This window comes from Zophobas morio, unplaced genomic scaffold (genome assembly GCF_036711695.1).
Source record: "Zophobas morio isolate AGI-343-1 ecotype UQ-CSIRO unplaced genomic scaffold, CSIRO_AGI_Zmor_V1 ptg000058l, whole genome shotgun sequence".
Taxonomy (NCBI): domain Eukaryota; kingdom Metazoa; phylum Arthropoda; class Insecta; order Coleoptera; family Tenebrionidae; genus Zophobas; species Zophobas morio.
Window position 1 is genome coordinate 4391660 of NW_026972163.1, and position 72089 is coordinate 4463748.

A 72089-nucleotide genomic window follows, 5' to 3' on the forward strand; every position below is an offset into this window, starting at 1 on the left:
AAAATCCCTTCTTAAACGATGCAGCATAAAATGAACAACCATTTTTTTTAAATGAGAAGTAAAAATCACTTTGTAATGATTATGCATACCTACAGGTGCGCATAAAATCCCAGAACGGTCAGTTATTTTTGTTTTTTAACAAACGATTTTTTTTTTTGTAAATTTGTATGTATACGAGGGTAATTTGATAAACTGTTAGCCTTTCCACTGCAAGAAACAAATTTTTAATACCAAGATAACATTGATAACAAACAACAACTTATTAGAAATGTCACTGTCAAATTTGACTTCGAAAAGTTTGAGCATTGTTGTGCACGAGAATTTTGAAAAAGTCATCTCTAGTGAAAGTTTGGAAATCAGTAAAATTGAATATATTCGTAGATCGATTATTAAGTACCTGTGTTTAAAGGGGTTAACGGGTAAAAAAATTTACAATTATATGTCTAAAACGCTTGGTGAAGTTTGTCCTTCTTACGCCACCGTAAAAAATTACTTCTTTCAAAAGGGGAAAAGTGTCGGTTGAAGATGACGATAGACCAGGAAGACCGATTTCGGTACCCACTCCTGAATATACTGACGTAGTGCACGATATGATTTTGTCAGATCGTCAAATTTCCATAAAACAGACATCTGAGACACTAAGGATTTCATGTGAACGCCGATTTGGATATGAGAAAAAATTCAGCAACATGGATTCCAAAATGCTTGAATGCCGATCAAAAGCGAACAAGAGTGGAAACTTTGCGCTCTTTGTGTACCCTTTTTGATGAGGACCCTGACTTTTTAAACCGTGTTATTACCATGGATGAAACCTGGCTGTATTTCGACGATCCAGAAACAAAGCAACAGTCCATGGAATGGAGACATTCTGGTTCTCCAAGGCCCAAGAAGTTTCGGGTGCAAAAATCTACCGGAAAAGTACTCGCTTCAGTTTTTCGCGTGGGGTAATTATGATTGATTATCTAGAAAAGGGCAAATCCATTACAGGAGAATACTACTCAAGCCTATTAACAACGCTGCACGAAAAAATTGTGGAAACGAGGGACAAAAAAATTTTCAAAGCCGTTCTGTTTTTGTAGGACAATGCACCTGCGCACACATCGCGCATTATTAATGAATTGCAATTGTGGTTCAAAATACTTGGCCATACTTATTCTCCAGACTTGGCTCCCTCGATTAAAAAAAAAAACTTAAAAGGCCATCAATGTTTTTCATACAACGACATAATAGAGGCTGTGGAGACTTGGTTTGAAGAGCAGGAAGAATCATTTTTAAGAGGTTTAGAAAAGTTGCAGGATCGCTGTAAAGTGTATAGGTTTGAAAGGGGACTACGTTGAATAAAAAAATATTTTGATTTTCAAATTGTTTTTTCTTCTATGGTAGGGTAAGAACTTATCAAATTACCCTCGTATATGGTTAGAATAAAAGAATATACTAATAATATGTTCAATTTTTTTATACTTTCATTTTAATATACTAAACTTTTTTATTATCATTATTATTATAGAAGTTATAGACAATTTTCAGCAACTGCTGTCGAACCTTATAGGGTTCGTCGTTATAATTCTTGCAGAATATACTTCAGGTTCACATATATTCTCACGCTTTCAATATTATGGCGGCATGAATACTTTCTCTAATACAACCTTATTTTTTTTCAAACAATATTAAAAAAAATGGTAGAAGGTTATTTCGACAGAAACTCTCTCGCCCATAAAGTACAGTACAACAAATTCAGGTTTTTCGGAAAATTATAAGATTTGATTGTGCGAATTTTATTTTTTTACGACTTATTTTAAATTAAGTATGAATTAAAATAAAAATAATTATGTAATGTAAAGTTAAAAAAAGTTACGTACGCTTTAGAGTCAAAAATATTACATCTTAATAAAAATTCACTGTTTCTTAATTGAGTAACGTCAGACACTGTGTAATCTTTTTAAAAGTAGGGTTTATACTTTATACTTTATAGTACTTTATAGGAAAGCACACACACCTGTCAGACTTTTGAGTTCAACGTTTACCCAGAAACGCCACGAATAAAATAAGTATGTCGTATTGCTTTAGTATTAATTTCAAATTCAGGTTAACTTGAATTGACGAATTTCAGGAACAAGACATAATTTATTGGTACTTAGTCAACTTCAAAATTAATTACACCCATCATTATGAACTACGAAATAACAATGTGGAAGACTTTTAAACCAAACTTCAACACATCCGATTTTAAAGTTTTTTAAAAATTTATTTTTCTTTGCGGGAAATGTCCTGTTAAGTCTGAATATTTTTTATAACTAAGAAATAAACACCAAGTCTAATTAAGCGCTGACGACTCGACATAAATTGACCATTCAGACATCAAACATGCAATAAAACGCAAAGAACATTATCCGGTATCTTTTCATCCACATGTATGACGCATAAAAACCTCCAACGCGACCGAAATGTAACAGAATACGACTACGTTTACTAATTAATGTCCATTTAGGGAGAAAAACCACTAAATGGTATCGTATTTCAGTCCTGAAGGCTTTTTAAACAATGTGCAAAGTACCCTCGCACCAACAATGCGGCTTCGAAAGAGGGCCAGACGAAAGGGCCGTCGTATGTATTATAATGTATAATGTACCTCTATTATACTTACCTCTCTTATACCTACGTTCAATGCTGAAAAACACCTGGGCACCAATAAAAAATTGATAGATAAATGAAATGAAGAATGTAAGCTGTTTTCTTTGAAACCAGCTCAACGAAAAAATACGAGTTTAACAACTTTATATTTATATGAAAATTTGTTTAATCCAAACATAACGTTGCAAGTTTCCTAAAAGTGAATGGCGTTATCTCTGTGATTGTTATCTCTGTAATATTGTACACGCTTTTATGAACAAGTCTTAACATTCAACAACCCACGACAAAAAACAATGAACCCTTAAGAAATTCGCTGTGACGATCGATGTGCCACCGCTGTCCCCATTTTCGCACGAACAGAGCTAATTCCTACATTAACTGTGTATACTGTGTAGTAATGAGCTGATGATTTTGAAATAGCTGAACTGATATCAAATATATCTAGTTTAGAACCACGAATAAAACAGTTTTCAAAAAAAAAAACGTATTGAATGACAGACCGACAAAGGCTTCAAAGTTATAACACCCCTCTTTTTGCGTTGGGGGTTAATCAAATGAACGCTCTTAATTGAAATGCCTCTAGCTTCGGGTAACTCACGCACCTTCATTCATCTATTGGCCAAAGCCAAAACCATATCACGAACTTTGACAGTTTTTGGACTTCCAGAACATGGTGGATATTCAACAGATGTTCTTCGGCGCTTGAACTCATTAACTCAAAGACGAATGGTTTCATAAGAAGGATATATGAATCGCTCAATAGGGAAAAGCCTTTCAAAAAGAAAAACTGAATCACACTACGAATTGCAGTTGTTTCTAAAAATTTTCTTAAAAATCACGCGACACACTAGTATTCAATTAATTCCTAAATGAAGAATTATTGACAGAATAAGTTGATATTATAGAAACGTCATCGTCATTTATGAAAAGCCTAAGTTTTTGAAACCTACATATGCAGTTATTGTTTTCAAAGCATTTTTTCAAAAAATGTGGAGATCCAGACTAAAAACTCAACATGGATTCATAAACCATAAGTGCAGCAGTACGTTATTTTATAAAATTTAAATAATATTTGCTGTTGTAAATTTTTAAGATGACGTCGTCCCATTCTTGGTGGGGATGATCAGACAAATTTTAATTAGCGTTTTACCATCTACACAATATACATAATATAAATACATATAAAATTTACCGACAATCAATGCAGTAGTTTTGAAGATTATCTATTTAATACAAAACGAAAGACGGAAAGGGAGACCAATTTTTCATACTCTAGGGGTCATGAAACATCGAGAAGACATGAAAGTATTCAATCGTCCGATTACAATACTTCCTTAACTTTAATAAAACTAAAAACCTTTAATACTAATTAAATCATTAGTATTCCAATTTATTTTAATGAGACTGACAAGTAAAATGAAGCAAATACATAAGTAGTTATAATTGCAAAAACACTGAATCCTTGATAAACGCTCTCTCGGTTTTCTTACTCGCACTAATAACGAATTTTATTGCGGGGCTTTGCAGATGAAATATTGTTATGGTATTTGGAATTATTCACCAGAAAAATTACTTTTAACTGTATGTAAATTTCAGCATTGCTGGAATAAAAGAAATTTAAAACCAAAATTTATATCAACTTTTATAGATCAAAATTAACAATTCGCGAGGGGGGAATGTTCTGGCATTACGTTTTCTTTACTACAAGTATTCGTAAGTTTCATCCTTTCAAATTCCAAAACTACTACTGTACATAAAGTAGAATTTTTTTTTCCACTTCTGTAAATTTGGAGTAGCTTATTCCCGCCACTGAAAGTTGCTACACATTTATGTGAGTACTTTTATGAAACTCGGATAACTTTACAGATAGATTTGAAAGTTTCTTATCTTAAATTGTGTTCCTTTACAACGCTACTTACAAAGCTACTGATGGACCATGGGTTGGTTAAACTATTAATGAAAGAAACAGTTACTTTAAAAAATATTTTAGGGGATATTACGATTTTTGTCAATTTCGTTCTAAGTGATAGATAAGTATGTCAAGGAACCGACCAAAAGCAATAACTTTGTTAAAAATTATTTAGGTACTGTATTATTAACTGAAATGTTTTATTATCAATTTTAATGTAATTAAACAAAATTGGACCTACACCTAAGTTTAATTATTATTATTTTTATCACAGTATCTTTCTTTCCATCCTTACCTGCTATAGTGCAGTACTTTTAAAAATTTTAAACAAATCAAAGACATCCTTCTATGTTGCATATTCCTACAAATTGAAAAAACTTTCAAAGAACATAATCTGCTGAATGTTGCGATAAAACTTTGGTGAATGGGGGGCGTCGCTGACAGTCCGCAGTATCGCCGACATCGCGTGAGGGTGATGTACCTCAATGCCGCGCCCTAGGCCGACTAGTACCGCTGAAAACGAACACGTCAGGCGGCGCCTTAGGTCGGGAGCGGCAGTGCTCGGGCACCAGTTCCTTCTCTGGGGAGGGACCATCGGGGCGGCTCTAAAGTCGGAGGCACAGATGTCCAAGTGGTCTCGTGAGTGCCCGCGAAAACAAGAAATAATACGGCGGAAAATTTCTAACAATAAATCGAAATATTTTACGGTTGTGGTGGCCCTCGATTCAAGTGAGTTACAGACGGTAGGTGACATAATACCAATTCTCCTGAAAAGTAAAGGTACGAAACGATTAGGAAAAAACTAATCGAGGCGTATACAGATTCTCAGGAGCGACAGAGCCGCAAACTTCTAAAAGAACTTGAATTAGAAGACAAAAAACCCTCGCAGTTGATAAGGGAAATGAAAACCCTTGCAGGAACTAAAATGTAAGAAGACTTCCTGAAAACGTTGTGGTTACAACGATTGCCAAGCAACGTACAGTTGGTCCTCTCCGGCGCGGACGGTCTAAAATTCGATAAGATAGCAGAAATGGTGGACAAGATGATGGAAATATATACAAGCAACCTGGCGGTCATCGTGTACAGGGGACAAGTAAACAAAACAAAAGCTGCCTCCTCAGAAGTTACGACACAGTCAGAAGAGTGCATCAACGGATTGGAAAAGCAGATCGCTACACTGACAACAACGGTAGAACGTCTAGTCCCCGATACAAGGCGACGACACCAAGGTCTACACGTATAGACACAAATGGGTTTTCACCATGACGGATGTGGCGAAATCCATAATTGGGGCAGACTTCCTGAACCACTACACATTCTCCCAGATTTGCGAAACAGGAAGCTCATCGATGCTTCGACAATGTTGTCTACATCAGGGATCGTAGCACCCTGTGTACAAATATTTCGACCGTGGCCAAAATTTCACCTCACCACAAGTTGCTAGCGAAGTACTCGGAGATCATTCGCCCGTCACCACCAGGTACCGCTCCTAAGGTAAAGGTTGCACACCATATTTTCACTTCACGTTCACCAATTGCTGAAACGCCGCGACGACTGTCACGGGACAAGCTTAAGGCTGCTAAAGCAGAGTTCCAGTTTATGATGGAACAGGGTTGGTGCCGACCATCGAAGAGTCCTTGGACCAGCATCCTTCATTTGGTGAAAAAGAAACAACCCCCTGTGGGGACTATTGGCGTTTAAACTGTGTGACAGTACCAAACAGCCACCCGGTCCCCCATACCCAAGACTTTGCAGCGAGGTTGGAGGGGAAGCAAGTGTTTTGCACTATCGACCTGGTGAGGGCGTATCACCAAATCCCAGTGGCGGAGTAGGACATTCCGAAGACCGCAGTATGCATCTGATTTGGCTTAATTGAGTTTACAGTTATGACGTTCGACTTACGTAAGACGGCTCAAACATTTCAAAGACATTTCAGTGTAGTGCTGCACGATTTAGTCTTTTGTTACTCGGATAGCGAAAACGAACATTTAGAGCACTTGAACATTTTTTCGGCGACTACAGCAATATACAGGGTTAGTTCGCCATCTCTTCGTCACCTACAGCCTCTTTGAAGTGCAAATCTGCAGCCTCTGAGCCTCTTCGAGCGAGCATTTACAAAAATGCCATAGCACATGGAACAGGCATATGCAACAAAGAATATGATCTTAAACCAGGTTTTAACACACGCAGTTTTAGGATTTTAAGAAGACCTTCACATTTATTATATCTAAAATGGCACTGCACACGATTTAATTCGACAGTTTAAAGTTGTGGGACGAGTAGCGCTAATGGTTCTAGACTTTTTGACTGTCTCTTCACATTAACCACAGCAATGTACAACCATGTCGCGGTGCCCCCGCAAACGTCCGCGTGTCCGTTGGCACCTGGGGCAAATTTTATTCCGCAACTGTATACTCCATCCCCCGCGTGACAAACAGCAGTGACATGGCACTGGCTACCCCAAGCAGAGTTTCCTCTCCCAGCAAGTACAACTTAGCGCTATGCTTGGTGATGCAAAACATTGACATGAGTGATTTTGTTTCACTCTGTACATTAATCAAAGAACAAATAGCATATGAAAGGTTTGCGTGCATTCAGATAATGTAAACAGTTTTAAACTGTTATAACAATAATTAGTGCTACACAATCCCTCAGACAGCTGGGCGCAAGGTCTAGGGCAGAAAAAAGTAGTCACAAAACAGACATTTATTTTTCACAATTTTGATCACGTATTTTATGTAAGTATTATTATTATATGGAAGTATTTTATGTACATCAAGATAAAAAAATCTTTAACAAATGATGCACAAGCATTCAACATTATCCTAATTTTGACAGGGTTATGGCAAAGTGAACCAAATTTACATTAGCTAAATTGTAAAACTAACTAACTGCACTAATAATACCAAAAGTCTAACATCATTTTTATTACACGAGTGTTTTAAATATATCATTCTTCTGTGTTATTCTTTGTTTAGAAACTTGAGTTAGAAACTTTCTCATCATCTCTAGAGAGTTTATTTTTAAAAAATAAAAAATAACTCCACTGTCTGCCCTATGAACGCCCATTTTAATTTAACAGTTATCGTCTATGAATTTCTTTTGATATACCTTCCAGGTTTAGGCAAAGCTCAACTACCCACCCACACCGATATTGTCCTGGTGATAGCATCTTTAATTAGACACACAAGAGTGTGTATTCTACAAAGGGCGACCGAATTTGAATCAAATTTTCGCGCTGAAATTAATTAATAGCAGCGTGAAATCACATTTGAATAATTTGAATTTGAAAGAAAAAAAATCATGAAAAAAATCGTTAAACATACGCAACCAAATATGCACGTAGCGCTTAGGGGTTAGTTCTGCATGTTTAGTTAGAGGGCGGCTTGGTAGGAGAGGGCGGCATGTTGAAAGCGTGAGTCATTATGTTTCGGTTCAGTGTAGTAGATGCATGGTGAAAGGACGCTGTAAGTAGCTAGGTTTAAATTAGCTGGTTTGGTAATTAATAAAAGGGAGGAGGCATTTGTTTAACGACAATCAATCGCAACCAATCCTTTCCTTCCCTTACTAGGAAATTTCATGAAATTCATTTAGTCAGGATAATAATTCTTTGTTTAACAAATCATAAATAAGTTTCTGGATGCATATGCGTAAGTGTTCACTTCTTAATTCTTCATACAAGACTGCTAATAGTTCATTTATGGCAGTTAACTTAATAAAATTCATTATACTGCGAACTGGCGGGGGGGTTAAAATAATTTCTTCCCTTTGGCGGTTATCATGGTTATTATCATCGTTATCATGATTACATCACCGGGGCATGTCCTCGCAACATTAAAGATTGATTACATCACTGAGGCATGTCCTCGCAACGTTAAAGATTGATGATTGATTACATCACCAAGGCTTATTCCTCGCAACACTAAAATATACATCATCGAGGTATTCCCTCGCAACGATAAAATTTACGTCACCGAGACGCTTTTTCCTCGCAACGATGACTGAATATTTTTGTGTTTATTTAAATATTATGCGTTTTCTTGGGGTAACCACTTTCCGGTATGCTAAACTCTCAAATAAGTATTTTTTTAAAGTAACCAATCACTTAAATGATATAATTTAACATAATGTAAACCCTTTGTTTGAATTGTTGATAAAGTGTGGCAAGTACTAATCTCATGTAAATTTTGTTAACTTTGCAATTTTTCACCTTATACAATATTTCTCAATCTCACAGTGTTAACCTCAGTAATATAGCCCCTAGAATTACATTGTGTTTTCTAGGGGCTATACTCAGTAAATTTTCTTTGTTGTATAATTTTAATTGAACGTAAATTTCCATGCTTTGCAGTTTTAACCTCACATAATAATTTTATTTGCACAAGGTTCTTTCACACTAGATCTTTTGTTTTATAAATCTTTGTTAAGTTTTGTTTTGTAAATATTTTGTTGATGAATGTTTCCATCGTATAAATTATCTGATGTCCAATTTTAATCTCGCATAAGAATTATTTGTTGTTTAAAATTTCACAAGATTGTTTGGCGAATTTAAATGTTGTTTATTGCTCTTTTGAAGCGTTAACACTTATTCAGTTGTCGACAATATCAGAGTTAAAAGAAACTGAACATTTAAAAATGGAATTGAGGTTAAATAACACCGAAACACGTAACAGAAGCGTGGGGCGCGGCTCCTCGTGGGGGCTAGCGGAATTTGTCGCGCCATCTGCACAAGGGATGCAGGCTTTGTCAGTGGGAACGGTCTGGACGACGTGAAGCTGTCAGCCTTGACATTCCAACGAACAGTTTTCGACCGAAACGGCCTGGTTAGCGCGGTACGTCTCTTCGTTAGGTAGAGAGGTGCTAGGCGGTAGGCTTGCCGATAGATAGAATCACCGTGGCAGGGGAGACCAGCCCGGCCGGGAGCCCCAAACTCCGCTTATGCTAGAACGCCCCAGGGGTATTTTTAATGTGCTCCTGTTAACTGCCGTAATTTTCAATTTGACGCCACACGCCCATAATAACTTATGTATTTGCATCCAGTTACTTTAATTCAGATTTTGCTTTGTTTTATTAAATTTGTGATGTTCAAATATTTGCATTGATTCCAAACATATGTGTAGGATTTTGTGTTTGTTCGGTTTTCATATGTGTATGTCTGTCAATTCGCGAGTCTCTTTTCTTTCATATTTTTAAGGTGTTTCATTTGAAATGTCGGTGAATATACGAAGGGGGATGTTGGGGCTAATGCTCGCAGCTCTTTTCCTCCTAGAGAGGGGGTGCGAATTTTAGCCCCTCCAAAAAATGTTGTCTATTATTTCTTGCGCTCTCGACTCACACGCAATGTATGCTCACTTGTATGAAAGAACGTCTTCCCGCCATTTAAAAAAAAAAAAAAAAAAACACAACGTAGGTTCCTTTTTGTTAGACGATCACAGCCAAGGCCAAATTTTAAATTTTTCACGGGTCTTTCAAACTTTTTCAAGGTCAATTTAAGGCGGGAAGTTTGGGTTATCACAAGGTATTGAATAAATATAGATAGAGTATGCCGTACACCTTCCATACAGTCAAAGTGTGACCCACAGGTGTGACCCCACATCTCTCGGGGGTCTCAGGTGAGAGAACCGAGGCGCGACCCCCACATTACAGTGGCAGACGAGTTTCAGTTAAATACGATTTAAAAAAAAACAAAAAATATTGATTTTTAACCAAAAACTGTGGTTAGTACACTTCTCATCCGTTCGAGTATCTGGTCATTGTAAACATCCACTAAAATCTGGAACAATTACAAATGTAACTCACTGAAATTAAAACTAATACACAGCAATAAAATCTAGCTATGTTACTGATTCAACCACTTATCCGGGTTTGTGTATGTGGGATACAAAACAGTAAGCGTTGTACTCCCTCTATACATAAAATTTCTTTGGTACTTTATGATACAGTGGCCTTGATGTCCGATGTTGCATGCTCGTTCTCTGACGTCTGATGTTCTATCATGTCTTCCATCCTTAACCTCAAATTTGTTACATGTTGGACTGTTCTGTCCTATCTTAAATAACACCCTCTGTTTCATTATAATTGGCCACTTGAAGTAATAGCGAATTAACAATGACTTTCATAGATCCTTCTTCGTCAGCAGAACAATTAGAAGACGATAAATTAAAGAGTTCAAGGCGAAGTTCATCTTCGGAAGATCGTCAGTGGGGTTACGATTTGTATCCACAACGTCGTAAAAAAAGTACAGAAACGCATGGAATAACAAGTTTGTTGGATACCAAAGGACAAGAAAACATTAGTAAAATTAAATGTGAGCGAACTATATATAAATGCATTAAGCAGAGTCCCATAATTAAATTAATGATGGGTGCGTTGAAAAGTTCTGGTTGCCCAGTCGACATTCGTAGGCACATCTCTTGTGAAGAATGTGCACCCACAGTATCTGGTGGTTATGACCCCATACTTAATCAAGTGGTAATATGTCAGAATTCAGTACATAAAATAGGACATATACAGAGTGTTCTTTTACATGAGATGATTCACATGTTTGATTATTGTCGACACGACCTAAATTTTAAAAACCTTGATCACTTAGCATGTACTGAAATCAGAGCTGCCAACTTGGCACATTGCAGTTTCTTGTCAGCATGGACTCAGGGAGATGTTTCAGTTTTCAATATTAAACAGGCTCATGGTGACTGTGTCAAAAGTAAGGCGTTGAGTTCCATTTTAGCTACCCGTGATGTTTCTACCACTGAAGCAATTGACGCAATAGAAAGAGTGTTTCCCAAGTGTTACAGTGATTTGGAACCTATTGGACGACGGATTAGGAGAAATTCTGATGATATGTTCAAAGCATATACAGAAGGATATTATTATGGATATGATAATTCATAGTCTTTTTTGTATTTATATTTAAGCACAAAAGTAGTGAAAATAAATTTTTAAACAATGACTTTATTTTAGTTAAAAAAAATCACAGTGTAAAAGAAGTGGAGCACAGTTGACAGCTACGTTAATTACAGATGAGAAAATTTAAAGAATGTTTTTATACGAAGCATCTTTTTAAAAAATTGTTTTTTTTAAGATTGCTGACATTTTCAATACTACAAATGCAAAATATTGTTATGAAACATTAAACTCGTTTCTTAAAAAAAAAAACTTACAAATGAGTAAACATTAAAACCAAACGTTTTAATTAATTCTGCAATCATCTACGTTGTATTATAATTAACCAAAAACTCAAAACTACAGTTGCTTGCAACTTTTTTGTTTTATAACAAAAATAGTAAGAATAGTTTGTAAAAAATAAAATTTTAAACTTTCTCTAAGACGGTTGGTATATATAACTATACAATTATTGTTATTTGAGTGGTTATTACAGTGAATTTCGTGTATACTTGAACAGTGCATGTTCATTATGGTGCAAACTAATGAGCGTACCAGTAAAAATTAAAACTTTATCGGTAATATAATTGCATGTGATAGATGTTCTGCCAGACTACTTATTTTTTTGGTACAGTGTTGCTAATTTACATCATAATGGATATCTCCTATTTCAGTTAGTAGTTTTATAAAAATGGTAATACATATAATTTCAAAGGTGCGCTAATTAAATCTATGGAAATGACATTTGCAGATACAACTACTTGAAGTATTAATTAAAAAAAATTCGATTCCGTACACCTAATAAAATATATATGTATCTTTTGCGCTAGCCATACATAAATGATACGACACATACAATAAAATTAAGTTAATTTCGAATTAAAATGTGAAGTTGACCCAAACTGGACTAGTTAAACAGTGAATACCTACAAGTGCTACATATCACAAAAGAATGGTTCTATGCGAACGTAAAAGGAGACTTCAAATTAAAATCTGAAACTACAACTTCAACGTATTAATTAGTTATATTCTACGGTAATAAAACCGTCTATACATTTATCACACAATTTCTTGTATTAACGTTGTTCACACCATATACACGATACCTGTTTCATAAAAAATACTATGTGATCTAAAAAAAGTCTTCTATAGCAACCACAGAAATTTAATGTTATGAAAAATTATGTTGGGAACACCTACATGATTATTTTAAAAATAAATTTCATGGCCTACTATACGCCTTTTTTTATTATAAAGTAGTAGTCTCATTGTTGTGTAGATTCTGTAAGCGATTTGATCACTGGATTCTACTAATTTACAGTTTAATATAAATTAATTTTGATATATTTACTAGAAACTACATCCAGATATAGCTAACTAACAAGAGTTTTATTTCATAAAACAAGATTCTATGTATCTATTAATTGTAAATCAAATTCATACTCAAATGCTAATAAGAACTACTTGTATACTATGGAATAAGTTATAAATCATTCCCACCATGTAAGACACCACAAAAATATGTATTGAGTAAACAATTTACAACGTAATGCTTATTGTCATACCAAATTTCTCAGGTCGTGGTAATTATTGTTCATACCAGTGCCCTGTACGTATTTTTAATTTTATGGTCATGGCTTTTGGTCACAAAGGTGCGAACTTCAACAAAGGGTACTTACATTCTACAATTAAAAAAAAAAGGAACATTGTCATCATTTTGATTGATGAATGAATTATAAGATAATTTGAGCGTTATTATTTTAGCCTATTTTTATTAATTACTATTCAGTGGTGCTCATTGCCCCTCTTTTGTTAGATAACCCACTGTTTCAACAATTTAACTAGCGCTGCATGAAAACTATTATCAAAAGTAATTAAAATTATTGTTAGTTTTTTATGCTTTGGAAGAAAATTATTTCATAAATATATTATAGATAAAGCATAGTTATTACATTCGCATATTAAGGCTCCTATTCACTTGGATGATTTAAACCACCATAACATGCTCGTATAATAATATACCTATTGTTACTAAACTACTAGTGGTTACTTAAACATTGCATCAGTTTGAAATTTCTATAATCTGCAGTTTTAAGTCAAAAGAAAAAAAAAGTGGGTTCAATCAAACACTTCAAATACATAACTATTTGAAAACTTTGGGTCCATTATTTCCAAAATTGTGTCAACAGTTACAGTTTGTGTTTTTGGAATATGGTATATGAAAACAAACATTTTAAGTTAAAAATAATAACACTTACATAATTTAATGTTATACAATAACAATAATAATTAATCTTTAAATTTATTGTGAAGATAATCACCAATTTTCTTTTCAACCACAACAATAAAATTCACTTATATAACCTGAATGCCTAATTGATTCACCAAAATACTTTTTGAAGGATAAAACAGCAAACATTTTCTTTTGTTTATTCTGACAGAATAACGAAATATTACAGGTATAAAAAATCTTGAAAAATAAAAATTTACGGTTCGCAATTCTTCAATACATTTGACTATGTGACACATGAATTCCTTTATTAATAACTGAATTAAAAATTTAATATATATCACATCGAAATTTACGCTATAATGATTTTTACGTTAACCTCTATTTAAAATATCGGCTACTTGTTTAATTGTGCTGAGATTTTTAAACATATAAGCTTTAGTTTCCCATAGCATTTTACATAATTTTTCATCAGAAGTTTCATTCATAGCAATTTCTTCTGACATTTGTGGTGAAAATCTGAAGTAGGGTACACCGATTGTGGAACACCAAGACCTGGCTCTGTCTACTACTCTTCCATCACTAGCAGTTGCCTGCCAAATGCATATTTACTAATGTTGCAAAGCAATAATTTCATCAATTACCTGATCCACTAACAGTGTACCTAATGTGGATATACCACTGTATAATTTTACTCCATCCAAGATACTTCCAGGTAGAAAAACATCTATTTCTTTTACGGGAGTTACCGGAATCAAACCTGTTCCTAAACTAACAACTACTGACACTGGAGTTGCTTCATCTTCGCGGTCAACAGCTTTTAATGCTAGATGATGTTCATGAATTTCAGACAAGGCATCTAAAGTTGGATTGTTTGCGATGAGACCACCGTCAAGGAAATTTCCAAAAGCTCTGAAAGGAGTCTCAATAAATTATTTGTTGTTTCGACTTATGCTTTATTTTAGACATTAAATCTTTATCTAACTTTGCACAATGCACCAGTTTTCTAAAAGATTTTTCTAAAAAACCTTGGATTAACAGTAGAATCTTAGGTTTAGTCCGTAAAAAAAGAGCATTATGGCGTGCCTTTAAAAGAACGGGGTCTGAATCGGACTAGAAAACGCACAGACTTTTCGAACCATCTGTTGTCTGTCATTAGAGAGGCTAGACTCAAATACGAGTACTACACTGCAGCAAATATATTTTAAACCCCGTACAAGTACATCCGAACAAAGGTTTCGGAGCCAGTGAGGAGCGTTCATGTTAGGGATGCCTCAGGTCCACTAGTCAATAATTACGAAGATGTGGCAGGTATTCGAGGAGACATTCTCTGAATTTTTACATAAGAATCGCCCTCTTGGATGTTCCAGTTTGTTGGCTCCATTTCCGAGGTAGAACTTTCTAAAGACCTAATATTGGATAAACTTAAAAAGTAAAAAATCTCAAAATCCCCGGGCCGAGACTTCTTTAAAGTCTTAAAAAACTTAATTTTTTCCACCCGGCTTATCATCTTAATGGGGTAGTCATTTAAGTCAAGTTTTCTTCCCTCTGAATGGAAGACGACAATTCTACGCCTGATCCTTAAAAAAGGAGACAAATTCAAGGTCTTTAAATATCCCAAAAAAAAAAAAAAAGATATAACCCCATCCCTCCCTAAAACACGTAATAAATGGAGGGCCTGTAACTAGACGAGCTAGATTCTGCAACCGAGAATATAATCACTTTATTGCACATATAATACTTTCGTGTTCTCATTTATATTCTGTTGATGTGAACCAAAGCAGTTTCGTGATAATTTTATTTTCACGACGTATCATTTTTATAGTTACCATTACTTACCTGAAATATGTCGGGGCTGCACCTGTAGCACGTCCCACTTGCCATACATATTGTTCTTCAGGTGGTAGAGGTAGTTCATATGGTGAATTATGTTCTACACTCAAGATATCACTTGGACTTTGGTAATTTCTGAATAAATGTAATTCTACTGGTTTTCTGTCAGCCAGAACGCCTGTTACCATGACTTTTGGATGTGTTATATCAGCCATGACAGTTTCTGCGCCAAAGGTTTCTTTCAAAACATTTTCTAATGGTTCACTTGGATAAGGACGCATTCCGACGAAAGTGTATTCTTTAATACGAAAGTACAAACACAAACACTCTCGCATGGTTTTACCAGTGGCTATTCCCAGAGCCAGAATTCCCCCTGTACTTGTTCCCGCTAGCCAATCGAAGCAATGATTAATTGGCTTTTGTATGATATCTTCTAATTCCAGCAACATTTCTACAAGCACCAAACCCCTTATGCCTCCACCATCCAAACACAGAAGTCGTCCCTTCTTTGGAAAATCTCCGTCTTTATATTTCTGAGAGGCGATTTCCATTGCTGCTACATCCAACATTTGATTCAATACTTCTCTGTTAGTTGGTCCAATGACAGGTGGAGGGGGTATACCGTCATATGTACCACCATGTATGCAACCATCTGTACAATATGGAGTGCCCGGGGGACAACGTTCAGCGCCAACTGCATGAAGATAGTACAAAATTTTGGGTTCTTGTTCTTTGGTAATCAAGTGTCTTGATGAATGCCCTGCATTGTTGAGGATGTTCAAGTCAACACCAAAAATTATGAGACACTGTATTATCGACACGTTGCCCTGTTTCACAGCAAGGTGAATTGGACGATTTCCGTCGGCATCACCAATGTTAGCATCAGCTTGTCGACTTAAGAGAGCCACCACACATTCGAGACGATTTCGCATCACCATAATATGTAAAGCCGTTTTTTTATCAAAGTTGAGAGCATCAATGTGGCAATTCATATCAACGAGTGCCTCAATCACCTGTCGTGAACAGGCCCAATGTAAGGGTGTACCACCCATCTTCATGTCTTCCTTAAAGAGACTGTTGGGGTGGCTTTGAAGAAAGTCACCCACATAACCAGGTTGCACATTATCATCTATCAATCCTGAGGTTTTATTCACGTCGGCACCTGCTAGCAGTAGAGCCCTAACACAGTCAGGTTTGTCTGCTTGGCAAGCAAGATGCAATGGTGTGTACCCATTTTTATTGCGAGCGTTTAAACAATTTGGCGGAGTTCCTTGGGTTAAAGCCTAATAAAAAAATAAATTAGAATTAGAATCATTCTACAAACGTGGCACGAATTTCTGCATAATATTCATGTACGATATTTTTTCGACATTCATAACTTTAACGCAGCCGTATTAAAAATTGTTAATTGTTGTTGTACCTTTTTAAATGAAACATTTTTCGCATTACTAGTACATGAATGCTAGCAAAAAAACTAAATAAATTAATAAATGTTCGTTTTAACTTTTTATTTTGCGAAAAACAACCAACTGAAATATTTTCGTACGTTTTAAATATGGCATAATTTTGAAACACTACTACGAAGCACCTTAACGTAATACATATAATGGTATCAAAACGAGTTAGTGATATAGTTTTTAGAAAACGAATGCGTAAACAAAACAACTCTCATTGCAGTAGTCAACGGACATGGTAAATCAGGCGAGCAACATAGTTTTGTAACTAAATTGTGAATCATTTTTTCTGAAATATGTGTAACGTTGCGTCTAAGACTGTCATAGAAAAGATTTGAACAAAATTTATTTTAATTACGGATAATTTTGTACACTTAATATTTGAAATAGACACTGAAAAAGGCAAAACGTAAGATCCTGATTTTGAACTTAAAATTTTACGCCAATTTATTTATTACATTTGACATTTTCATTGCAACAGAAAGCGTTTATGAAGGTAAACGGTTGTGGGGGTACTCGATTCAGTTTGCTTGGGGTGAATTTCGGAAAGAATTTCGACAAAGTTCCGAGGAACCTCGTCTCTGCAGAGAAAAGAGGGAAGTGGCAGGTTGATAGATAGAACTAAGAGAACTTCAGAAAATATTGAAAATATTAAACAGGCAATCACTTTGTGGCTAACTGCATGGTGGTAATTTTAAATTTTAGGCGGCGCACATAACGCATTTCCCTTAAGGTGCAAAGTACTGTAAAAAAAAACAGAAAAGGTTTGCTGTTACAAGGTACTGATTGGTTGGTGGGTTTTCTAATATCCTGTGTAATAACATTGTAAAATTTTATTGTATACAAATGGAACGTTTTTAGTATAATTTGCACCAGAAGAGATGCATAGTGTTTCACCAACCACACCCTTCTTTTTTATTTCTTGAAATATCCAAAGCAGGATAATAAAATTTAATACGAGTAAATCAACTGAAAGACGATGATTTTGTCTTAGCACAAAACCGTTTGAATCTGTCAAGTTAAAATAATGAAATGTTTAAATTTTAAATGAATTATTTGACATACCTGTATTTGATATTGGTTTTTTTATTTTACAAAAAAGAATGAGCAAAAACATAACTACTCCATTTAAAGAAAAGTTAAGCCTACAGTGAAAGTATAATAAATAAAATCAACATTTGTAGAGAGAAATGGTTTAAAATTATGATCAAAATTAATCTTTCACTAGGAAACCAAGACAACACCCTGTGCATTTTTCATACATACATTGGAAATGAAATAAAGTTTAACTTTTGATCATTATTATACTATTATACTTACAGAAATAATATCCTTAGCAGTACTTGCAGCATAGTGAAACACAGAATCTGAATTATAATCCAAGTGTTCCAATGAACAATTAGCAGCAACTAGAACTTGAACAGTTTTCAAATTTTTTGTAGTAATTGCCACTTGCAGGGGAGAAATCCCTGTCTCATCATCAGTACTATTTAAATAATTGTTTATTTTAGGGTCTTTGAATGAGTCATACAAGCTAAAATATGCCGCCAAATGAGCCATATTCCATGAGGGATGATCAGCAAGAACATCACAAATCTTTTGTAATCCATGAGCATTACACATCTACAACATGAAACATTACAACCATCCACTATGTAAAATACTGACTAACTTCTTTTGAAACTTCAATGAAAACTGGTAATTTATCTTTCAAAACACAGAATTTAATTTCAGCTTCCTCAAGATTTGGGGTGCGGTATAAACTAAAATTGAATTTTATGACAAAACTTTGATATGCGTGAATTTTACAAACCTGTAGGTTTGATGTAAAGTTTCTGTATAAGGACGATGAAGTACAATTTCAAATGGTGCTCCTTTCTTGTTAGTTAAATTGTTAGCTGGCAAGTAAAGAACTAACCCATCTTCACGTAAATGTATGGCACGATCCGTAAAAGTATCAGACCTTGTTTCAATCACTTTATTCGGTGGAGGTTCAGAGCTCAGTAGACTACGTAGTACTAGAATAGTTTACGAAATTACAAAATGTAAAATTATAATATTTTGTGCAACAATTTGAACATTATTTACCATTAAAACCTTGTGCTAACATTGTCGATGCTTGAGTATTATATTACCACTGTCATGAATAAATAACACAACCTTGTAACTTCTCTTTGAAAATTACTCACAGAATTCTTGTGTCAATCCATACTTTTTAAGTTATTCGGGAAAATTATCTCACAGTTCAAGGATGATTCCTTGATTCGGTACCTTAATTCTAATAATGACGTACACTACTTGCGGTTGTATTAGGAATATTATTACAAATTTATTTCATTAATTGATATTTCAAACTTGAAGGTAAATTTTTGTAGTAACGTTTTATGAAATAATAATATGAAATTTCACATGTTCATGAACCAACGGGCTACCCGCAGATTTCTGTATGAATCACAGGTATGAATGTACTAATGTAGACGGGAAATTGACGAAGTATTTTTCAAACGTCATTTAACAGGTTTATAGGTTATGTTCCATTCATTTTGGAGGACGTAATCGCAGGCAGTGCTGAGGATTTACAAGATGTTCACCGACGATTTCGAACAGGTAATGCTCAAAATTCGTATATTTGCTAATAGTTACATTGTGTTACAAATGCATGTAATATTTATAATAAAGCAAAATAGTATCTAGAAATTCAAATATGTTGCAAATAACTACCATGTGTTTGCTGTTGAAAACTTAAAATCAACAAAATTTATACCGACCTACATGTTTCGCATGCACCATTCCCATAATATGTAGAATATTTGTTTAAACATTGACAATATATTGAAAATACAGTGACTTTCATTTATTTTTAGGGTTTTGAGTTCAACAACTATGATGAATATGGGGCTCACACTGGAGATCCAAACCTGGACAATGAATACAATAAACAACAGCTAAAGATGCCAGAAATTGTGAAAAATTTCCTAGTATATTTCCGTAATTGTGTTAATGAAGGATTAATTTTTGAGCTTCAAACATTGTATGAAACATCATGGCCCAAGTTAACTGAAGATTATTTTGAGAAGAGACCATGGCCAGAAGAATCCGAAGTAGCAGCTTTGGTCGACAGTGATCCTGTGAGTAAAATTTTACCTTCAGTTCCAATGTCTTGTACATCCTTAATCTTTTCTTTCACATGTTCACTTTTGTCCTTTATTTCTTCAGCGAGCTTTTCTTTTAATTCTTCGCCTTTGCTAGTTATCAAACTGCTTAACTGTTTCTTGTAGTGCTCCATTTCTAGTCAGCACACACAGTGCATAAGATACCACCGTTGTCGAGTACTGCTTATTTTAGAGATAGGACACGTCAGTTTCGACCCAATTTTGTAATATAGGTTGTTATGTATTATTATTTCATGTTTTATTGATTTTGAATTATCAATAGCTCGTTCTGTTTCCAGTGCTGCATGAATAATTTAAAAATTGTCAAGTATCATGAAGAGTCGAGGTTAACAGTAACTTTATTTAAAGACAAATTTTTGTGCGCATACTAATTTGCCGAAATATCACACTTAATTTTTTGGGATTGCGTTATTTTTTTGTGAATTCAAAATAGTCATAGAATAGGTTTCTCAGACATGAAGCGTCATAAGTAGGATCTTAAAATTCAGCTTTTCGCTTTTATCAAGTTGAATAAATAACTAATCATTATCTGTTAGTGATTGGAAAAATACTAGAGATGTACCGACTGTAGGTCTGGCCCATGGTAGAAGGAGACATGGTATAGGCATACGCATCGGGTGTGACGTCAAGTGGGGTGAAATTAGCGCGAAATTTAAAATACATTCTTTAAATTGCAAAAATTTATTTGTGATTATTCAGTTGTTGGAGTCGTATGTGTGATGTGATGGCAGAATTTAGGTTTATGGAGAGAACTGAGCATAAATATGTCGAAACCCTCTTTGTAACACTCAAGAGATAAGAGCAAATTGGTATTTGCATTTGCTGATGTCCTACATTTATCGAAATTGATACGAAACCACATTTTTGGACCGTTCAACTTTCAATAATTACATTTTTATCATTATTAATTTCATTAACTTTCGTTAGCCGACAACTAATTGACGTATTGGACAGAGCAATGACAACTCAAGCTGAAATTCCCTAGACTTCCCTAGCGAAGCTCACAAGAGTCACAAGGTCGTTGATGCCACCTAACGTCACAAATGGATGCGCAGACGATTTTTAAATTGGTACATCGGATGCCTATACCATGTCTCCTTCTACCATGGGTCTGGCCGACTAACCAACTACCCGATTGTTCGGCCAGTTAAAAACCGACTAGTCGGCCGATTGTTCGGCTTTGCTAAAACCGGTTTATAAATACAACAGACAGTGTGTTTTTTTTATATTTCTCTGACTACCTTAAAAATTTATTTTATTTTAATAAAAGGAATAACTAAAGTTCCTTTGTTTTCCAAAAAATGTATTAAATTTGTTTGGATAATTTTAACATTTAATTTTTTTGTAGTAACTCAGTACAAAAATAAAGAATAGCACAATTTAGGGCCAGTTTATACAATATTTTAACTGAGATTAAGTTGATCGCGCATTTAACAAGGCCATTAGCGACATCTGATTGGCGTAGAGTCGGGCACATGGTACTTTAGGGCGGTGTTAAAAATTAAATCGCAATTAAATATTTTATTGAGGTTCTGTAAACCGGTTTTAATTGTTTTATATACTATTTTAATTTTAATAAAAAAGCGGACCGATCGGCTGTTTTGCCGACTAGTCGCCGACTGCCAGCCGACGATGAAAAACGGCCGAAACTGGTCGATACATCCCTAGTTATAAATAATGTTCACCACAGTTGTATCGAGCATTGATTAAATACATATAGATAGACCCATGCTATTGTTTGGAGCGAACAGGCCAACGGCCGGCGAACAAGAGATGGCGCACGAACAGTCGGCCGTCAAACGCCGGCGAAAAGCTTGGACACCAATCACGCGCATAGGTAACACAAATCACACCAACAATACATTTAATAAATCTACCACTCGATAGAGGGCGACGAAAAAAATGTGTAAAAATCTCATAGTCAGCATTTAGATAATTTACAACGTTGCCAGATGAGCCTAACACAAGTTTGCCGTTATTTCTAGCCAAGTAGGTTTTATTTCGTTTGAAAGTTTCTGATAAAGAAATGGGATTATTATAATGAATAAAAATAAATAAAACTAGTGCTAACATTATTATAAATACGGTCCGGTAACTCAAATTTTACAGTACGAGTGAGATGTTTCAGGACGAGGCGACTGTAGGGAGCCGAGTCTTTAATTTCGAAACGAGTACTGCGAAAAGAGTTACCGGACGTATGTCGTTATGGATTTTATTTCATACTATCAACATATTTTTTTATTCGATAAAATAATTACTATTTTGAGAAAAAGTTCAAATCGAGTCACTTTTTCTGACATCGTCAGCAACCGCTGTTTGGTAAATGTTTTAATTTGTTTATTCGTGCAAATCAGCATCAAAAATGGTGTTTAAACACATAGTAACACTTTACAGGACTTGTTCTTTTTAGCTCAATTTTACCGGACTTGTCCGTTTTTTTTTTATTTTACCGGACTCCTTCGAATCCAGTAAAACGTGAAATTTGACACAGTATGAAGTAAAATAAATGTAAATAACACATTGGAAATTTTTTCTACGCTTTTATGTGCTCGCTTTTGTTACTAATAATACAAAGGAAAATGGTTTTAAATGCGTTTTCTCAAAACTTACTATATTTTTTTAGAAAATTTATTAGACTAGAGACGGACAGATATATGCTAAAGACAAAACATATGCATTCATATATATCTTAAAAAACGGGTAACATATGCCGCATAAAGTCAAAAATCAGATATTTTCTTTCACAATTTATGATGTAAATACAATTAAGTATATCGATAACTCGCTACTGAAAATTTATTGAAATATAATTTGTGTTAAAAAAAGGTTTTTGTGGTTTTATGGTTTATTAACATAATTTACTTATTTAAATTAAATATTTTTAATACATAGCACAAGTTCTCGATATTCTTTATTTTTATTCCAAGTAATAATTGTGTTTCCTTTAGTTTTAACCAAGAAAATTTTTCGGTTATTATCTAACATACTTTTGTACATTAAAAAACTCCATTCCACGTCGCAGGACGTTACAGGACAATATTTAAATAAATAAAGAAGTCGTTTTTATGTGTTTTAAAATTCACTCTGATTTCCGAACTTTAGACTTTTTGGTGTTTCACTTCGGCACAAGAACTACTCGTATCTCAAAGAAAACAAAGAGTGGAAAAATGGAACAGCTTTAGAAACTATTCTTTTATTTGTTCTGTCTTGCAGCGAGAAAAGAATATAGCGTATTGTACCTATATTTCATAGTAAAATTGTCGATCCGGTTTAAAATTTTACCCACCTAATTACGTAATTACGTTAACAAACTAAAATTTTCATTGAAGAGACAGACTGTTCTAGGAAACTTCACTAAATCTCTTTATTTACGAGCTATTCAAAGACCGCCGGTCTCACTGATATTTCTTACCTGGCTCCTACGAATGAAGCGAAAAATGCACACTCAGATTGGAAATATAGTAAATGGGGTAGTAGAGTTCCCTCAAACATATAAGGCGTTTATGACTTCACACCAATTTGACTCCCATTATAATTCAATAGGCCGTCACAACCGGATGTCCTAAACCCGCTCACCGATACCTACCTGAAAAAACCTTTTCCGGTAAAAGCACAGGGCAGGACTGAGTTTTGAATTTACCGACAACTGCGCCTTTCGATTTTTTTATTTTAAGTAAAAACAAAGTAACTTTGTACTCAATCATTTTTTATTACAGCAAATTAGTTAAAATTTTGACATACACAACTATTTACTTATTAACTACTACTACTGCTTATTTATTGATCGAAATGGTCACTGTCATCATCACTCGACTCTTCTAAATTAACAATTAACGGTTTTATCAACCGTGCCCTGTACTGGTCTTTTCCTGAATTTATTCTTCAAGAAGGCAATGTGCTTTGTAGCTTCTGCTACAAACCGCATTTCTATTTACAAATATATGTTTTCGGACTATCGGCAAAATTTTTTGCTACAATATTTCGAAAAGTATTTAAAAATAAATTGCTACAAAAATACAAATTAAATGGCCTATTACTATTAATTTTTATTTATTTGTCACTATTTAGTGTAAGACAATAATTTTTAAAAATTTTATTTATCTATGTATTTTTTATTAAAAAAATTAAGCTTGATAAACCTGTTTTTATAATTTGTAAATAAATTTAGTTGTGTTATTAGTACACTTCTTTTCAATTTTTGGAGGATATGCAACTGCATATCTCTGCATACATATATTAATAAAGTTACAGCATATTTGCATAAATTTTATGCATATTACATGATCATAGTTCTCAAAATTTTGCTGCATACTTTTCGCTCTCTAGTCATATATTATTTTTAATATAACAGCAATATGAATGTACCCTCTGGATTTGAAACAAAAGACGGTGACATCGTCAAAATTATTTGATTTATCAAAAAACTTAGTGGACCAGTTTTCTATTATTGCGATCGTACTTATTAAAGATTTTATGTTTTTTGCTTTCAGTATCTTAATAATATTTTCAAATGTGCAGAATAATGATTAAATAATTAAGGTACGGAAGAAACGTTTTAAAAACAAAATTACTCTTAGTCCGGTCCTTCGCGTCTCGGCCGTCCCTGGCACGTGGCATGGTTTACATTTATAGTGAACCAAGACCTATAAGGTTATATGGCCATCATAAAAGTAGTTGACCGCAAATAAATACCCCCTTTGTGTGGTTCGCACTAAGCTTACCGGTTGGCAATAAATCATCTTCTAAACATTTCTTGCTCATATTTAACAGGGCCGGCTTTCAAAGCGAGTGGTTATTTCGGAACCCTCAGCGGCTGCAGGTAGTAAAGAAATAGTGGAGTGCTGGATTTTCATATTTAGTGAAAGCCGCCCCTGAACGAAACCACAAAAGCCGGTCGAGCTGCAGTGGACACGTTATTTACGACCCTAAAACCTTTTCTATTGTAAACAACTTAACTTCGACACAATGGGATGATTTTATGATGGCCATATAACCTTATAACTCTTGGTTCACTATACTAAGTTTTATGAAGGGTCGGCTGTAAAGTACTTTAAACGTCAAAGCCATAAACGCCTTATAGGTTTGAGGAAACTATACCTACATATGTATGTATGCGTAATATGTCGTTAGACATAAGTATTTTGCAAATAAAATTTATTTCATTGAAAACAGAAGCATTAAAAAACATATCTGTACAAGTTTGGTATCGATATGGCCAGTTGTTTAGAATATGCAAATATGCTTTTGTTCGTATTTACAATCATTACGAAACAGGTTATCAAATAATCTATTTTCACAAGGCTGGACTTTCAAGCGGCAGAAGAGTTAAAAACCATAAATTTTCATTGAAGAAACAAACTCTTCCAAGAAAATTTACCAAATCTTTTAGTTTACGCACTATTGGACGAGCACTCCTTAAAACGGTCAGTATACCTAATCGCATTATTGCATTTAGAAGGTTCTGGTAAATAAATGGGATTATTATAATGAACAAATAAAACAAATAAATTATGATTATTATTTGTTGTTTTAATCCATTAGACGCTTATAGGATTATAAGCATACTTTTCTTGAAAAATCGGTAATAAATTCAGTGAAGCATCTTTGTGCCTTAATTCCTCTTGGTAAATTGGGATTTTGAATAGAGGTTGCAGGAAAATTTTGTATGGTTTTATGGTTTATTTACATAATTTTCTTATTTACAAAGAATGTTTTTAAAATATAATAGTTCTTGATATTATTTATTTTAATTACATTTAATAAACCATAAAACCACAAAAATCTTTTTTTAACACAAATTAGAAATTATATTTCAATAAATTTTCAGTAGCGAGTTATCGATATACTTAATTGTATTTACATCATAAAATTTATTTATTTTACTTCATACTATGTCAAGTTTAACGTTTTACTGGATTCGAACGAGTCCGGTAAAATCAAAAAAACGGACAAGTCCCATAAAATTGAGCCAAAAAGGACAAGTGTTCCATTTCCGGAAGCGGCCACTGACCCTTTTGGGTCTCTTTTGCTTTACCTGTTATTGTAAATACAAATGTAAATTTACTACTTCTGTAACCGTCCTGTATTAAGGTAAGTGTCCACTTGCGAGAAATCGCCTCAAAATCAGCCCTGGAGAGCTCCGAGTCCAGTCGAGTAAAGACGAAATACTGATCGGCTGATCTCGCCGCGAACGATATTCTCTCCAGTGGACAAGCCAAACTGCGTTTACTTGCGAGAGATACTGTCCGTGTGAAGAAGCTTCGAATTGGGGAAGTATTCCCCGAGAGTAAGCAGTTCATCATAAATTATTTTTCGAGTAAAGCCGACTTATTTTACACGTTTATGATTCTATGCAAACAGTCGTGAAAAGGACTACGCAATTCGGCCAAATCTGATCGTTTACCTGACTTCAACATTTATACAGCGTTTTGAGATAGGTAACACATTTTTATGAAATTATTAAATACTAAAAAAAATGTAAAACGAAAATAAATGACTAAATTATGTTCATTTGTCGTAAATCTGAAGCAAGTAATGTGAAAAGTAGACTAGATTAACTTTTTTAATTTATAATTAAACATCATAGTTTGTATAAGTGATTCTGATTATACTTCATTATTATTATTATTATTTTGTTGTAGTACGAGATTAAACTATGCACAACGAAGTAAATTCATTTTTTATTATTCAAATAACGTTTTTAAATGAATTTTTAATAATAATTTACATATTAGGTACTACAAATGTATTGTTAAGTAGCATGAGTATTCAAAAATTAATATTTATATTTATTTTCGGTGTTTATCCACAAGTGCTTTTATAAATTGATACCTGCCTCACCTGAAAATATAATTATTAGGGACAATAATTTTATAGATGTTTTTACACACTACAACATTGCATGTAATTGTCCTTTGATGAATCATAACCTGCCGGGATGATAATCTTCAGGTGCCGGTCGTATTAAGCGCTCTTACCAATCTAACCCGGGAGACAATTTACCTATACCCTTTTTGCTACCTGTTTTCCCAGCATTTACATTTCAGTTGAATTTCTTGAAAGAGGATTAACAAAAAGCTCATAAAATCATAAATTATTTGTCGGTCGAGTACAAATCGCTCGTTTCTCTCGCTAGTGTACCCGAGCAGTGGACAGGGTAGCAAATTTGCTAGAACTTGGGCTCTAGTTGGAAACCAAAGCTGTGCCTCTCTGGAGGTACTTTCACAATACGAACACGTTTCGAATTCCTACAGTTCTGTCCGCGAGTGGTGAGCTTTGCCATGGCCAAATTTGGATGGTCAAAAGACCAAACTGCAGAACTAATTGCACGATATGGAAAAAAAGGACTATAGAAATCGCGTAGCATACACTAAAATTATTTTCAACTATACAGAGTGTTCTGTTTTTGAGGCGTAATATTCAACGTACTTTTTTAAATAGAATGCCTAATTCTAATTTTCTAAAAAATTTTTGTAATGAAGCGGTTCACAAAAAAATCGCAATCGTATTAATTTTAAGATCTGTGTTATAATATTTTATGGGGAGGTAAACAAAAGTACGTGCTTTGCTATGGTATCAATTAAATTAATTTCTAATATGCTGAGTGTTTATAAAAACAAAACTAAAATATTAACAATTTTCAAACATCGTTATTTCCGTCAGCCCATTCTCTACTTTTACGTTTTCTCGACCTTTCATGACCCCTAGAGTACGAAAAAATAAGTCTCTAGTTTCCGTCTGTCTGTCTGTCCGTCTGTCTGCCGTCCCGATTTTTATTAGACAGATAATCTCCAAAAGTACTGGGTCGATTCCAGATTTTTGGAAAAGAAAACATAAAACAACATTTTACAATTTAATTTTGATTCTTACAGCTGTTTTAAAGTTATGATAAGCATAATAAACTTTTAATCAAAATATATTTGCTTATCCCCTCCAAAAAATTGATAACGTCAGTTCAAAATTTTGCCGAATAATTTCCACCCGAAATGTGCAAAATATATATGATCAGTATAATACTTGTAATTTATTATTGTGTTCATATTTTTTAGATTTGCTTATACAGGGCGACTCAAAAAAAAATGAATGCGTGATTTTAGTTTCCTGAATAACACAAGAATTGCAAAACTGAATAGGTACTTTGAAATCTTCCAGACGTTTTAAGGTTATTGTAAGCGTGGTAAATTGTTAATCAAAACATATATGTTTATTCCCAACAAAAACTTGATGACGTCATCTCAAAATTTTTCAGAATAAATTCTATCCAAAGTGTGCAAAATATGTTGAGTTTTTAATTGTGATTTATCACTGCATTCATATTCATCTACTGTTATTTTTAGTATTATACTGCACCAATCCAAGTTGATATACGTGACCTTGCAAAAATGTTGATGACGTCATCACAAAATTGTGTAAAGAAAAAACTCAACTCGAAAATGTTAGATATGTTTCATAGTTCTTTCGGTGCGAGGGAAGTTCTGTCGAAACAACTTTCGACCAATTTTTTACATTTTTAAGAGATATGTGGAAAGAAGATTTTACATAATATTAAATAAGAGTAATAATTGCAATGTTGATTTAATCAAAATCAACTCTACATTAAAATTATATGACATTATAATAGAGGGTGGGATCATATGAATGTGACAACCTGTGACACAGAAAAGAAAGGTCCAAAAACCCCAAAATGTACGTGACATAACCTATGGAGAACACCTTATTTTGTTCAATGATTTACATAATACTTTTACATATGTACCTGATACAAAAAAATCGTAATGTTACTATTACTCTTTCATGAATAGAAATAGCATCGTGCATTTGCGTATTTCTTAGCACAATTTTAGGTCCAGATAATAATTTATGTCCTCTTACTACCTGTTTTCACAGCTGCAATATTTTACCGTATTTCGTGAAAAATAAATTAACAAAAGGCTCGTAAAATCATAAATTCTTTGTCGGTTCGAGTAAAGAGGGTCCATTTTCCTCGCAAGTGCAACTGTGTAGTGGACAGGGTTTTGAGAGCTTTGTCTGATCGACATCTATCGGCGAGCAAAATTTGCCAAAATATCCTCTCAAATCGACAAGCCCTTGAAAGTAACTCTCGCGAATTCTCGCCAAGTCACTCTCCAGTGGACACGTACCTTTAAACATCGAAACCGAACGCTGTCAATTATTTCGCACGCAACAAAACAAAGGTCCTTCGAGCAATATCAAAGTACAATTCGTTATTACATTGTCGTATCAACCAGATTACAAAAAACACTGGTAGGACGAGCCGAGTTGCACAAACATTGGTCCTTCGAGACGGATTGCACAAAACATTGGTCCATCGAGTCGGATTATACAAAACAATAGCATGTTTGCGCAAAACCGTTTCTTATACAGTTTTCCTTATACTTACACTTATAATTTATAATTATAGTTATAAGTATAATTGTAACAGTTATGCTGACGGCTTAGGACCTTACATTGGCAAGCAGAACTGACTTTCTGGCACATAAATTGATTAATTTTGCACATCAAATATTTAGAAATTTTGGCGACTTGTGGCAATATAGAAGATGTTCAGAACTACTCAGTGTATCAATTAATACAAAAAGAGTTTCTTTTTCAGTTGCGACATAATTAGAGTTCTAAATGACACTGATTGACATTGTAAAAAAATTCTATTGTTGTGAATATAAGATGTAACGATTATGAGTGTTATAATCATAAAAGACATAAGTTATAAGGATAAGTGTAAGCATAAGGAAAAATTTGTAAGAAAATGTTTTGCGCAAACACGCTAATAAGTCCTGTAACGTGTTATACTATGTGTTTAAACATATGATGCTGACTTGCACGAATAAACAAATTAAAACATTTGCCAAACAGCGGTTGCTAACGATGTCACAAAAAGTGACTCGATTTGAACTTTTTCTCAAAATAGTAATAATTTTATCGAATAAAAAAATATGTTGACAGTATGAAATAAAATCCATAACGACAAACGTCCGGTAACTCTTTTCGCAGTACTCGTTTCGAAAAGACTCGGCTACCTACTCGTCCTGAAACATCCCACTCGTACTGTAAAATTTGAGCTATTTAGAATAACTTTAATAACTATTTATGTTTTCATCAACACTAACAAGTATTTAAAATAACAAGTAATAATTTGTTTGTATTGTTTATTCATTATAATAATTCCATTTATTTACCAGAAACTTTTAAACGAAATAAAATCTAATCGAATAGAAATAACGGCAAAGTTGTGTTAGACTCATCTGGCAACGTTGTAAAGTATCTAAATGTTGACTATGAGATTTTTACACATTTTTTTCGTCGCCCTCTATCGAGTGGTAGATTTATTAAATGTATTGTTGGTGTGATTTGTGTTTCCTATGCGCGTGATTGGTGTCCAAGCTTTTCGCCGGCGTTTGACGGCCGACTGTTGGTGCGCCATCTCTTGTTCGCCGGCCGTTGGCCTGTTCGCTCCAAACAATAGCATGGGTCTATCTATATGTATTTAATCAATGTATCGAGTAAAAATTCAACGGCTAATACCATTTCAAAGATTTGATCTGTTAGGTCTATAGTCGAGTATACTTGGTTATAGTGCCTAATAGCCGTGGGTTTTTATATTGTACCTCCATGTCCTTCAATATCTATTGTTTCAGTGGTATGTTTGGTACATAAGCGTATAACATCCCTTTTATCTCGCCATTTCATGATACATATGCTACACTTATTTTCTAAACCAAAAAGTTCTCCTCTTTTTATTTTTTTTTTAATTGCCTCTTTGAGGTTCCTCTGACAATTAGATCTCAAAGTTCCGATGTAATGTGTTTTTTTAGTAAGTAGAATATTTGTTAGCTCAAGGCTAGAGTAATAATAATTATCAGTGATAATGGTGCGAACCGATTACAGTAAGTTTTGTGCGAAATTTATTACGATATTTGTTGGAACAGTTATACTTTCGATATTTTGTTCTCTCCCAGTATAAATTGTAATACATATTCCATCTATAACCGTTGTCGCTATACAATTTGAACAGTTTTACTCCGTACTTGTGTGTTTTCTATGGAATTTGCGTTTTTAAAACAAGTCTACCTTGGAAAGGGATAATTGATTCATCCACCTGAAATATAGGTCGTTTGAAAATTTTGTAAGTAATTTATATAACAACGGCTTTATTTTGAACAACCTATCACCTGCTGGAGTATTTTTGTTGTTTGAAAAATGCCACCTTCTTAAAAGAAGTTGAAAGTGATTTCTGGAAATTACTTTAAGAATAATGGAGTTTATGTACAATATGACAGCAGCCCGTTAGATTGACGATATCCTACAGCCCGGTTTACTTCCCAACATTCAGGATGTACTTTTTCAACACAACAATGTTCGCCTCCTCATATTGCCCACAGAATTTTGGACATCTCGATCTCCCGATCTCATCCCCATAGAACATCTGTTGGATAGCGGCCAGCACATTATTTGCTATAATTTTGTTAATTGAATTTTGGATGATTTCTTTACCTCTGAAAGACCAACACCTGGCATAAAAATCAGTTGAAAATAGTATATTATTAGCCAAGGTTGCAGAGCCAAGTATTCTAGACCGAGCGCAAATTAGAACCCGAGACGCGCAGCGTCGAGGGCTCTGAAGCGCGAGGTCTAGAAGTGGCTTTGCAACCGTGGTTAATATACTTTTTTTTTTCACTAGTAGAAACCATAATACAATAAACTGCAAAAATAAACGTTCAATTTTTTGACACAACATGATTTTGTTTTGATTTCTAGTCAAACTTAATCTAAATCTTCAACACAAAGAAAACCGTTTATACTTGTCGCTGAGTTAATCATTTTATCTTCTACCGTCTACCAACTACCATGCGTATACTCAAGTAATGTTTGTAGCACACATTTGTTCATTTTTTAAGAAATAATCACATCAAACATTGCGTACATAACCTCAGTTTTTCTTTTTGAACCGGTGGTCGCAAAAGTTGAATTTGCTACCACTAAATGAGTCGACATTTGCATGCGTCATGGATGCTAGTGAAAAAAAATTATTATTGGGTATTAAACTTCCCATGTCAGTCAGGATTTTTTTGCATTTATAGGAAAACTGTTAGTTTTTTGAGGGATTTTTTCAATGCGTCCATAAATGCCACTGAAACATCAGTAGAATGTGAGGCTAATCAGTATACACATTGACAGAATGAACACTTTGTTGAACCGTTGTTTAAGATTTTGATCACCTGGTTTACGAACTCATTTATGAAGGTTATATGTACATTTTTCATATTTATACTTCCTGAGTGTAAGCTAAAGAACTATAGCAGTCGAGTCCATCGGGCGACATTGCCATTTTCATATTTTTTCGACGTTTCATGACCCTTAGAGTACCAAAAAAGTGGTCTCGCATTTCCATCTGTCTGTCTGTTTGTGTTGATTTTTATTACACAGATAATCTTCAAAACTACCGGACCGGTTGTTGTCAATTTTTTTTTATTGGAAAAAAGTAGGTAGCCAATTTCGGTCGATTTGTTTAGTGTTTATTCAAGACAAATCAAACTACTAAACACGTACTGTGCTCACGTTTAATATGTATTATTTTCATATTACTTTATTTACTTATGAAACATAACACGTTTGTAATAAAGAATATTTTTGCAGGTTTTCATGATTCTCTATAAAGAACTATATTTTCGTCATATCTACGCTCGAATTCAAGGTGGACCAACGCTCGAACAGCGATTTAATTCATTTTACAACTACTGCGATTTGTTTAACTACATTTTGAGTGCAGATGTCCCAGTTCCGTTGGAGCTTCCTGATTTGTGGTTGTGGGAACTGATAGATGAATTTGTTTACCAGTTTCAATCCTTCGCACAATATAGGGCACGCCTTCAAAAGAAAACTGCCCAAGAATTAGAAACGTTGAACTCCAATAACAAAGTATGGAACGTGCTTTGCGTTTTGAATGTACTACATTCATTGGTCGACAAAAGTAACATCAAGCAGCAGTTGGAAGTATGTGCAAGTGGTGGAGATCCTGACTCAGTTGCTGGAGAGTTTGGCAGCCACTCACTTTATAAGATGTTGGGTTACTTCTCGTTGATTGGACTTTTGAGACTTCATTCTCTACTTGGAGATTACTATCAATCAATTAAAGTTTTGGAAAATATCGAGATTCATAAAAAATCGCAGTACGCCCACATTCCGGCTTGTTTGATCTCTACTTCCTATTATGTAGGTTTTGGTTACATGATGATGAGAAGATATTCTGATGCTATACGCACTTTTTCATCAATTCTGTTGTATATTCAACGTACTAAACAACTTTTTGCTTCTAAGAGTTATCAGCATGATCAGATAAATAAACAGACTGATCAGATGTATCACTTACTGGCGATCTGTTTAGTTCTTCATCCTCAGTGCATTGATGAATCAATTCAACAAACTTTAAGAGAAAAAAGCTACCATGAAAAGATGTACAAGATGCAGTATGGAGATCTTCAAGAATTTGAAAACTGCTTTATTTTTGCTTGTCCAAAATTCTTGTCACCGTGCCCCCCTCCTGTCGATTCTATACCAGATGATTACTCAAAGGAAGCGATTCGCCATCAAACACAAGTTTTTATGGACGAAGTACAGCAACAAAAAATGTTGCCAACTATTAGAAGTTACTTAAAATTGTATACCACTTTGCCCATTGCTAAGCTAGCTACTTTTATGGCCCAAAATAAGAACAATGATGGCAAATTTGATGTCAATAAAGAGACACAAAGTTTGTTGATCCACTTGTTATGCTTCAAACATAAAATGAAGAATGTCGTTTGGTCAAAAGGATCTTCTGGTTTGGAAGGAAAACTGGAAAGTGGCTCAGAGGTAATACTTTTTGTAGTTGATATAATTTGATGGAGTTATTTATTTCTATGATTAAATGAATATTATATTTACTTCTGGTAACAGAATTAACATTTATTTTTATTCCAGCTGGACTTCTACATTGACAACGACATGATTCATATCGCCGATACAAAGGTTGCACATAGATACGGCGATTTCTTTATAAGAAAAATTTTGAAGTTTGAAGATTTAAATCGAAAACTTCATAACTTGAAGTTGTAAGTGTTTATTTTGAACTTTTGTAACCATTCATCATTAATAATCACATTAAAATGTAAAGCAACCTCAACCAAACTGTTGTTTTTTTTCAATATACGAGTATATTCATTTTGTACATATCACATAGACATCTTTTCGCAAGGACGTTGTATAGATACAATGTCATTAGAATTAAGTTGTTAATGATACTAACTATCTATAAGGTAACTTATGAGTTAATAATTTTGATCTACGTTTAGTATGATGACTGTCGCCTAAAAAATGCGATTTGTAATAAAATAGTACTAGCTACTAGCCATGAAATGTGGTAATTCATTAACAATACATAAATACGTCACTAATTACTGAATTTTACGCCATTTGTTCTTGTAAAGTTAATTGGGTAAAAGGGTACTACGGCGGGTAGTCAGTCCGGGAAATTTCAGGGACTTTGTCCAGATCGACAAATTCTAAGGCCATCAACAATCGAAAGAATCGTACAATAGTTTACATGTGTTTGAACATTTAATCTTAAGTTAGTGTATTGATTGTAGTTGTACCTAAAGCATGTCTTATTAAAGTTTGTTTTGGGCTCAAAATCACAATAATGATTTTGAACTAAATAACCAAAATATCAAAGTAATAAATTTTATTTGATTGATACATGTCATCGCTCGTACTACTTTATTCTAATTGTGAATTCCGTTTTCCTGTTTATTTTAATACCATAAGTTGTTATAAAAAGAATAAAGAGTAATTTAGATGCATTCAACGTGTTGATCTAAAATAATTAGAGGAGAAAATATTTTCTAATTTTTGTTTTTACATGTAAAGTCCCTCTGTTCCAAAAACGATTCTACATCCGGTATATACCTACTCTCAAAATTATGTGTACTTACGCAGTTTTAATAAATAAAAACGACATATAACTGAAATAACGTTATTTCAGTTTTCAAGACCCATTTTTTAAATTGAAAGTAGTTAGTAGAAACAAAAAACAATACACTAATTATATTTGAGAGCTTTTTGAGGATTATACATTTTTTGTAAAAGAATTTAGCGTTTTACCATTTTTACGGTATTCTCAAAGTGTATTAAAATTTCATAATAATTAATAACATTAACAGACTGGTGGAAACGGGATACCAACATCTGCTTATTTTTCAGAAAGTGAAACGCCAATAAGAAAACATGAGATTGAGTATTCATGAGTGACCCTACATCAGGATATATGTACTTCATTTAGCAAAAGCACACTTCAATGGACAGTGTTAAACGTATCTATCAAAAGGAAAAAAAAAAGATGTTCACACAAATATGGAAATACTTCAGTCCATGGACGTAGATTCCCTTAATGCTTCAGTCCAACCTACCTGGCGAAAAGTTTATTCCACTTTGCCAAACTGTATAACTTTTTAGTATGGAGACATAATAAATAAGACTCATGGGTATTACTATGTACCTATAGTGTAATGATATTTTGTTTCCCTTCATGAGAGATCCAATTTTGAATATATGCAACGTTCAATTTATTATTTATTTTTAGGTAAAATCATTGTTTAATATAATATACTTAAACAATGGTAAAATGTAGTGTCCGTGTAAAAGAATTCTACTTCGAGACAATATCCTTATTAGACTCTTAGCTTTACAAAAACCATTTTTCTAAATAGTATTTAAACATAACGTCATGAAAGGTGACATAAAAGTTACAAGGGTGCATTTTGCTTCTACGTGACAATAATCCAGGAACCCAGCACCAAAAGAGGTCCGCGAAGATTGTGTAGGATCAGTGGTTGGAAGTAATTCATTACTGTAATTCAATTCCATTTCAAGTAATGACTAATGAGTAATTGTAAGGAATTACTTTTTTCAAGTAATTCAGTCACTTTACAATTACTTTTAACCAAAATACTCAAAAATATTGTTTTGTTTTTCTCTACGAATCGTTTACCTGAACTGCTGAGACAATTATATTTTACCTGGTTCGTCCCAATAAAGAGAAGATTAACCCAATATTTAGGGAGTTAAAATCTAAAACGCGCTTTACAGAAATAAAATATGTTAATAATTGGGCAAGGGCAGAATATTTAAAATTTGTGGTCAAACAAATTTTAGTCATTTTCTGGTCCACTCAAATCTATAACAGGTAACTAATAGAGCCCGTCCTTTTAAACCCCTCATAATCCGATAATAAAATTTTATGAGTGTCCAACTGTCCACCCTTTAAGGTTTTCTAAATTTGTAAGTCACAACGCCAAGGGGCAGTTAAAGACAGACTTTTAAGTTTACATTATCTTGTAGCCCCCTTCTAAGTATTTAGGAACATCCTTCTTATTAAAGATTAAAAGATTTGCTTTCGCAGGTAATTATCGGTGGACTAATATTTACGATACATTTACACGTAGCCAATAAGATATTTTGAAATCTCCCACCAATGCAAATTTTTGTTTAAAAGTTGTTGCAGTTGGCATTGAACTTTTATTTCTAGCTAGAGTGGAATGAAATTAGGAACAAAAGAATCGGCTCTTCAATTTTTGGTAAAATATGTAACATGTTTAGTGTTGGCGCGGATGTTTTTATAAGACAAAACGTCATGCCTTAGCTGAAGAAAATTTTGAATGTCAGCTATAATTGAATTTAAATTATGAATATAGTCCTCTTGCGTGAAGTATTTATTTGTTTTATGTTATTTACTGATGTGCATATGTAACAAATGCGTTAGTAAAATAAATCACTCACTGCGTATTTCATTCCAACGCGTTTTTTCTTGACCCTTTGGACCCATACAACAAAAAATAAAATTGTGTCTTCATCAAATTTTTTAAAGTGCAAAAAGTAATTGTTACAGTAATGCATTAATTTTTAAAAATAATTGTTCCAATCGCTGTGCAAGAAATGCAATGTTGAATTACATTCCGGTTGCCACGAAGAATTTCATCAGTAGCACTCTACTTCATGCATCTGGCCAACGTTGCGGCAACGTAATTTTTCTCTAATATCTTTTGTTAAATTTAACAAATGTTCGTGAAAAATGTTTCGCTGTGCCCCTTTAACAATAAATATGCACTTTTTTTTATTGTGATTACACTTGGCGCTTGGGTTACAAGAATTTTTATACATACTATTATTCTGAGATGATTTAATTCTATAACCCTCAAAACATATCCCTAACTATACTTTTATCAGAAAAATAATGAGTTAAAATATGGTAATGAACAATCATATCGTTTTTTTGTTTTTTCTGTTTAATACAAATTAAGAGTTTATAACTTAATACAGAAAAACACATTTTGCTATAGATACTGCTGGTTAAAATAACAAATTACTTTTAAAAACGTAGTTTCAGAATCCGTAATATGTTCTTACTGATATCACTAAATTCTTGTTATGATTTATCGCTTTTCGTTAAATATTAAAATTTGCGAAGTATTAATCATTCACTGTAGTTTCAGTAATGTAAAGGAAGTTAATATGTTTCTAGACTTAATTAGGCACTTTATTATGTTGTCATCACATGAATTTTAAATATTTAATGTATTACAATGCCAGATAAGTAAAAGTTGTTCAGTGCATAACAAACGTTGATTTTATAGTTACTGTAAAAATGTCTGTTTTTAGGGCTCATAGGCCAGAAAGGTATAAAAAAGGTAGACAGAATTCTTTTTATCTTTTATATTTACGTTTTGTAGATGTTTTAACCTTAAATCGCGATGTGTGCGTTGCTTTAAATCTGTGAGATTTATCTTTATAGTGCCTAGTGTCCGTCTCAGTTGTTTGTCTGTACTGAGCCCATGGGTGAATGTCCTCAGTATCATCCACTTCTATTTCTTCCAACCAAGTTTTGTATCTCATTTGAAATATCCTGTGACCTTTCTGAAAAGACTGACTCTGAGACAATTTATTTTCCTAAAAAGGAAAATGTTTAAAGTTATATAATCCAAATAAATTAAGAACTTACATTATCATTTGATATTTTTTTGCAAATTTTTTTAAAATCTTGTAAACATTGCATAAATATTTTATTTGGTTTTATATTTTCTCTTAAACTGATTTCCATTATTTCTAGGACATATGCAAAATTCTTATGATGGCATGCTTGGTGTAACATTGCTCCTAAAATTTCTGTGTTTAGTCTAAAATAAAAAAAAAAGGTTATGACACGTCAACCAATACGTTACATAACTGACCTATATGAATGTTCTTTCATCTGATCTAATAATTGTAAAGCTTCATCCTTGGTTTTACATCCTAATGATAAAACGCCAAATGTAATTAGATCTGGTCTATAATTGAATTTTTTCATTTCTTCTAGTACTTGCTAAAATTGAAATAAATTGTAAAGAACACAATAATTTAAGTCTTGGCAGTTACCTTGCCTCCATCATAATCAAACCTCATACTACGTTTTTTTATTAACATATTAAAAAAGTCAATATCTGGTTTCACATCAAACTTTCTCATGATTTTTTCTAATTCCAGTTCTGCCGCTAGACTTCCAGGTAGGCAGTTTAAGAGCTGAGTAAATGTTTTAATGTCAGGAGCACATTTATGTTCTACCATATTATTTAAAAAACCTTTGCAACCGCCAACAAGTAGTAATCGATCTTCAGCCCTTGTTACTTCAGAGAAAGAGACAATATTTCCCAAATGCGGCAACTTAGCCATAAGATTTGGCCTGCAGACATCAAGATCGAAGCTACTATTTACTACTGCATTATTGGGAATTTCTGCATTTTTGCAGTCTTTATTTACGACGCCTTCATGTGTAGATGAATGTTGAATAAGTTTTCTATTAGTTGAACTTTCAGGAAGAAATTTTACATTGCTTGATTTGTTTTGCAATAATGTGTTGACTGTATCTTGCATTACTTCTACATCACCAATTCCGCAATCTCTTATACACCTCAACATTAAATTGTATGTATACAAGCTTGGTGGGATATTTTTTTCTATACTTTTTCGCCACACTAACAATGCATGTCTAAAACCTGCTTCTTTATCTTGAACACAGGCTTGTAATAGGAAATTAATTGTATCATCTTTGATTGGGATTTTTTTAATCATCATTTCATCAACTAGAGCAAAAGCTACTGTAAGATCTCCACATCGACCAAAGGCTTTTATCATTGCATTATAGTTTGTTGCGTTAGGTTCATACATTTTTTCTATCATTATATTTCGAAGGTGTTTTGCTCTCGATAATCCATCTTCTGGCCAAGGACTATTAGCGCAAGCATTAAATAAAGCAGTGTAAGTACCTCCTGTAATTTTTAAATCACGTTTTTTCATCTGGTTGTACAAAGAGAATGCTTTTTTTGTATAACCCACTCGTCCACAAGCACCAATCACTAAATTATAAATATAATTTTCAGGTTTAACTTTGTCTTCTTGAAGCATTTTCACTTCTAGAACATCTATGGCTTCTTTTATCTTCCGCTTTCTAATGAAACTTTTTATTACATCTGCATACTGCTTCGTAGTTGACTTTTGAGAAGGTAATACCTGTTCCTCAAAGTGTTTTTCTTCTTTTAAATCTGATTCATGAGAAATTTCTTTTTCCCTTGAGTCTCCAAAGGTGTCAGGGTCATTTTTTAAACGCACTAAATATTCTTGTTCTGTTTCTAATGTTGTTTCCGAAGCATGGGAGAATGGTTTAACATTGCAAGTTAGTGTTGAGGGTGCAATCTGTGACCCTTTTAAAATTAGAACATGTTGATGCCGTTTGCCTTCGAATTTTCTGCATCTTTCTAGTCCTTTACAAGTCAAGCGGGAAATGATTCTTAAACGAAACATTTTACTAATTTACTTGACGTCATAACCTCACTTTCTAAGTAAACTTGTGACTCCTTGTAACTGAATAGATGTAAATAATGTGGCAACTATGAGTTAATACTTATTAATTTGTGAAATGTGCAATTATTATTATATGACAAAACGCACAACAGAACAACGTTTATTCATGGACCATAACCTCTCTAAAAACAAATCTGTCAAGTTCTCTAACCTTCTCCAGAATAGCAAATTAAACAAATACCGTAACACCATCTGATGTCGTGCATTGGTTGGCAATCCTGCGACGCCAGGCGTCGATTGTTTTTTTTTTCCTGTCTTGTACAGTGACGTCTGTCATTTAATGCTAGATCAGTGTTTTTTTTAGTCTTTCCTGTGTGATATATGAAGAATAATCTTCATTTGTAACAGCTAAAAATGGTATTTTCATCTATGCCCTAAACTCTTAAGCTCTTTTAAAGACTATAAAAATATATAACAATGAATGGTGTGTAACTCTAAATTATAGAATTCTCTTACCCATTATGTAACTACATATTTATTCAACACAAAAAAACATTTTTTTTCACTTTGAAAAAATTATCTTCATGATAATAAAAAGAGTATAAATTATCTACAGTTGAATTTTAATTTGTTTAACACAAATATTCCCATTTGTTCTATTTGTAAAATGTATACCGGCATTAAAATTTTGTGAAGTTTTAAATAGAAAATCCATAATAAATTTGATATTTGAGGAAGCGTGTTCAAACAAAAATTCTAGTTAGTCGCAAGTTTAAAAACACAATTTATTAGTCTAGATGAGTGCAATAATCCATTTATTGTAATTATTATTTAAGTATTGCTGTTCACCCTTGCACTTAAGCCTCGTAAGATTCCATGTCTAAACGACAAATGAAAAAAATAATGGCTCACGTTTTGTTAGTTTCGGTAAAATTAAAAAAATGTCTAATGTTTAAGTGATTGTTTAGAAATTAAGAGCAGGTCCGGACTGGAAAAATACAAAAAAAATCTGGTGAAAACATAACTAGGCATTTGCAAAAATACTATGTTCGCTGAACACTGAACAAAATAAAAATACAATCCTTTTTAAAGTAATAGTATTAAATAGTGTGACTGAGTGTTTTACTTACTGTTAAAATGTGTCAAAATTTCAGGGAAAAAATTTACGTTGCTAGCTGAGTTTGCAGCAAAAGTATCATCATGGTACCTACTTGATTTTGGCGTTTTGTGGTTGTATTTCTTCTTAGTTTTATTATTTATGCTCCAGTTACCCAGTGTTAAATTTATACATATCTATTATAACAAAATTTTGCGGCCAAGTGAATGTGCAATTTGTTATTTTTAAATGTTCGTTTTATCAGCAATGGTAACTAATAACTTTTAGAACAACAAAGTTTCACATAAAGTTAGAACCAAGTTTTGTTTGTATGTTACGTTTTGATCAACTTTCACAGATTTGGGTTTAAGTTCATTTTCAAGCGTAAAATAGGGGAAAATTTTAATGGAAGCATTTTGACGAATGTCTGATTTCAGATTCAGTTTGTGGAATACAAAAATGTCGGTCTCCTCTTTCTATTTCTTTGGCGATTTTGTTAAAAAATATCTTCGATTATTTTGAAATTTTAGATGTGTTTTAATTTCATTATGTAGACTGATAAGGCTAACCAGAATTTGTGTACTTATCCATCCCCTCTAAAAAAGGAATTGATGTTAGTCAAGTAAATCCCACTTGAAATTTGTAGCTTGTATGTTCCTTTATTTGAGATTTAATAAAGTGACGTACTCAAAACTTTTAACTTTACGTATACGTACGGGTTATCGTTAAACAAACTTGTCGAATGAAAATTTACAGTTTTCTTTTAAACGTACTTACCAAAAATTTTGTACATTATCCCCTTCAAAGAACTGATGCTCTCATCTAAAAAAATTGGTCTAAGGTTATTTCATCTAAAATGTACTGGCTTCAGTTTTATTGTTAATATAAAAATGCTGCTTGTATTTGTTTTAGCAAGGCCATGAGGCATTTTTCGAAATTTTTACTTCCCGAGCGTAAGCAAAGGAAGTATTGTAATCGAGTCCGTCGGCCGAATCTCTACTTTTGCATTCTCGACCTATCATGACCCCTAGAGGACGAAGAAATAGGTCTCTCGTTTCCGCCTCTCTGTCCGTCTGTCCGTCTGTCTGTCCGTCTGTCTGCCGTCCTAGATTTTTATTAGACAGATAATCTCCGAAAGTATTGGGCCGATTGTTGTCAAATTTTGTATTTATATTAGGTATATCATGTAGATGGTAAAACGCTAACCAAAATTTGTCATTAATCATCCCCACCACTAATGTGATGACGTCACTTGAAAATTGTACTTAGTAAATGGGTTTTAAATTGTATCAAATGACATAGTCTTACACATGTAGTTTATGACCCCGAATTGAGAATTTACCCGAAACGTCCAGATTTTTGTAAAAAAAAATCAAAAGTTGGAAACAACATTTTGACATTTAATTTGGAATCTGTAAAACCGAATGCTTTGAAATCTTGCAGATGGTTTACAGTTATGATAAGCATAATAAGTTTTTATTCAAAATATATTTACTTGTCCCCTCCAAAAAATTGATGACGTCACCTCAAAAGTTTGGATTTGCGTATACAGGATGACTCAAAAAATTAATGAATGCGTACATTTATTTTATTGATTTAATCAGGAACTACAAAACCAAATGCTTTTAGAGTACTCGGTTTCACAGTTTCTATGTTAAATTATTATGAAATGTTTTTGTAAAACTTTGATCTTTTTTCCAAAAATGTTAGCGTCCAAAGTGAAAAATAACCGCGAATTAATGTACCACAAGTATAAAACCATACCATTCTATAAAATTTATATGTGATTTACCTAGAAAAATTTTTAACATTACGTCATTAAATTGGCTGTGTGTCAGCAATTTAACCACCTATATGATTAGCCTAGTAGATTCGGATATTACCTACTCGTATCTGCCTATCATCTAATACAATCGCGAACAGAAGACTATCAGAAGGAAATGGGAGACTTATCTATATTTTCATATTGTAGTAGTTACGAAACGTTAAGAAAAGTGAAATTAGCCATTCACATTAGTCAAATTAACTTTATTACCATAGTTTCCTAGCTTACGCTTGGGAAGTAAAAATTTTGCTTGGACACATATTTTAAAAATATCTTAATAATATTGATACAGAACAGCAAAAAACCTAGAGAATACTGTATACATACATTAGCAGTGCTGAATGCTGCTTTTAGGTATAAATATTCAATTTCAACAAAATCTAACAGAATACAAAGAGTATAGGGACAACAAGAAATATAGTAAAATTTTGCCTTTAAATTCGTTGCAGTTTCGTGTTTGAAAAGGTTTTCTATTTTTTTCATTGGTCCAATGATAATCAACAATACAAAACTTTATATAGTCGTGAAATTAGTAAATTGTATATAACACCGATTAGAATTGATAGGTACAGTAGACCCAATAGATCTGGCATCATAATTCTGCTGAATCTACATACCAGAGTAGTTTATTTTATAGATGCTGGTATTCTTAACAGAGATACTTTAACACCAACATTATCGCACAAAACAAAATTTCACAATTCCTGCAGTTTTCCATGAGATATTAAAAGTAAAGTTAAATCTTGAAAAAAATTCTATTTTGCCCTCAAACCACAATTGTAAAAATTTAAAACCAGTTACAAATATCCCAATATTTTTGTTGTTCGTAAATTCCTTAGTGAGATCATGTTGGTATTCAACTGATTTAACTTAACTGGAGATTAGTAGTTACTTATACTAAAGCAAATTGAGTTTGGCCACGAACACTTTCCCATGATTTGAAAAAAAGTTGTCGAGTTGCATTTGAAATTTTGTACCTAACGGAGGTCTTTAATTTATACTCATTTAGAACCAGAGCCAATTTTGTTAGAAAAGTTCAAGTATAGTAAACTTATTTGACTTGTAAAAACCTAGTAACTGAGTTTACTACAGTAGGCTTTCGATATTCGTTTTACTTTCTTATTTGGTCGACAAAAAAATTATTTATGAACTCCCACTGAGAAAAAGAATGTGTACCTACGATAGTGCAAATTTTAATTTTTTTCTTTTAAAACAACCCATACGTAAAGTATCAAATGTAGGAATGCATTATTAAAAAACGGGCGAAAGAGTGTGTACCTAAATATTTCAGATATGGTTTATTTATACAATTTTGATATTACTTTATCAATTTTTTGAAGTAGTAGTAAGTAGACAAATTGTGATCAGCTTACTACCATCTTTATGATAATCATAAAGCATACTACTTACAATTTCAGAGTAATCGGTTTTCTAATTCTGTACATTAACTCTTTAAGAAATGTCTTTATTTTAAGAATCATTGTTTTTTTCTTCGCTTTAGAACTGGGCTAAAAATATGGATTGCTTTTTAAAAAATATTCACGATGTCAGAACTTTGAAAATCCCCGCAAGAAACTACAAATTTATTCTTAAAATATAGAATGTGTGAATGAGTGTTCAATTCCAGCGGTTAGATGCTTAATATACCTATGACTATATTACAATCGAGTATGTGTGAATATTTATGGTCGTACTGATATTGCCTTTAAATCTATAGTACGAACGTTTTAGTTAATTACAACAGCTAATGCTGTACAGTACCTGTTACATCTCAGTCTCATGTACATTTTTTAGATGCTACACTTTCAGTTAGTAAAATGTCAGTTTCTAAAAATAATAGCGATATTATAGTTAGAACACCCTGCATACATAAATGTTTGCACACCTCAATTCAGCTTATAATAGTTTTTCAAAACTTATCAAAGAAGTGGCATGTAAATAAACGATTAATAAAACGAATCCTTGAAAACATGAATTTAATAAATGTTAAATATTTCCTTTTATTTCGATGATGATACAAATGGTGTAGATAATTTTTAAAGACATTATTAAGATAAATACCATAGTATTGAAAACGACAAGGTCAAATCATTTAGGAGTATACTGTAAATATTTGTTTCTTAACAACAGTAATAATAATTTTGTTGTGGTATTAGTTTTAACTTTTGTTTTTATAATTGAAGTTTACTGTCTATATTACGGATATCCTACATTTTTAGTTCATGGTTTACAATTGACATATAGGTATCTACATATTAGTAGGTAATTAAATTGAAATCTGTCGGGGAACAAAGTTTAACATCCGTCTAGTGGAACATTTATCTTTATAGATAACAGTTTGACAACTTTCTTAAATACTTGTTCGTTTCAAACGTCATGTCAGTTGATAAAATTCTACAATGATTCTGTATTTACTAATTTTATCAATCGTAACTTACATAAATGCTGCAGAAACTCCTATCATAGGAATTTTATCACAAGAAGCATATTTAATAAGAAATGCATATCCAGATGCTCACAGTTTCATCGCAGCTTCTTACGTAAAAATTCTGGAAAGTAGTGGTGCCCGAGTTTTGCCGATATGGTAATATTTCTTAAAAATTGTATTTGTTTTAATATGAGTGATTGTAGGGTGGGACAAGAGGAAGATTATTACGAAAGAGTTGTCAATTTTACAAATGGGTGAGTAAATTACTGCAGTCCATCAGACTTGCTGGATAATTAAACAGTATTCTATTTCCCGGAGGAGGAACTTACTTTAACGAAACTGGAGGTTATGGCGAAGCAGCAAAACAACTTTATGAATTAGCCGTGAAAGCTAATGAGAATGGGGTTCATTATCCTCTGTGGGGAATATGTCTTGGAATGCAGGTTTTGATGTTTGGAGTGTTGGGCAAGGACATTCGCGGAGACTGTCAGTCTAAAGACGTTGCTTTACCTTTAGAATTTGTTTCAGGTGGGTAATGAACGTTAACTTTATGTACCCAAATCGCCCACTTTGACATTTAAACAAACACAATGTATTCTGGTCAACGCGAAATTTTGTCTTGTGTTTATTCAAAAACCCCACATCTCAGTTTGGCAAATCAAAAAATATCATGAACCAAAATTTGTGGATGTTTATTTTTGTTTTCATTTTTTGTAGTTTTTCATAGAATTCTGAAATATCTAAATTTTGTGATATGAGCTAAAGACGAACGTTAAACTCCAATGGGATTACAAATGGAAATAAGTTTAGTATTTCTTCCGATTACTTGATAGATACAGTTTGTAGCATGTTATTATAGGAGTATATTTTTTTAAAAATATCATTTCTTTGCAGTTTCTAATTTCCAGTGTTTAGTGTTACATGATATGTTTGCCTATACATTTAATTAATTAATATAGATCTTGGGTGCAGCCTTACCTAAGCAATACCTATTTTTAATTCCCGGGCTCGTAAATATGTACGATTTCTATTCTTTTTAACTAGTAAATTGTATTTCACATTTGGTTTAATTATTTTTGTAGACACAAAAGCATGATTATATAATTAAAATTTTTATTTTCGTTTCTATTACAAAGATTTCGATTTGGATATTACTGACAATTACCAACAGCTCATACGTAAATCTATAATTTCATGATCAGGACAAATATGTAATGTGAAATTAGATTTCCTAAATTAAAAGAAATTTAAATGACAGTAAATGATGTATACCGATTTTGGAACTAGTGAACAATAATCCTCATGTGAGCCAAAGAACTGCAGCCAGAGGACCAGGTTAATCATCTGTGTATCGAATATTGAAAGGAAAAAAATCCTCCATTCCGTTTAACATTAGTTCAAGAATTGAAACCCACAGATCATCCTAAAAGATCAATGGTTTGCAATTTTATTTAGAGAACGCCAAAAGTTCAAAGTTTAATCACCTCTTTTACGATTTGTTTTTTTCGGATGAAGCAAATGTTTCAAAAAATGGTGGAGTTAATAAGCATGATTATTATTATTATATCCAAGACAACCCTCACTGAATTAAAGAATTAAATTATTGGTTACAATTTTAGAGACAATGTTAAAGTGGAATCCTTATCTAAATTTTATTCAAATTAATTTACCATTATTGCCCGAAAATGTTAATTTGAAAATATGACAAAATTAATGGTTTCAACAGGACTGTGTTCTTTCACAGTATCACAGAAGGGTGGGGAATTATATAGTTGTCCCAGTCTGACTTCGTTTTTATGGCAGCGGAATCTCAATTACTGGAAGCATTAGGAACTCTATTGAAAATGTAAATAGCCGGGCCATAAATCATCTTAAGGGTTTACGGGCGGTACGGCCCTGTGTAGTGTAGACAGTTGGTCGCTTGGTGCTTTATGACCGCTGGATTACTTGTGGCAGAGGTTTAATGTGGAAGACTTAACTCCTTCACAATAGGATGCAGTCGTAAAAACGAACCAACACTTGCAACACTATACCTTGCTGTAGGCTTCTCTAACATGTGCTTGGGAGAGGGTCTGTTAAATCTTGGACTCCCAGAAGTGCGGATATTACATCTTAAACTTTTTTCCTGTGGGGCACAGGTAAAGAAATAATTTATCAAACTCCAATAATTAACAGCGTGGAACATTTGGAAAATAAAAATTAAGAAAAGCCAAAGAATTTATCCCACCAGTAGATCATTCAGTGTGGGTAAAATGTCATTGTACCACAGGATTAGAGCATTTGAAAGAAATGGTGGGCAGCTCTTTGAGCAGTTGTTACAATCATTAATTAAAACAATTTTTGTTGTAAATTTTAAAAGTGATACTTTGTCAAAATTTTGGTAATGTCGGAGTTTACCATTCTGTTGGGCTTATTATTAGACGTGAATCACCTGTATTAGAAACACCGATGTAATTAGAGTTTAAAGGACCATTTTTTTTTTCAATAAATAAAATATTTTTGGAATAGACAAGCACAATTTCAAAATTTAGTTTACCAGTGCTTTTAAACAGTGTTTTGAAATTCAAGGTGTTCCAGCGAAAACTTTTGTGGAAAATATTTTTTCAATACCTATTCTATTTTTTTACGAAAAACTGAAAAATCATTTATAACATTTGCAGAGAGGTGCTTATTAATTTATCAAATATATCACTTACAAGATGACGCTAAATTTATACATATTTCTTTTTTCAAGAGTTGCCACACAAGCGTTAGAGTTTTATGTATATGAAATGGTTAATATAACTACTCTAACATCAGAAAAACTCTTTCCTCTCCAGCAGAAGTTTTCGCCAAGACTCCCTACTTATGCGTATGTGTTGTTTAAAAAATTAACAAATATATTTTTTTGCAGATTATCAGCAGTGTAGGTTGTTTTCTAATGCATCTTCCCAATTGTTGGAAAATTTAAAAACAAAAAATATAACTTATAATTATCACAGATACTGTCTTTTTGAAAAAGATTTGAAAGAAAATAATATACTACGTGAATGGAGGATTATTTCTACAAACAAGGATATAAATGGTACAGAATTTGTTTCCACAATGGAACACACGAAGTATCCATTTTATGGGATTCAGTATCATCCTGAAAAAAATCCTTTCGAGTTTAAGAAACCCTCAGGAATTCCGCACTGCCCAGAAGCTGTAGAACTTGCTCAGTACTTGGGAAATTTCTTTGTTAATGAATGTAGAGGAAACAGCCACACTTTTCCGAATAGTGATGTGGAAGAAGATTCCTTGATTTACAATTATAACCCAGTATACAGCGCTAGCAATACCTCTTATGAGCAGCTCTATTTGTTTACAACAGAAGATTATGTTAAAAAGTTGTTATAATTTTTCGTTGTAAATGTTTTGGTGGATACAAGAAATATATTTAATAGCAAGTTATTTCTGCAATTTTTTATGGAATTCTCAACTAAACTATTTCATGCTTTTTTCTTAAAACTACCGAAAAGATAACACTGACATTCTAATCAATTCTCATTTTAACCTGTACATATTAAATTTCATTCCAAAATCATGATTAAGTCTGATTCATCTTTACAAACACGTGACCAAAGTACAATTAGTTGAAAAATAAACTAGTACAAGCTGTCAGTGGTCTTTTAAAATATTTGGAGTTTTCAACGTCGGTTTTTTGTTTAGATTATGTATAATCTTTTTTTTTCTAATTCAAAGATTACATTAAGATATCAAGAAACATAGCAATTTTTTTATTATACTTACAGTATTTTCGCTGGTTAGGTTAGAAACGGTCAAACTTTACGTTATAACAATTTTAAATTTGAGATATAGGGTAATTGCCCCAGTAATGGACACCCAAGAGAAAATTTGAAATCTAAATAATGTTATTATTATTAATATTCGGTCAAAATCAATTTGTAGCACACCAGATGAAAGCTTATTTAGTGCACTTTCTAACAGTCTGTAAACAAATTACGTAAAACAATAATTGTTATTTTAATATTTTATATTGTGATACTACATCAAATGTGCCAGTAATGGACACAGTTGCGGAGGTAATGAACACATTGTGGGTGAGTAATGGACACTCGGAAAAATGTTAATTTTATTCATATTTATTCATTTCTGGAACAGTAAAATGGCCTCTAGTATTTTTAACCTTTGGCTCGTCTATGACACATACAATATCTTCTTTGAAATAATAAAGAATATCCTCTTTGCTTGGCCACTTCCATACACCTAAACCTGCACTGGTCATAGACTGTATTTCGGCTCCTAGATCATCCTTCTTCAAAATAACACCTGTAAAGGTCCAATGTACGATAAATAATTTGATTAAAACATTATAACTCTTTTTAAATTTTAGTTAAACATAGAACATCTTTTTATATGAAAAGATAAGCACTGGTGGTACTATCTTTCCATCTGCCGAAGATGTAGCCATAACAGTAATCTGCTCTTGTTCAGCAGATACTCTTTGATAAAAATCCTCTTTTGATTTGGTTGGTCCTAAAACGTTTCCACTTTTAGGACAAAGCATGAATCCAGATTCATCTCCATTAAATATTCGGGTGGGATCACGAAGGATGTCTTGAAGGTTATTCTCTTTGAAATAATCTAGAATTTCATCAAATCATCTATGAATACGGTCTTGGGTAACAGCTGCACGAGCTTTACTCAAAGATTCTGCATGTTTCTGTTTGATTTCTGGATGCCGTTTAAGAAATCCTTCAAACCAAGATCTTCCCGGTGTTTTAGATTTATTTAAATAGCGAGGTTCTCTACCAAGTATTTTTTTACAGACATGATGAGATTGGTTTTGTGTACTGGGAATCCTCTTTTCGCCATGGCCAATATCCATGAAACCAATACATTTTCTTAATTTTCAAATAACTCTGATGGAGGTCCCATTTTTCTACAACATGGACTGTCTCCTGCCATTTTCCTGATTAGAGTACTAAGAGGAACATGGTACTGTTGGGCAGCCTTTTTTTTACTTAGCCCATTTTCTTTCACCGCTTGGATAGCCTTTTGCATGTTCTCCTCCGAATAGCAAAAAAACTTTCTGTTTTTTTCCTTCTTTTTTTCCATTCCCCTTTTGTAGAAAATCACATGTACCTGAATTAGAAACAATCTTAACTTGGTAAGAATTCAATATCGGCATCAGATGACTGGTGTCCATTACTGAATTTTTCTTGTTTAGTAATGGACATCCCACTGTCCATTATTAACACATTATTTAATTTTTTGTTTCAGTAGATACTGGTCACCCTCCGTAAAAATCGTTATTTGTAGGAAATATGTGTTTTCAACCATACAAATCTGTTTTTAACTTAGCTGGTCAAAGATTAAACGTAAACAAATGTTCTCAACAGCAACTACACACAACGTTTGCTCACTTACAAGATTTAAACTAACGAAGCGCCGGACAACTTGAAACAGCTGTTTTGTCATCAGCCAACTTGAAGATTCTCTATTTCAGAAAACGTACTGAAGCTAGCAACGTCAAATCACAGTGGAATATGCGACTTAAACTACTGTAGCATATGGCGTACCCAAATAAGTTATTTTGGCGCAAATTATGAAATTTTTTAATTTTTTCAATTAACAGTGTCCATTACTGGGACAGTGTCCATTACTAGGGCAATTACCCTATGCTTTGTTTGGTTACATAACTTATATGTATTTTGGTAACATAAACGCTTTGCTCTCTTTTGCATTTCCCTTGCGCACAGCAAAATAAGTTTTGTATTTTACACTTAAATTTAATATTTTGTCACTGAATTTCTGTTGAAACAACTTTCGATTATTTTTTTTTTGGTTTGGCTTCGTGAAAATTCTTTGCATTTCAGATCATACCTAGAGACATGATCCTGTTTATTAACCCATGTCGGTACTAAATGGAAAAGGAAAATGAAACTGAAACTATGCGGGGTAGTTTGTTAAAAGTAAATTAATACGTTAATATTCGAGTTTCAACTATGCCTAAACACATTTTTTCGGCGGTCGTTCTCTTTCGGAAGACACACCACCAAACCGAGAGTGTTTAGCCTAGAACAGCTCTCAAATTGTATTCGGATCTGGCAACAAACTGTAGATTAGATCCACATATATGTGTGTTACGTAATAAGGTTCTTATCACATGTACCTACCTGTATGCAGGGGATTTCTATTTATTTCAAGGGCACGTGGTTAAAAAAATACATTACATTAAGACAAACTAAAACAGATAGCTTGAGTACTAGACTTGAAAATGAATGAATTTTTCTACGAGTACAAATCCAGAAATGCTTTTGACTAACGAAGTCTCTTAGTTTATACTGTTACGAAATAAACCCATACGCCGCCCCGGTACGACGCCTATGGGTTCTCGAGCTTTCTAGTATTTCGGCGATAATGACGCATCGTGGATGACGTCACCCGGGCAGCGTCGCTCTCGATTGCGACGTCCAGAAAACGCTCGAAGCTGAAGCGGCGTTCGCTAAAGAAAGGGCTGGAAGCGGAAGTCGCGATGGAGTCCAGAAAGAGCTCGATTACGAATCATCGATTTATCGAAAAGGGAATGTGGGTTTAAATGGAGGCCATCTTCCGGAAAGGGCATCATTCAGCCAATTCAGCGAGTCCCGTCAACAACTCGAGTAAACGAATGCATTCAAGTTTCACCACGGCGTTATTCTGTACATAATCGCTGTAATAGTTAGTCGTGTAATTCGAGTTATTAAGAAATAAATTGTTGAGTTTTACCCACGCCGATTTTATTCGCCCGCTCAAGGTAACAATACGTTCGTTTCTGGTCACGTTTTTGTAAACATACATGAATCCGATTTTGTAATGTATACAGTATACAGTGACTATTTCCACTTATTCTTTAATTGTATACTGCGGCATATTAACGAATTTCGGTTCGTAAAAACCAGTAATAGAACGAGTAATCAAATTTTATAAACGTATTGTTACGAAGTAAACCCATACGCCGCCACGGTAAGACGTCTTTTCTAACATGTATAGTGATGACCTGTGACTCCAAAACAACCTCGAAAGCGGCGATCGCGAAGCCTCTAGACTAGAAGAACGCATGGCTGTTTAAATAGGGACCACCGCCACCGTCGGGAATAGTCAGTCTAGTCTAATCCAGCCGAGTTGATTAATAAGTATCAGTCAAGTTGAGTTGAAATTAATCATTATTACATTTTCGCGGTGTAAGTTAGTCGTGTAAATTTGTGTTACTGAGAAATAACTTGTTCAGTTTTACCCACACCGATTTTAAATACCCGTAAATCGTAACAGTAGTTAGCCATGGCTGCTTAAAATATTACCGACAAAAATATGCAAATATTTTTTTTTTTAAGAAATGTCCTTTAATTTAAAGCATAACCGCTAATAAAATCGACAAAGGTTGACCCAGATTACGTCCAGTGTAGATTTTAATTCTGAATCTTTACTCAAGCAGATGTTGACATGAGATATAAAATTTAACATGCAAATCCCTATGGCCACTTTGAAGCAAGTGTAATGTTTAAAAACATCCTCAAAAAGTCTAAAACTGGTTAAGAGCGCTGATTTCTTCACCAGTTCTCTGGGGATTAATAAAATAAACTTTTTCAGCTGAGATATCTCTAGCTTCGGATAACTCACGCATTTTCATTCATTTATCGCCGAAAACCTATTATGAACTTTGTCAATGATTTCAGGTGTGATGGCAGTTTTAGGTCCTCCAGAACATGATGGTGCGTCTTCAATGAACACATTAACTACACGGCTAATGGCTTTATAAGAAGAATATGAATCGCCCAATGTAGGAAAAATCTTTTCATGGATTTCTTTCGCAGTTTTGCCTTCCAAAATGAATCGAATCACGCTACAAATTTCAATTTTCTCCTTTTTTAAATAAAAATCACTCAATACACTAGTATTCAATTAATTCTTAAACGAAAAATTACTGACAGAAAGACTTGGCATTTTAAAAACTTCATCTTGCTTGAAGTCTACATATGCAGTTACTGCTTTTTCTTTCCTCGTAACACACTTCCAGATTGTCTGTCAAAGTTATAAGTTATAACACCCCTCTTTTTCAGTTGAGCGTTAAAAAGATGCACTGTGTGCTTAGATTACATAACATTTTGAGGAAAAAGTGCATTTAATTGTTTAACAACCGTGCAAAAAATCGTAACTATGGAAACATTTCTACAGTGAGCTGTTTTTACCTTTAGTAATACTAATCAGTGTTAATGGCATACGTTTGGAAACATTATGAAAAAAAAAAAATGAAACAGTATTTGTTATTTCTACCAAATTTGGTTTTATTATTGTTACGAAATAAACCCATACGCCACCCCCGTACGATGCCTATGGGCCGTCGAGAGCTTTCTAGTATACACGGCAATGATGGGTGACTCACCGTCGGTGACGGCGGCCGAGCGGCGTTCGCTAAAGAAAAGCCTGGAAGCGGAAGTCGCGATGGGTATTCCAGAAAGACCTAGATCGCAAAGTATCTAGAAGTTTGTGTATGGATTTAAATACAGGTCACCTTCGGGAACGAGCCAGTCTCAACCAACAAGTGAAGTACAGACAACGGGAGAAGCAGAGTCTAATCAAATCCATTCTAGTCGAGTCGGAGTTACTCTGTACATAATTGCTGTATATTTAATCGTGTAAATTTGAGTTACTGAAAAATAAATTGTTGAGTTTTACCCACGCCGATTTTATTCACCGATCAGCGTAACATTATTTTATGGAAACAAAAATGTTCTCCAAAATAATAAAATCCAAAACAACTGCACGCCTTCATTTTCAATAAAATTTGAATTCTGCCACCAATGTTCCTAAATTGACTTGTAGGTGCTATATTTTATATCCAAGTACAACGCTAAGAAAATCTTTTTAACGAATGTAACGTTTTGAAAGCATTTGTTAATTTGATGTAAAATTCGCTTTTTTAATCAGTTAAAAATAACTTACAGCAACAACTTGCTTTCAATAATCGCATTGTACTTTATTAAAACCACTTCGTATGTAAACAAACATATATTTCTACATAAGTGTGTTTCAGGTTTTTTACAACAAGTTTAATTTTTATTGTCAGGGTCAGGTTTGTACCATATATATAATTTGCAAGAAACTTGTTTTTACATATTCAAAATGCAAGAAACATTAATAGGTAAACAAATATCAATTTATTGGCGATGCAGAAAAAACGAAAAGTCAATGTTACTTATTTTGCATGTAGCAAAAATATTCTTTAAGGACCTGTTGTTTTAAATAATGGACAACTTTTAAATAATAATATAGAAGTAATATAGTGCTCACTAAGTGATACTTATTTATCGTAATAGCTAACTACGAAGAATATATTGGTTATTGTTTGTCATTTCAGTGCAATCCTTGCAAGAATTCTAACATTGTTCACTGTAATTTTTTATTGTAGTTCATTAACGGATGTCAAAGACACACTACTGTACATAGTAGAAATTTCATTTTTCACGGCTCAATACACTATGTATTAATATGTGTTGCTATTGTAACACCTGTTTATGGAGCAAAGAAAAAATAGTTTAAAAAATCCTTGAGATCAAATAAGATATAGGTCTTCAAAGACTAATTTTTGTGTTGGAAAACATGAAATCGAATAGAGTTTCATTATTTAACATAGTTTTGGAAATATCTGTCTTTATCTATATAGTTTTATCCATTTTATAATGTTAAAAAATTAAAAATTGATCAGAATGAATCTAACAACAATGGCTAATTTTTTAGGTTTTTTAATCTACTTATCGAAACCTACATTTTGTTTACGAAAGTGAACGTCAAATTCACGTAAGCAATTTTTTAATAATTTTCCTCGAACGTAAACTTATGAACTTAATAATATACCGTTGAAAATTGATGATGTTATCTTAAAATGTTAAATAAAATTCACTTAAAATGTGCAACGTCTGTGATTTCATAATTTAGCCTCGTTTTTATGCGTACTGGTTTTTCTCAGATTTGTTTAGATCACCAAAACTCGCAATATTTTTTAAAATTTTTTTTTCAGCAGTAACATGATTTAATTACTTCGTATTTAAAATTCACAAAAATACATACATTCATCTTCTTCTGAAAATTAATTACGTTATTTTTCTTAACTACCCTTCTCTAAGCTCTGGTAGTGATATGAACCAATTTGTAACCTATTATCTCAAAAACGGCTTCTTTAATTTTCGGGAACAGTAATGAATTACGTAAATAATGAGTGAGATAATTAATGAAATATACCCACCAACAAGAAAAAGAAGAAAAAGAAGAAGAAGAAGAAGAGGAAGAAAAAGCATACTTAATAACTGGACCAACTAGTGGATGGAAACAGCTCCTTCTGGATAAGAGTCTTGTCAGACGCTGGATTATACTCGCCTCACCTTTTTGTTTTGCGAAAACCCGCTTTTTAAAAAAGCTAAAGACTAGATAATTAAATGAAAATATATACGCTGCATTTTTGACCTCATTAGGTATCATCCACACGATATATTTTAATGGTAGTCAACTTCCCTTATGGTTAAATACTTTTGGATAATAGGCAGCCATTGAAATATACTGCACTAATTTCGATCTAATTAAGTCGAAATTGCAGTTTATAGATTTTCGTTGAGTTGTCTGATCTTTATGCATATTATATATATTTTTTTAACTTTTTCATTGTCAAAAAATTGAAGGAAATTGGAATAACGTGACAATGTCATATCAGAATTTCAAAAATAAACTGTGGTTGTAAAGTGTAGGAACAGGACAATGAGTATATGTAAAATTATATGTCCTATTAAAAAAAAAATAATAATTTATGTGTTATGTTTCGAAACAATTTTAGTGTATGCCACTCAGTGAAGGCTACAAGTTTAGACTGCAACTTTTTTTCTGTTTCTAACAATTAATGAGATATCGAGGACCGTGCACTTAGTGATTTACTGTGTATATTATGGCAGCTTTTAATTTTAATCGTTTGCTTGTATTAAATAAATGTCGGAACGACAATTGAACGTTTTCTTCAAAAACTTGTAAAATATTATTTTTTATTTGAAAGAAATATGTTAGACATAGCGCTGTTATAGAGAATTATACACGAATTCAAGTTGTATGGTTTAACAATAAAGGTTTAGACTTTTAGACTGAGATTTGATATGTTTTTTAAGAAGCATCGGTGGATCATGTTCTTATAAATCTTAATATACTGCCGATACTTTTTTCCTAAAAACTCGTTAATGATAATGACATTTTCCTGTTTACTTTTTAAATTTTAAGCGGCACACCCATTTAAATCGGTGCGTATAAAAGATGCAGAAAACGAGGTGCAATCGTGGACATTTGCCATTGCGAAATAATTTCTACACTAACAATGTTCAAGCTGGTAAGTTGCTAAATTATATAGTTATCATTATGACATTTTTATTGTTTCTTTTTAGTACCTTTTTCTGGCTTTAGTAGCTTTAGCTGTTGCTGCTCCTAAAGCTGCTCCGCAGATATTTGGTTATGGCCTATACGGAGGATACAACGGATTAGGATATTCCTCTTTGGGATATGCTTCTCCTTATGCATATGGATATGGATATCCTTCTGGATATGGATATATATAATTTTTTTCTGTTTCGTCAAACACTGTAAGAAGTATGATCTTAAAAAACTTTGTAAAATACAAGTCTACTTAGAAACCACAAGATTTACAGTTTTATTGTCACCCATATTTATTGCTTCGAAATCATTTTTGGGTCAACTAGGTGCATTTTAACTAATAGAGATTTTTATTACTAATTTAAATTTTGAAAAAAAATCACCAACCCTAGAGCAGAAATACCTTTACAAGTTAGAAGAAAGATGCGTTTTCATTTGATTTACTTTTACTCTACAGATTAAAATTTTTTGTCGTTTTTTCCGATGAAATTCTCAAAATTTTCTAGAAAAATTGACTTACCTAGAAGGGAAGGGCCATTTATTTTACAAATGTCTATTATTAATAATTATTAGTGCAATTTTTCAAATGAAAATAGCTTTAACAATTATGGTTTGTGTTGACAAGAAGTTGTTTACGTTGTTAGATATTATAGACCTTGTTGACCCTGGTCGGGGGTTATTATGTTCGTCTGAAGAAATAATCGATACTGTTTATCCTACAATAATTTATTTTCCATAATCATGCAATCAGAAAAATTATAGATACTTATTTTCAAATGTTTATTTTTCAATAGTGATTATATAATTTGTGCACATCTGCTGTTTCTATAAAAATAGACAAGCCGGCAAGATCAGGTGGTCCAACGTCTTACACAGATATTAACATCAACCAACGTATTCTCGTGAAAATGAGATGGACACGTGGCAGGTTACAATTACATGTGCCTTACTGAGATTTTAGTAAATTTAAGAATAACCCTACAGGTACTTTTTTAATATTAATAACACAGTAATGTGCTAATGAACAATGAACGAGTTGTTTGCGTTTCGGTTAATTGTTTACATTAATTAGGAAAAAAAATACATTAGAGACTTCCTTAAGGGATTTTCAGCACGTTACTGAAACACGTGCAACTTCGAGTAACGAAAACTTATAGCTATTAATAGACAGTTAGTAGATGACGAAGTCTTAATGAACCAGCAACAGTATTTAGACATTTTAGGCTACAATAGTTTAGGAAAAACACGTCACGTTGGTTGGCGGGAATCGATGCAAGTTTCCGTAAGACGAAGGCGTCATAGAATCGACGCTTTAGTGAAACGTTCAAGATATAAACACGTGAATTTTGAACACGTTATAGCAAAATCAAAAATTATGATATTTTCACCTGCATATTTGCAGTTCACGTGCAATGTTAGGTAATATTTCTGTCACAAAGAATTTCTGATCTACAGTAATTGTTTAGGTTTGTAAAGATCATTCATTGGAAGAATGAATAAGTAAATATCGGTAAATATAAAAGTTTTTTTTTTATTTTAAACAAATTGATATGTTAAAGTAATCAAATCAGACCAAATTTCGTTTTGTTACCAGAAGAATTCAGAGTTACAATATACCTATAGTATTGCATGACATTACGTATTAAGAGAGTACTTAATTTCTAGCTTAAATTTAGGTACCGGGGAATCAAAAATTTTAATCTGGTCGCAGTATTTGTTCATCGGTGCACACAGTACATTTACTATAATTTGTTCTATGATAAAACACATGTAACAGAACGGAATGTCTTTATATAGCACATTAACAGACCGTCTATAATATTTACAATTACATGTTTAATAAATTACTATCACACCTCTCAGCATCTTTAATTTTTAATTAGTGCAGAAATAAATTATTTCAAAACAACGAGTTGTCGTCATATCGTCTCTGTCGATATTTTATTAGACGGTAATCTTTGAAACTACTGGAGTGATTCTTGTGACGTTTTATATGTAGGTATGCTAAGAATATTGTGTAGATGGTAAAACACTATCCAAAACTTGTTTGATCATTATTGCATTATTTATTATTAAATTATATTTAACTATTCAATGTTTTCTTTTTTAAGCTGTAACTTCTTTTTTTTAAATTTTTCTAATTAAACATCGTATGTATTTTGTGGGCCACCGAATTTGCCCATTTTGTATAACTGACAGGAGAATGGCAAACACCGCGTTTGAATTATCAGGCCGGCAAGAGGGTTACTAAGCTAGATCTTCTTGATTACTAACGGATGGCAAGACTGAATACACGTAATTTCGTGTTCTTTCAAATATGTATTTATACTTAATTTTTGATGCAGTTACCATAATAACGTTAATTAACTGAGTTAATTCTAATGTCAAAATTTTTCTTCTATTTTGGTATCTTGGAATGTAAGATACACTACTTATTTGGTAAATATTTGCATATTTTGATTGGCCTCTTCTCAGGCTTTACAACTACAGTTTATTTTTGAAATACTGATGTGACGCTGTCACGTTATTCTTATTTTCTGGACATTTTTTAATAATGAAAGGGTTCACAAAAAATTTGCAGTAGGGTTATATATTATTTATAACATCTGTGTTAAGTGAAGAAATAAATAAAAGTACGCGCTATGTTGTAGTATAACTGAAATGAAATTTTCTTATGCAGAGTATCTATAAAAAATATTATTACAATTTCAAATATCGATATTTCAGTTTTTTCGTTCTTTGTAAAGTATTATTAAGTATTTAAGGTCGATGGTTACTGCGATTTTTAACTTTGTTAAGAGACAAATCGGATATTTTTAAATAATAATAAAATAATAAATTTTTTGGCAATAAAAAGGTTCACAAAAGAAATCACAATAGGGTAATTTTTAAAGTATGTCTTACAATATTTTGAGTAAGGATAAATAAAGGTACGCGCTTTGTTGTTCTATTAATTAAATAAAATTTTAACATATAGAGTGCTGATACAAAATTCTAAAACTTTACAGTTTTTAAATATCGATATTTCAGTTTTTTTCAAATAGAACACCCTGTATTTTATTACTGTATCGAACTCTATTTTTTGTTTTCCTTCTTCTGAAGAACGAAAAAAACTGAAATATCGATATTTAAAAATTGTAAAGTATTAGAATTTTGTATCAGCACTCTATAGGTTAAAATTTGATTTAATTAATACAACAACAAAGCGCGTACCTTTATTTATCCTTACTAAAAATATTGTAAGACATACTTTAAAAATTACCCTATTGTGATTTCTTTTGTGAACCTTTTTATTGCCAAAAAATTTTAAGAAAATTGGAATAATATGGCAACGGGAAGCATAGGACAAAGCTAATAAGAATATATAAAAATATATAGTGTATTTCATTTAAAAAAAACTTAGTTGTGTGTTACATCTTAAAAACTGAACGGAACTGTATAGTTAAAAATAATTTTAGTGTATAGTCCTTAAAGAACCGTACAACTTTGCTTTTTTGACTTCTTGTTGTATCTCTAACAATTAATGAGATATCGAGCACCGCGCGCTAGTAATTCACCCTGTATATATAGTTTGTTAAAAAAGTACAAATAATAATTACAATTACAATTATAATAGGTGATTTTGTGGGCCACTTTAAATTAATTCCTTTATTTAAATGTAAAAACTCTAATTCCCGGCAGAAACCTTTAAACCCCCTTTTGAAAACCACCAGCATGCGTATGACCAACTCGAGTTTATCGTTTAATGTAAATACTTTTCGTGTTCATGAAAAGCTTTGAACTTTTTCCGTGCTTTATGCGCATACATAATAATGGGATACCATTTGATATGCTGATTAAGCAATTTCAACACATTAAAAAAAGTTTGTTTTTTGGAGAGTGCTACTGGCAGGTCGTTGGCTTCTACGCCTTTTAAAGGAAAACATAATTTCCACCGAAATGTTTACTTTAAAAAAAAAACGCTGAGAGCAACCATCAACAAAGCGACAGGAAATCGCTTTTCACACATTTTCATTTTATGCTACTTTCAACCTCGGTTGAGATGAAATTTATGTTTTATTTACCTAGCGAAATAAAATGGTTGTAAAATCAAGATCTGTTTTAGTATTTATTAATATATCGGGACATGTACGAATATGTACATACATATATTTTTAAATATGGTGCACTCAGCAAAAACTATTTTATTCCACCTTTTGTATGAGTACATGAGTAGAAAATGTCGGCGAATAAATAAATTAGAGAAGTTCTATTATTATTATAATTCTAAAAAGTTGTGTATTGTATACACTTTGTGTAAAAAATTTGACAACATGTAAAATGATTTATGTCGAATTTCACAATCAATACGGACCTGACTGTGCTTCACAGGGACAGAAAGTTTGGTGTAAATAACGCTACATATTTCTTTCCTAGTTATTAGGTGTGTTGAGAGTTTTGATACTTAATTTTACATATATATCCCTTATATTATCGTTAAATAACAAAATTAGAAACAATAACATAAACATTGTAATATTTATTCTCTCAGACAGGAATGCTGCACAGTATAGTGTGTGAATATATATCATCATCAGTTTTTAAATTTAACACAATTTTTGGAACTTTATAAATGTGCTGCTACAACTATGATGTTTTATCATTGTCATTATACAATTTAATCAAATTATTGGTATATTGAGTAATTTGAAAGCTTCTGTCGTTTCGCAAGGGTGCCTACTGAATTCGGTGCTTATAAATAGGACGAGCTTCCATTTTCACCCTTTTCGATTAACCACTAACGTGCAGGGGTTACTCGCTAGAAGTAATGAGCTGATTGTGATGCCGTGGACAATTCTGTACCCCGAAAGTAGGAGGCAGGGAACAGGATACAGCAGGATCGACGACCCAGTTACGTAGTTCGTTGACTCTTGAGCTATATTTAGTTCGGGAGTAGACGGGAGCGGTAATTCCGGGACTGAATGAATTTGGAGGGGATGAATTTTGGGGTTACTAGGTCATTCCAGCGTTAGGTGCTCTGAATGGTGTTTTACGTCATTGCTGCACAAATCGTTAGAAGGAAAATTTTTACTGTAGCCAATCAGATGTAATAATGGTGCTAAGTGAGATCTTTTAAACGATTTATATCAGTTGCGCACTGACTCAACAATGTGCAAAACAAATTCATTTTAGGCGTAGAAGATACGCAAAATTTGACCATGCTTGATTGCAGCAAATCTGGAAAATTGCCTGATTTAGTAAAAAATATTAGTCAGCAGACTCAGTCAATTCTACAAGAGAAGGTACGTTATAAAGTTTGGAGTATCTAGGTTGTATAATGAGTAAAATTGTGTTGTTTTGTGTCGTATTATTTAAATTGTAAGCCATTTTGATAAAATAAAGTTTAAAATTTTTTTAAAATAACAAAAAGTGGCATAAAATTTGTTTAGTTACACAAGTACATGAAGAGTGGAATCAATAAAAAAACATCACATGTGGGAATTTTAGCCTCTTTTCTTTTGGCGTTTGTGTCGTGCGCGATAGGATGCTGAGCTCTCCCTGTACCTATATATTTGGGGAAACCTAAGAATTATTATTAATATATTCATTACTTGTTACAAATGACTTTACTTGAATGCGCTATGGTGCCAACCTAAAATCCTAGAATTCGATTCTCTGAAATTGGATAAGGATGTACCAGAAGATCATCATAAAATTTCGTTATGAGAAACTCACTTGAAATATACGCATAGCATACACCTTTATCCTTTTAATAGTCCACACCTTATTTAGGACAACTTATACGTTGTCCTAAAAAATAAAATTCGCAAATTAAAATTTTATAGTTTATCTAAGAAACTGTCTAACTAACCTTAGACCAATTGTTTACTTCCCGAGCACAAGATAGTTGCTAGTAATGGGCGATCATCAAACTCCGGTCATATCTCGTAGTACTGATACACTTGCAGTGGTCTCCAATCCAAATTAACAATAGCAACGATTGTAAAATTTGTGTCGTATTACATAAATGCTACAAAAAAGAGACGTTTTTTAAGTAAAGAAGTCAGACAACGGTAGAATTTCATGTAGCAAAAAATTGTGCAATATAATGAAAACCACATTTCTCGATATGGTTTTATAAAATGTGTCTCATATAAATATGTATAACATTATGCTGTAATTTATAACTTGCTACTTATAGTATGGCAAACGAGTAAAATTTTGTAACTTCATTAACACTAATGTTATTTCAGTAAACAATTACTATTAAAATTAATTTTTATTTCACTTCCTAATTCAGAATAATAATATGTTCAATGTGCTCCCACACTACACAAGAGTCAGGTAGTTTTTTGCTGGACCGGATTTTCTGCCATACCAAAATGGGCAATGACAGCCGAGGACCGGAGTTAAGGTGTCGAATTAAAACATTCCCCACCTGGACCGGAGTCGAGGTTCGTCGTTTGTTTTGCCTTCAATTAAATTAATCGAATTGATCCAGTGTAAAAATTCATAAATTAAGTGTAGTAACACGGAAATCTCACTTAATTTATTCATTAAAATTGTGTCCATTATTTGAAATCATTTCGATTTTAGAAAAATATCAATTTGGTTGGTTGCCTAGGATACCTGGATGAGTTAAATGACGTCAGAAGGGGAACATAATGACGTCATGGAAGATGTAAGCTGCAGCTCAAACTGGGTCATCTCTCGCACAAAGTGGGCCAGTGACCGGGGCGAGGTCGCTGGTATTTTGTTAGTTTTATAAACAACACAAAAGTCGTACGAAAAATGAGAATTTTCTGAAAGTCGAATGTTGTGGCATTCACCTTACCTTATACTTTGTAGGTTATGATTTATTATGAATTAAGGAAATTTATAGGAGTATAATTTATGAAACTGGTGTTGGAGAAGTTTGCTTTAATTATTTTGTTAGAAGTAGCAAATAATACGTGCCTTGACACTTAATTCATTGTGAAATCACATTTAGTGTTTCTTACACATCCGACGTGAATCTCACTAGAAGCGAAGTTCCATTCAAAACTGTGTATCGATATTAGAACGTCCATGTGAAATACACAATGAAGTGAAGATAATTTGTTCATTCAAATGTTGAACAAAACACCTACATTTATGATTTCGCAACAATATTCTGCGACCTTCGCAAGTATCTATTTGTGTCTAATTTTGTCGCACAATTTTGAATTGTAATAATATGTAATTAACACACAAAAATTGGATGTCAGTATTCAAAAGTCAACATGTGATAAAAACAATCTGATAGGCTTGTAACCTCTTTAATTCCTAAGTGTTGGTAGGCGGGGCAGCATTGTAATAGGTAGGGTCATTTTGACGAATATCTAATTTCCTGTTTTGTTTTCTTGACATTTCATGGTTTGTAGAATACGAAAATGTCGGAATTCCGTTTCCGTCTGTTTGTCGTTGTCCGGCTTTTTGTTTGTTGGTAATTTTATTAGACAAGTAGTCTTTGAAACTAAGACTGAACAAATGACTGTGTGTGTGTGACGTTTCATGATCCCTAGAGCCCGAAAACATACATCTGTCTGTCTGTCATCTGTCCACGCCTGTGTCGATTTTTAGTAGACAGATAATCCATCAAACTACCGGACTGATTGTTGTCAAATTTTGTATTAGGAATATTGTGTAGATGGTAAACTGTTAAAATTTGTCCGCATCCGCACCAATGATGACATGACGTCGACGTCATTTCCAATTTTTACAATAATAAATGTTATTTAAATTTTAGAAAATAACATATTCCTCCACTTGTAGTTTATGAGTGAATGTTGAAAAAAAAAAATCAAAACTGCATGTATCACAACATTTTACGATTTAACTTTGAAATTGAAAAATAGAATGCCCTGAAACGTTGTAGACCTTTTAAGGTTATCGGAATCGGAAGTATGGGAAGTCGTTAATCAAAATCAAATTACGACCCCCCAGAAACTGATGACGTCATTTCAAAATTTTGCCAAATAAATCTTATATAAAATGTACAAAATATGATGAGCAAAGCGGGGAACAAAATCTCACGCGCTCGAACCAGTGCTGCTGCGTCGATACTTTGATTACAAATGTATTTTCCTTTTGGACTACATCAACAGGCGCGGATCCAGGGGGGGTGCAATGGGTGCAATTGCCCCCCCCCCCCCCTGACACACGACCGATGTAGTTTATTTTGACCAATTTCAAAATTTTGAAATCAAATTTCATTTTGTAAATAAAGTACAACCTCTATAATCCGAATTCACGATTATCCGAATATCCAGTAATCCGAACAGAGGCTATTTGAAGTCGATGCTTCTTTAATCCGAACAAAAACTCTGCAATCCGAACTGAACTTGAAAACACAACATGCAAAAAGACGCAAGATCTTTCTGCCTGTTGTATGGAATACTTTGAAATTTTTAAAAATTGCCATATTTCAATGTACTGAATTAATTAACTAATTCTGGAAAAAAGGTTGAAGTTATCGAAAAAATAAGGCCCGAAATCTACAAGAAAAAGTATTTAGTTAAATTTCGAAAATCGTCGAAATGGTTCGAAATTTGAATGACGAAAATTTCATTTTTGAAAAAGTTTCATAACAATTCTGAAAAAATTCAGTGATATATGTATATCCCGACGTGCTGATTCCAAAAATATAGCATGTTAATGGTAACCGAGCAATATTTTCGGAAAATTCGGTGTGAAATTCGAATTTTTCAAAATTTTTAGAAATTACGATATTTCAACTGGACGAATCTGGAAAAATGGTTTAAGTTATCAAAGAAATGAAGCCAGAAGTGTCTAAAGTGTCAAAATCTACAAGAAAATGTATTTAGTTAAATTTCGAAAATCGTCCAGAATGGGTCGAAATTTGCATAATGGAGGTAATACATAATGGAAAATTTAATTTTTGAAAAATTCATCTAAAAATTCAGAAAAAATTCGGAGTATCGAGATTCTACTGTACACTATACGTGTAATGTAAACAACCAAATGTCACCCATATTATTTAAAAAACAGTATACTAGCTAAACTTTTATAAATTTTTTTGTTTAGAACGAAGTTCTGGATCCTGTATCCGCGCCTGTACATCAACATAATATAACATTTTATGATCACAAATCTGTGGTTCTGTGGTTGAAAAATTAAAAAGGGCATCGAGTATTATTATTTGAAGTAATATAGTAATGTAGAGGTGGTTTTTCTAGTAGCCGTAAACAAGTGAGACGCACTGGCAACCACAGCTTATTGCTGGCAACGTCCTTGTCGACCAGATCAAGGCGTCGTCACTACTCGCCGTAAAACACACCTTATGTCCATATATAATTCTATATATAGTCTATAGTTATGATTTATCGTTCCATTCATATTTCTTAGAATTGCTTAGACAGGGTGACGCAAATGAATGGAATGAGTCAATTTATTTTGTTGATTAAATCAAAAACTGTTAAACCGAAAGATGGTAAATTTGTAATTAAATATATCTCTTTATCCTTTCCAAAAAATTAATGACGTCATTTCAAAATTTTGCCGAATAATCTTACCGAAAACGTACAAAATATGATGAGCTTATACTTGTGATTTTTTATCACTGCATTAATATTTTTTAGAATTGCTTATACATATTATATATTATTATGTCTGAATGAATGAGTTAATATTGACTAAATCAGGAACGGCACACTTCATTTTCCCGAAAATTTGGGAATACAATACTCTTGCATTACACCTATACATATTGATATATGTGTCCTTGCAAAAATGTTGATAACGTCATCACAAAATTGTAGATCATTTGAAAAATTTATCCTAATTGAGCATTTTTGTCCAATTTCATATTCGAGTTTTTTTTTCATATTTATATACATTTTTCTACAAAAAATTTGATTACTAATAACTGTTAAATACTCAGTATGTTACATACATGACATTTGAATGTCTTCTAGTTTTGCCTTGTTTTAAACTCTCTAGGAGTTTATGGAAGGTGCATTAAACATTTTATTATTGAATCTGATTAATTCATTTATGCATTTAAAATTTTAGATTAATGAATTAATAGCACATTACATTTCAATTCAGATTAAATTCATCTATTAATTATTATCAATAAAAATATAATAATTGTTTACCAGTATAGCATGCTACTACGTATTTTAATAAAATATGCATATTTAACTGTTTATGGACTTGAATGGATTTCAGATTATTCAATAAAAGTTGAAAGATTGTTGTTTGTTTCAGTTTATCTTCATCTTGAAAATTTTTGCATTGTTTTTGTTATTAATTTTTTATATGTGCAGAAAAGCTGACAATTTGATAATAGTAACTGCTTTAATAATCATAAGATCAACTTTGTTAGTATTTTGTCTTCATTGCTATTTAACTGCTGAGACATAATTTGACTAATTCGTATGTTTATTTGTTAAATGATTTAAAATGTCTGTCTAAAATTATTGCTGACCTTAAATTATAAAAATTTGATTTTTTACTGTTGTGGTTAATCAAACTAATCAAACTACTTATTGATTTATTTCTTTCATGTACAGTTAGAAAAAAATTGCTCTTCTCTTTACTATATCGAGATTACCGTCAATTTGCATGTTTGTGTTGAAAATGCGACGATCAAAGATAAACCTTCAAAAATCTATTATTGTCTTTGATCGTGTTTTTTTACTCTCTCGGCATTTGATTTGTTATGGAAAAGGGGAAAATAAAATGCGTTGCTTCAACGTTAAATGTTTAATATGATGACTACAAGGCACTAATTAGGGAAATGCATAATTTTAGTAGTCAGTGCTGTTTATGAACAGTAATAATCTATAAAGTATGACTTACTTACAGTGAGATACCTATTCCATTCCTTACAATATTAGGCAAAGATATTATTTGTACCGTTATAAAATGCCATTGGTGCTAGGGTAATAATTTGTGTGGTTACCTTTTTACATAGTTACTCTGGTAATTTGAGTCCCTTACATTGTATACATTTCATGTCATTTAACTGTATCAACAACAAAGTAATATTTTCATACTTATAAAAACGGTGATTTATTTACAAATTTTATAAAATAAAGAAACACTGGAAGAATTTTCCAGTTAACAGTCTTAATCTTAGGATATTTGAGACGCACGTATTGCTGCAGTCACAATTTGCATAACTTCAGCATCCAGTAAATTACCGGTTTAGGCCCGCCATGTACTGCATACTGCAACCACAAGGGTTGTGCATATACATCCTTGCCTGATGTTTAGGAATCCTTTGGGTCGGTAATCCAGACAATCCCTTCACGTATGTATATGTTACGGGCGATCGTAGTATCCTCTTCGGGGTTGACTTCTTGCTGGTTTTTCGTTTAGCTTCTTTAGAGTTATTGCAACTTTGCGACCGTGCGTTCAAATTTAGATTTTGGAACACTTTTCTTATGCTGTCGGCTGAGGTAGAATGGTGGTGTCGGGGCCTCACCTGGGTATCGCTTCCTGCATCGCTGGAACTGCTGGACATGTGGTTCGGCGAAACAGATCTAAAGCCCGAATCCGCAGAAAGATGCTCCTCCTTTTTCGCTGATGAGGAAGAGTCAGAGCTGGAGGATCTGCTGTCAGTGTCTGCAGAATTGAGATCTTCATGAGAACGTCGAGCAATTCTCTTGCTGATGGCTCGGAACAGTCTTATGCCTCTGATTTCTCTGGAAGGCGAAGGTGTCATCGGAGAGATGCTTCGATTATTTGAGGTATTAAGCATCATCATCATTGTATTATCCGTTGACGTAAACACGGAGTTCATCAGTTGACTGTATGTTACGCCAGCGAAGGGTTGTTGAAACTGAAGTTGCTGTGTTTATGTCGAGTTTTATAACTACCACAATGTGGGGTTGAAGTCTGGGCGCACGCTTTGACATGGTGGGGGTAAAAGCACGTGGATGAGACGAAGGAGTATCGACGTAAAGTTAATAAACGGGGATTATGGCAGATGTTAATCGCAATGACAGGGAATTTCGAATGCGACAATATTGCACTACGCAGTTTTATTATGATTGTATAGTTGAAATTAATTTTTCTAGAGTCAGTAGACAACTCACCAAATGAATAATTTCCTAGAACCTAATTTTTTTTTGTAAGCATTTGCAATGTTATTTAATGTTTTACTTCCGATAAAATAGATTTGTTAGTTTTGTAAACAATACATGATTTGAATATAAAACAATATTCTTTAAACGCGTGAAATTGAACACGTGAAGTGCACCATCACCTGTAACATTATCTCGCAAATAACGTGATATTTCACGTTGAATTTTCTCATTTCGATCACGTTACTGTACCAAATTCATAATTCATTTAAGTATTTGCGTTCACGTGTTGCTGGCGTATTTGAAATTAATAAGCATTCATTGTAATTTTACCAGCTACTTCAAAGCCAACAAATCGTCCTTTGTCCGAATAAATGCTTCTTAACATTTGCGGTCACTCTCTTATAAATTAATGTTGAATTTTTTATTTTGAAAACTGGTGTTTATTTATTTATTTATTTTTTTAATATGGACTTTCCACATACTTTGACAAACTGTGCTTAAATGAAGTAGTAACACAGTTGTTTAATTTCGATTATACAATTTTTATAGATTAAATATTTTTGAGAGAAAATAGTGACATTTAGTCACGTTTTTTTTTGCACTTTACTCCCCGGGTGAAGCTAATGAGCGGAAAAATGTTGTAACAGAATCCTTTTGATGAACGTTTAATTACATGTGTACTGCCATTTCTTAATTCATAGAATACGAAAATGTATGTTTTCTGTCGGCTTGAGTGGTCTATTGCTTGACCAGTTGTCGCCTTGAATATTTATTAGTCAATTAATCACTCGATTATTCTAGAATTTTAAAAGTATCGTAAAAACCTAATCCAAAGTTTATGATATCAAATCTGGTTAAACAAGCCCAGTGGAATGTGTAGCAGTGGCGGCTGGTGGGTCAAAATTTCGGGTCGGCCAAATATTTTGAGTCTACACCTTGGTGTTATATATTTTCGTAATGTATGGCTGCTACTCATTAACCACTGACATTTTACGTGCCAGGATGTACAAAACATCTCAAATGTTTCGACCTGTTAAAATAATTTTTTATAGGAAATTGACAATGTCAGTTTGATTCCAAATACTATTAATCCTTAATTCTACTTGTTCTGCTTTATCATTAATTGAGAACCACCGAAAACATTATTTTTACTGAGTTCCGCGTCGACCGGCGGCTATACGGCTTGCCGACCCCGGACATCCACAATTAAATAATAATAATTAAATAATGACATGCAGTTAAAAAATATAAAAAAAGTAATAATAAAAGTACCAACTGTTAACTATCTTCATTTACATTTATTTATTTTTAATGTATATGACAAATTGTCAAATAAATTAATTGAATAATTGAAAAATTAAAATGATTTAAAACTTTAAATTCGTTTCTGAAATATCTGAAAACGCTTAGATGCTAAAAATACAGAAAAAGCGCATTTATGTTGTAGCTAAGTTATGTACGAAAAATAAAATTTTAGATAATTTAATGTAATTTTTTTCGTTTATTATTCATACACAGAAAAATGTATTAAATCGACAATTATTATTTAAAAAAAAATAGTATGCACTGAAGAACATCGAAGCCGTTATTGTTTTGTAATTTGGTTAGCTATCTTAAATATTAAGCGTTTTAAAAACTAAATTCGCGTTGCTGGGTACGGCGAAGGAGGATTTCGCCGGACCTGGCACAACATACGTTCCGCCAGGTCTTTGTCTACTACAGTGTACTAGACAAAGAGAACGATGAAACCGTAAGCTGCTACGAAGTCGAAACATCGTGCATAATGCATTCCTGGGTACGGCTTGCCGAAATCTCGCCGGCAAAGCGTGTTTATCAGCATTTAAAATTAGCAACAAATGCTTTATTTTGTACCTACAATATAATAAAATATATTTTTAATATATATGATCTATCCTAACGTACATTCAAACTTTATTTCTTTTTTTATTTTCTAATTTCAACGCTTACTAAGTATTTTAAAATGACTGGTACGGCGTGGCCGACCCTGCCGCCCCTGACCAGCCGCCCCTGATGTGTAGTTTAAAAATTTACTCCCATTATTTTTTTGTTTTTTTGTTGCTAAAAATAATATGGATTGTTATAATAATAATTACCTGTTTATCATTTACTGTGCAAATAACAGTAACACAGCTTAAATATGCTTCCCTCGTTCAACCGGACTTTATAAAAATATTATTCGACCGGCTAAAAGCTCTTTACGTAATTTTAACCAATGTCCGATTTCAGTTTTCTTAATTTCTACACTTACAACATGCGAATAACGGTTTTTTATGTCTACAATCTGATCATCTTATTGTCTGCTGGCGATTTTTAAAATTCTGTAATTTTAGCTACATATATTGAACTACAATATGATGTACAGAGCGATTCAAGTAATAGTACGAACCTGAAAACTTTTAATGCAATCACATACCTTCCACTTTTTATGAACCCAGCCCTGTTTTTTTAATTTTATTTTGTTTTTATCAGCAATCAAGTTATTTAGTGATGATGAATTTCTAATGTTAGCTTATATATAAAAATGAATGTTTGTTTATTTGTTTGTTTGTTCCGTATGCGTTCATAAATTATTCATCCGACAAAGAAAATATCAAGATATACTCAGTGACATGGAGAATGCAACACCGATAAAGAGTGTGAATTTTTTTATCAAACTTGATATAGAAATGTTTGACTACAGAACGGTAGTAATAATAATTGACTAAATTTTCCACGAAAAGCCACATAAGGTAACCTTATTTTTTTTTTAAGGTGTTGGACCACTCCAACTGTTTACACACTTTCTGCATCAGGTCATTTATGTCTTCTTGATGTATTTTGTCCCAAGCAACTTGTAGCTCATGCAGAAGAGACAAGTCAGGAGACTTAGCTGGTCATGGCATCAGGTTTACGTTAGCTTCTTGAAAAAGTTTAAAACGGCCTTTGTGACATTCTGGCGGGCATTATTCTGTTGGAAAAGTGGGTTTTACGTTTTGCTGTAGGAAAGGAAAGGAATGGGCTTCTACCACTTTCCCAATTCAGGGTTATTTACGAGAAGCTCCTCGCCTAAAAAATTCTAAACATAGTCAGTAATACAATTACTATCACTATTTTTTCAAGTAAAACATAAACTGCTCATAATTTTGTGAATATTAATTCAAAGTAGCAGCTGAATCTCATTATTCAAAATAATAGCAAAGTACTTAGTAATAGTGTAAACAGTAAATAAATTGTGCTTTTTGTAAAATTAGCAGAATG

At 33.0% G+C, this 72089-nt stretch overlaps 6 protein-coding genes and 1 long non-coding RNA gene across 9 annotated transcripts; 4 read left to right on the top strand and 3 right to left on the bottom strand.

Moving 5' to 3' along the window:
• The first annotated feature begins 10502 nt into the window (after window positions 1-10502).
• Window positions 10503-11490, top strand: LOC135143147 (mitochondrial inner membrane protease ATP23 homolog). Its single transcript, XM_064075013.1, has one exon. It carries the CDS (start codon window positions 10649-10651, stop codon window positions 11432-11434), a length of 786 nt encoding a protein of 261 aa, XP_063931083.1. The 5' UTR covers window positions 10503-10648; the 3' UTR covers window positions 11435-11490.
• Window positions 11491-12117: 627 nt separating this feature from the next.
• On the bottom strand, window positions 12118-19811 carry LOC135143368 (85/88 kDa calcium-independent phospholipase A2). Of its 2 annotated transcripts, none has more exons than XM_064075221.1 (7): window positions 19711-19811; window positions 18756-18960; window positions 18615-18705; window positions 18263-18565; window positions 15495-16771; window positions 14300-14567; window positions 12118-14248 (listed from the first exon to the last, which is right to left on the bottom strand). In XM_064075221.1, the coding sequence occupies exons 1-7, from the start codon at window positions 19736-19738 to the stop codon at window positions 14030-14032; spliced, it is 2391 nt and encodes a 796-aa protein (XP_063931291.1). In that variant the 5' UTR covers window positions 19739-19811; the 3' UTR covers window positions 12118-14029. The 2 variants fall into 2 exon arrangements, with proteins under 2 accessions (XP_063931291.1, XP_063931292.1); XM_064075222.1 differs by lacking the exon at window positions 19711-19811 and adding an exon at window positions 19031-19174.
• Window positions 19310-35664, top strand: LOC135143369 (eukaryotic translation initiation factor 3 subunit L). Of its 2 annotated transcripts, XM_064075223.1 has the most exons (6): window positions 19310-19399; window positions 19461-19549; window positions 19807-20070; window positions 32770-33984; window positions 34093-34223; window positions 35371-35664. In XM_064075223.1, the coding sequence occupies exons 2-6, from the start codon at window positions 19526-19528 to the stop codon at window positions 35375-35377; spliced, it is 1641 nt and encodes a 546-aa protein (XP_063931293.1). In that variant the 5' UTR covers window positions 19310-19399; window positions 19461-19525; the 3' UTR covers window positions 35378-35664. The 2 variants fall into 2 exon arrangements, with proteins under 2 accessions (XP_063931293.1, XP_063931294.1); XM_064075224.1 differs by lacking the exon at window positions 35371-35664 and having other exon boundaries at window positions 34093-34299.
• A 2199-nt stretch (window positions 35665-37863) lies between these two features.
• LOC135143076 (pentatricopeptide repeat-containing protein 1, mitochondrial) lies at window positions 37864-40480 on the bottom strand. Its single transcript, XM_064074921.1, has 4 exons — window positions 38578-40480; window positions 38394-38524; window positions 38165-38339; window positions 37864-38112 (listed from the first exon to the last, which is right to left on the bottom strand). Exons 1-4 carry the CDS (start codon window positions 39997-39999, stop codon window positions 37870-37872), a joined length of 1971 nt encoding a protein of 656 aa, XP_063930991.1. The 5' UTR covers window positions 40000-40480; the 3' UTR covers window positions 37864-37869.
• Window positions 40481-44400: 3920 nt separating this feature from the next.
• Window positions 44401-48780, top strand: LOC135143079 (gamma-glutamyl hydrolase-like). Its single transcript, XM_064074923.1, has 4 exons — window positions 44401-45504; window positions 45552-45602; window positions 45650-45876; window positions 48242-48780. The coding sequence occupies exons 1-4, from the start codon at window positions 45320-45322 to the stop codon at window positions 48724-48726; spliced, it is 948 nt and encodes a 315-aa protein (XP_063930993.1). The 5' UTR covers window positions 44401-45319; the 3' UTR covers window positions 48727-48780.
• Window positions 48781-56485: 7705 nt separating this feature from the next.
• On the top strand, window positions 56486-57041 carry LOC135143340 (uncharacterized). Its single transcript, XR_010282759.1, has 2 exons — window positions 56486-56734; window positions 56790-57041. It is a non-coding gene; the product is annotated as an uncharacterized LOC135143340 (long non-coding RNA).
• Window positions 57042-67939: 10898 nt separating this feature from the next.
• LOC135143227 (uncharacterized) lies at window positions 67940-68512 on the bottom strand. The gene has a single exon (XM_064075105.1). It carries the CDS (start codon window positions 68510-68512, stop codon window positions 67940-67942), a length of 573 nt encoding a protein of 190 aa, XP_063931175.1.
• Window positions 68513-72089: the final 3577 nt, after the last annotated feature.

Coding starts and splice junctions, on each gene's coding strand:
- LOC135143147 (XM_064075013.1), top strand. CDS start 10,649: ATGACTTTCATAGATCCTTCTTCGTCAGCAGAACAATTAGAAGACGAT.
- LOC135143369 (XM_064075223.1), top strand. CDS start 19,526: ATGTTCACCGACGATTTCGAACAG. Junction 20,071..32,769: donor CTTTGGTCGACAGTGATCCT/GTGAGTAAAATT, acceptor ATATTTTTGCAG/GTTTTCATGATTCTCTATAA. Junction 33,985..34,092: donor AACTGGAAAGTGGCTCAGAG/GTAATACTTTTT, acceptor TTTTTATTCCAG/CTGGACTTCTACATTGACAA.
- LOC135143368 (XM_064075221.1), bottom strand. CDS start 19,738: ATGGGAATGGTGCATGCGAAACATGTAG. Junction 18,706..18,755: donor ACTTTACATCAAACCTACAG/GTTTGTAAAATT, acceptor ATTCAATTTTAG/TTTATACCGCACCCCAAATC. Junction 14,249..14,299: donor GTACACTGTTAGTGGATCAG/GTAATTGATGAA, acceptor TGCATTTGGCAG/GCAACTGCTAGTGATGGAAG.
- LOC135143076 (XM_064074921.1), bottom strand. CDS start 39,999: ATGTTTCGTTTAAGAATCATTTCCCGCTTGACTTGTAAAGGACTAGAA. Junction 38,525..38,577: donor TTGATTATGATGGAGGCAAG/GTAACTGCCAAG, acceptor TTTCAATTTTAG/CAAGTACTAGAAGAAATGAA. Junction 38,340..38,393: donor ATGAAAGAACATTCATATAG/GTCAGTTATGTA, acceptor TTTTTATTTTAG/ACTAAACACAGAAATTTTAG.
- LOC135143079 (XM_064074923.1), top strand. CDS start 45,320: ATGATTCTGTATTTACTAATTTTATCAATCGTAACTTACATAAATGCT. Junction 45,603..45,649: donor GTTGTCAATTTTACAAATGG/GTGAGTAAATTA, acceptor ATAATTAAACAG/TATTCTATTTCCCGGAGGAG. Junction 45,877..48,241: donor ACCTTTAGAATTTGTTTCAG/GTGGGTAATGAA, acceptor ATTTTTTTGCAG/ATTATCAGCAGTGTAGGTTG.
- LOC135143227 (XM_064075105.1), bottom strand. CDS start 68,512: ATGATGATGATGCTTAATACCTCAAATAATCGAAGCATCTCTCCGATG.